This window comes from Hylobates moloch, unplaced genomic scaffold (genome assembly GCF_009828535.3).
Source record: "Hylobates moloch isolate HMO894 unplaced genomic scaffold, HMol_V3 SCAFFOLD_2, whole genome shotgun sequence".
Taxonomy (NCBI): Eukaryota; Metazoa; Chordata; class Mammalia; order Primates; family Hylobatidae; genus Hylobates; species Hylobates moloch.
Window position 1 is genome coordinate 32,573,556 of NW_026652277.1, and position 72,089 is coordinate 32,645,644.

At 38.9% G+C, this 72,089-nt stretch overlaps 1 long non-coding RNA gene and 1 pseudogene across 2 annotated transcripts; both read left to right on the plus strand.

Annotated features, from left to right (window-relative positions):
• Positions 1 to 14,102: 14,102 nt before the first annotated feature.
• Positions 14,103 to 25,305, plus strand: LOC131381515 (uncharacterized). 2 transcript variants are annotated; one of them, XR_009210314.1, is made up of 3 exons: positions 14,103 to 15,786; positions 20,282 to 20,675; positions 25,192 to 25,305. It is a non-coding gene; the product is annotated as an uncharacterized LOC131381515 (long non-coding RNA). The 2 variants fall into 2 exon arrangements; XR_009210315.1 differs by having other exon boundaries at positions 20,285 to 20,675.
• A 42,422-nt stretch (positions 25,306 to 67,727) lies between these two features.
• Positions 67,728 to 67,991, plus strand: LOC116474851 (dynein light chain 1, cytoplasmic-like; annotated as a pseudogene).
• Positions 67,992 to 72,089: the final 4,098 nt, after the last annotated feature.

Below are 72,089 nucleotides of genomic sequence, written 5' to 3' on the forward strand. Positions count from 1 at the left end.
GACTCTCTTTTCGGACTCAGCCCGCCTGCACCCAGGTGAAATAAACAGCCATGTTGCTCACACAAAGCCTGTTTGGTGGTCTCTTCACACAGACGCACATGAAAGATATAGTCTAATGATTATAGATTGGGGGTGGGGGGATACCCAGCAAAGCCTGTCCAGAGACTTCTTGGCCTCTCTGTGTAGCATTTCTTCCTACCAGGTATGGGGTCTTATGACCAACTGGAATGAGGATCTTATGTCCCTCTGGAATGAGGGTCTATGACCAACTATTAGACAAAGTAGGTCAGAAAATTTCTTTGTAGCCAGCTCCTAGACAGAAAGTCAGGGGAAGGTTAGAGTAATATTTCTAAGTGTTATGGTTTGCTTTTGGGGGAGAGAGATTCTTGTTTCTATAACCCACAGTAGGGAAGAGGAATTCTGGTGTCTGTGATTCACTTTGTGGGAGAAGAATGGGCAGGAGACAGGAGGGCAGGAGGTCAGAAAGAACTTGCTTCTGAGTCTGCTTCTGAGGCCTTCCAATCTTCTTGAGTTCAAAGTACTCAGCATGCCAAAGCAGCATAATTTAGGGTGTCATTTTCTGAGTCCCAACATAAGTAATCCATCACAATTATCTTACTACTGTAAGGCTCCTATTCAGATAGAAGCATTCTTATCTTAACAAAAGACCTGAATTTGAATATCTGTAGGTAAAATATTTAGGGCAAACGTTTAGAGGAAATTATGTTTAATATTTTAAATCAATTAGCATTCTTTTCTAACCACCAGTAATGGAGATTTCACCTGCTGCTAATGTTCCTTTTGGGTTTGGAAGCAGCTTTGTGTGAATGCAAAGGGTTTGAGGGAAAATTGTCTGTTAAGAGCAATTCACAGAGAAAAAGAACAACCAGGAGGGTTCATGAATATGAATAAGACAAGTCATGGGTGTCTGAAAAATACAAATGAGACACCTCCCGTTAAACTTTGGAAAACAGAAGGCAGCAAAAAAGGATTCTTCTGCAGCCTAAGTAGCCAATCCTTAATTTAAAAAGCAGAGCAAAATAGAAAGCAATTGACAAATGGAAAAATACAGAGCACAGTGAATTAGTATGCCCACTTGTGGGAGCTACTGAAGTTCCACATGATTGAGAAATGAGACAGATTTATGACATTTGGTTTAATTTGTTAATGCTTTACCACCAGGGTATCTTTCGTATGGGCATATTTTCTAAATAAAATATGGGTAGGAATCAAGAGACAGTAAACCGTTGAAATGTTCCTTTTTCTTCCAATTCAGTTAAAGGATAATGCTATCTCTAAAAATATTATATTCTCAGTTCAAAATCTTTATTTTATAAAATAAATATTGTGTTCTGAATGCTTGAGTATGGGCGGTTTTTATGCACTCATTTATTCAACAAACGTTTGTTGAGTGTCCCCTATAAAGTAGATATCAGGTGTATAATAGCTCCTGTCTTAGTCCATTGAGGTTGCTAGAACAAAATACTGTAAACTCAGTAGATTTTAAACAACAGAAATGTATTCTTTACAGTTGTGGAGACTGGGCAGTCCAAGAGGAAAGTGCCAGCAGATTTGGTGTTTGGTGAGGGCCTACTCATAGATGGCACCTTCTTGCTGTTTTCTCACCTGGTAGAGAGTTAGGGGTTCTCTCTAGAGTCTCTTTTATTGTAGCAGGACCAGCCGCAAACAAAACTCCTCAGACACCGAGTTAAAGAAGGAAGGGGTTTATTCGGCCGGGGGCATTGGCAAGACTCCTGTCTCAAGAGCCGAGCTCCCCCAGCGAGCAATTCCTGGCCCTTTTAAGGGCTCATAACTCTAAGGGGGTGTGCATGAGAGAGTGGTGATAGATTGAGCAAGCAGTGGGTATGTGACTGGGGGCTGCATGCACCGGTAATTAGGTCGGAACAAAACAAGACAGGGATTTTCACAGTGCTTTTCTATACAATGGCTATAATCTATAGATAACATAACTGATTAAGTCAGGGGTCGATCTTTAACTACCAGGCCCAGGGTGTGGCGCCAGGCTGTCTATTTGTGGATTTCATTTCTGCCTTTTAGTTTTTACTTTTTCTTCTTTGGAGGCAGAAATTGGGCATAGGACAATATGAGGGGTGGTCTCCTCCCTTATTATAAGGGCACTAATGTCATTCATGAGGGCTCCATCCTCATAACCTAATCACCTCCCAGTGCCCTACCTCCTAATACTATTACCTTGGAAGTCAGGATTTCAGCAATTGAATTTTGGGAGGACATAAACATTCAATCCATTGCAGCTCCCATCAAAACACATACTGCAGAGGCTGAGGCGGGAGAATCACTTGAACCCAGGAGGCAGAGGTTGCAGTGAGCCGAGATGGCGCGCCATTGCACTCCTGCTCGGGCCACAAGAGTGAAACTCCCATCTCAGAAAACAAAAACAAAAACAAACACATACTATGTACTGATTACATACACCAGATGATTTAATTCTCACATTGTTACAAGTGAAGCATAATACTTTTTATATTTGAGAAAAGTGAGGCTCAAAGAGACTTATTAACTTTCTCAAGTTCTCATGCTTTGATTTAATGGAGCCAAATTTAAAACTCAAATTTGAGTCCAAAGTCCATAACTTTTTCATAATGCCAAAGTGCTTCACAAATGACTGCAAAGATAGATCTTGGATTGTGCTAGGACTCAGACCTTGTGAAAGGAGCTTATAGTCTTAGGGTAGGCAGCTGGAATATAATTTTAATAGAACTTAGCTTGATGGCTTTGAAACCACAGGCATTGATGTCTTTAGGCTTCAGTTTTCTCATCTATAAAACCGGGATGCTAATTAGCCTACTGCCATGTGATAGATATAGATTAAATGAGATATTAGAGTAAAATTCTTATTTCAGAACTCAATAGTAGCAAGCACTCAGTAAATGTCAGCTATTATTCTGATCTATGATAGGTGGGGACTCCCACAGTATTTTATGCAAGAATGCCCATCCCAACCTGTTATGTGTACATGTTTGGAGGAGGAAATATTTTTAATACTTTTTTTCTTTTTTTTTTGAGATGAAGTCTAGCTCTGTCACCCAGGCTGGAGTGCAGTGGTGTAATCTTGGCTCACTGCAACGTCCGCTTCCCAGGTTCAAGCAATTCTCCTGCCTCAGCCTCAGCATCCTGAGTAGCTGAGATTATAGGTGTGTGCCACCATGCCCAGCTAATTTTTGTATTTTTAGTACAGATGGAGTTTCACCATATTGGCCAGGCTGGTCTCAAACGTCTGACCTCCAGTGATCTGCTTGCCTTGGCCCCCCAAAGTGCTGGGATTACAGGTGTGAGTCACCGTGCCTGGCCTTAATTCTTTGTATAACTTCCCTCCTGAAATTTCTGTGTTTCCTTATGGCTTGATATTCTGGGTATGATTTTAACAGGCTATAAACTCAGAAAAATTGATATCTTTTTTACTTCAAATTTAAAATTTTCAATAAATAGATTTATTTTCCTCATAAGCCTCAATTTTCCCCTGATGGCGGAAAACTTGATTCATTCATTTCTAGGTAATACTCAGACATATTCATTGATGTCTTGGTTTAATCAGGATCTTGGCAAATCTTAGTCTTTCAGGGTTTCTTCCTTCTTCCAGTCCTCCTCGGTGGTCCAAGGATGCCAAGGTCTTGGTCCTTGATCCTTGAAAAGTCTTTCCTGTCAAAGTGATTGTCTTTGCCATGCATTTGTGAACGTCTACTTGATAAATTCAAGTGTTAAGCCTTGAATCTTTTTCTTACTTTCTATTTCTGAGATTAAAACCCCTACCCATGGATATGAACATACAAGGCCTTCCCTGCTACCTAAATAGGGGGAAAGAAGAACAGGAAGTCTGGAGCAAAAATAAAATCTCAGTTACTATGTCAAAATATTATCCTACTATATAAGAACGGAAACCTTCTCAAATTAATTCGAGTTTAGAAAAAAAAAAGGAGAATACAGGGATTTCATGGATTTCAATCTCAAGAAGCAAGGCAAGCTGGGCTTCTTGGAATACGAACACCAGGAAACTCAAGGTCCTAGCTCTCTCTTCCCATCCCAGGACTTTATCATTTCTCTCATCTGCTTTTTTCTGTGAGTCGGCTTCATTCTTCAGTCTCTTGATCTGCTTTCTTTGTTTAATTATCTTTTATATGGCTCCAAAACAATGGCTCCAACAACAGTTCATGTGACTTTTCTGCTCAAGTCCTGTAGCTGGCTTCAGGTGTCTCTGGGTTTCTTAATACAAAACTATCACCAAAGAGAATCTGACTGGTTGGGCTCATCTGTTACAGCCAGCCCTGACAGGCTGCTGAGCAGTCCATGGCCTACTGGCCTTGGGGTCAGTTATCTTATTTCTAGGCCAATCAGCTATTGCTGTAGCAGATGTCCTAAAACACATTGTTAATATTTTTTTACATTATAGATGCAAGGGTGATAAATACATTGCATGCTAAAAGTAAAAAGGAAAGTGAATTATTTGATCAAAAAACTGCTCTCATCCAAGACTTCAGAGGAAACTATCTTTGACTGCCCCAGTAGCCATTCTAGAAGTTTCCAAGAAATTTAATGGCAGCACGAAACTATCCATATCATTTCCATCTGCCAGTGTTTTCTAGTGTTGGAATTTCTACTGAGGGGAGGATGGTATGTATGTAAACCTGTTTAATATTTTATTACATAGCCCCTCTTAGAGATAAGGAGATGAATTTCTTTTTCTTTTAGGTAACATTTTCTGTGCAAATATATTAGCTGGGTGTCCTGGAGGAGCTGTGAGACCTGTGAGTTGTCCTGATATATCACTGGAGGATAAGAGGGGAGACATCAAAGGTAGATATGCAGAGGCCAAGAGACTCTCAGTCTACTATAAAGTTTTATTTCATGTTGACTCAGCCTGAAAGAAAGGGCTCTCAAAGACTTTTCATGGTTGTATTTTGGACCTTTAGAAAAGTATATTTAACAGAGGTTTCTGTTATTCAGGAAGTAACTTAAAAGAAAGAATAACTGATTTATGTGAAGTGAAAAGAAAACAAGGTTTCTAGAAAAAGGTATCTCTAAATTTTTATGACTCCTTATTGAGTAGCATTTGTGATAAAAATTCTTTTTGTTGTTTTAAATGTAAACTTTGTGAGATTTGCACTTAATGAAGAAGATTCTCTAAACGAAGAAATTTCTCTAAAATTCCAACCAACTGCAAATAAAGCAATAATAAGACTCAGGAAAGAGAAAAAGGAAATGAAATGAAATTAGATTCTGGTGAATTTTATCTCTGCTACTTTTTAAGGTAATTGAATTAACAGAGCTAACCAAGTGTGCAAATGGATTAAATCTCAAAACAGGGTTCTTCAAATGCTGGGTACACATTTTCTTACACTGGGACATCTGGGAATCTTCCAGAGTGGTTACACTTAAAATCTTGATGGCCAATTGTATCAGGACAGAAGGAGAAAAAGAAAAAGCTGTAGGGACAGACATATATTGGCTATAAGCAGTCAAATCATCTTCAACTTAATTCTCATAATTTCACTAAAGTTACTTCCTATTTGTATGATTTGTTGACTATTAATTTAAATACCTAATGAGGACTGCCAAAATCAGAAAAGAAATGTTGTGGGCATGAAAAAAGCCATGGAAAACCTGAAAATCAAACACTGCCTTAAACATAAGAGCACATGCCAAGATCATACGCAAAGTTGGTCAAGTTTGTTTTGGGGAAGGAATCTGTTTGAACATATTTTCTGTGCTTTAGAATCAATTCTTTCCTTTTTTATCATTGCATTTCCCATCTGTAAAAATGATTATAGAAATATATTTGCAAAATGGCCACAATCTGCCATCTGCGTATAATCTCTACATGTCGATAACATACACCAAAACTATGCAAGCCTTAAACAGAGTGACGACTCTATCATCTGTTAGAAAGCATAATACTGCACAAGGATGTACCACTTGGAGTTGGAATGATGGTTCAAGTAAGTAAAGAAATTGAGCAAAATGAGACACCTGACTTTGTGATATAAAATATGCAGACATAGAAGTTGTACAATCTGGAATATTTTAAAACCTAATTGAGATTTGAGTCTATGGTATCCTTGTTTGACAGGAAAATCTTTAATATGTGTGCCTACGCTTCTATAAAGGAAGCATTTACTGAAAAAGTAACTTTTTCCTTCCAAAAGAGGAAAAATTATTTTTACTGTTTTAAATGTAAATATGGTTGGCAGAGAAAATTAAATGAACAACAGCAAAAATTACAATTAGCCACTCCATGGGAAGTGGTAGTTGCAGACACAGCCAGGTGATTCTTTTGCTACAAGGTAGCTTCTAGAAGGTAACCTGAGGTATAAGTAGAAGGATCTTTGTATTATTTTGCTTTATTTTGTTTTATTAATGAAAAAGTCTTCAATAAGTATTGTTTGCTAACACCATAAAACCTACTTAGCCCAAAAGAAAAATTCAGCTAAAAAATATTACATCTTTCTTTTTGGGTAGGAAAAGCAATCAAAACCCAAAAGATTCTAAGACGTCATAGGAGTATTAGCAAAGGAAATGCTAAGGTTGGTCATAAGTGGCACAAGCAGAAATAGTCTTTAAAACTAATGACACCTGAAATGTCACTGGTGACAAGCAGAATTCCATGGTCTGGGGAGGAGCAAGTTAGACTGGGGTCTAGGTGAATGGGATTCACAGTGTGGTCCCCAAGCCAGAAACTAAAAATATGTATTATTAAACTATACGTATTATTGCTTAAATTTTATATGTAATTATCATGTTGTATTTAATTGTTTATGTAACTATTATGCTGAACAAATAGAATTCAAAAGCGTGGAAACTCCAAGTCTATTCTTTATCACAAATACCTGCTGCAAACCCTCTTACCTTTCTTCTTGTCCCTGGATAAGAACTTGAGTGGGTCACATAGTTTTTTCAGTTACTTTTAGACATAATAGCAGTCCCATTTAATGTAATACTCTTACTTCTGTTTGTTAGTTCAGACTTATTTCAGGCAGAAATCTGCAGCAGGGAAGGGATTGGGATGTCCGGCCAACCTTCTCTGTTTCCATGGTACCAGTTCTTCCCTCAAGTCCCTTGCCACATTTCTAATTCTTTCACCCCATCTAACCTTTACCACAGTAACCCCACCCACTGGGGCAGGCTGGCAAGGAAGTGAAGACAAAAAAGAAACAAAGGTCTTGCTAGAGTACTTCTGTTGTGGTCTAACATTGGTGCTTTCTGACCACAGTGGATCATTAGAGCTGAACACTAAACTGCACCATTTCCTCGAGGGTGATACATCCTCCAGCTAACCTTTCTGTATCCTCTACTTCCTACCTCCTTGCCCTAGTGTAGACCCATAGCTTCCTACTGCTTTGGTCTCCCATCCTGGCAGGCTTCCCTCTTGGGAAGAGTTTTTCATATAGCTTTCACCTGGCTGCCTTCTGTGGCAGCCACCTGGCCAGCAGGAGCTCATACATTCTTCCCACATCAATCCACGCTCCAGCGTTGCCCACTGTCCTCACTCTGCCATCATAAGCAATTCCTGATATATCTGCCTTTGTTTTTCTTCAGTGCAAGTCAACCACCAGTCTCCTGTGTATCCTCAAATTCTAGGAGACATGTAGCAAACTTGAATTCAGCCCCTTCAAAAGTATTCTCATTAGACTTGAGGTGAAAAGAAAGCACTTCACTACCTACATCCCTGAAGGGAAGGGGAAGGAAAATGCCACAGGCCTCCAACAACTTTCCACAAAGATACTTTCTCATTCTCTTTCTTCAACCTCAACTCTTTTACATCCTTTAGGAAGGTGTTGGATTAAGGGCGCAGAACCCAGTTTTTCTATTTTCTTTGCAAATCCTGCATGAATAATTTTTAATTACTCTTTTGATGAGATGGTTGGATGGTTGGATGGTTGGAGGCCCTCATCCCAGTGTTTGCCCCTCACTCATTGTAAACTCTGGAAAGCATTTAGCTTCTTGAGCTTTACTTGTAAAATGGGCAATCCCATATGTCCAGCTCAAATTCAATACAGTAAATAAATAGATTGTTAAAACATGAAGTGCAAAATTGTATCATTTGCCTTATATATAAAATAAGGTGAATTCATAAGCAAAAAAAAAAAAAATTGCCCAGGCATGGTGGCTCATGCCTGTAATCTCAGCACTTTGGGAGGCCGAGGTAGGAGGATCACTTGAGCCCAGGAGTTCAAGACCATAATAATGCATCAACAATAAATCTAGACATCTCAGTGAGTACAGCTTTTCTGCATACATACAGATAGGAGATGTTTTCTAGACAAATCTGCTGTTTAGAGGAAATTCAAGCATAAAATTGGCACAAACAGAATAGCTCTCTGTCAGGTTAACTTGACATACACAGCATTGGGGGTATATGATTTTGTGCACTGAACTTTCAAACAAACTGAAGGTTGAAACAACAGCACCATTTTTCATATGCCTAATTAGGAATTTTGTATATCATCCAATGAGCAATTGTTAGCTTCCACTTGGGAAAACTGCCTGCCTCCAATGGCTGTATTTGATAGTGCCATATCTTTGTATATGCAACAGTGTTCATTTGGGCAAATATTTATATATTTATTAAACGTTTCTCTCATAGTTATATATAAATTAGTGGGAAAAATTATCAAAACATGTTTGATTTTATAGAACTCCCATTCAAACTTGCTTAGAAGAAGGAGTTCAATACAAGGGCACAGAATTATCCCACAGTACACAAGTACCAAGGCCTCTCCTCAGCAGCATCTGGAACTAAGAAATTTATCAGGATCCCATTCATTCAACAATTTATTCAACAAATATTTATTGAATGCTTCTGACAAGCACTAAGAAATTGCAGTGAATGGGCCAGGCATGGTGGCTCTCATCTGTAATCCTAGCACTCTGGAAGCCCGAGCCGGGTGGGTCACCTGAGGTCAGGAGTTCAAGACCAGTCTGGTCAACATGGTGAAACCTCATCTCTATTAAAAATACAAAAATTAGCCAGGTGTGGTGGTGGGTGCCTGTAATCCCAGCTACTCAGGAGGCTGAGGCAGGAGATCACTTGAACCCGGGAGGTAGAGGTTGCAATGAGCCAAGATCGCACCATTGCACTCCAACCTGGGTGACAAGAGCGAAACTCCGTCAAAAAAAAAAAAAAAATCCAGAAAGAAATAAAGAAGGCTTTGTATAATGCAATGAATGACATCCTTAACAACATCTTGATTAGAGAAGAAATTGCAGCCAGACAAGCACCCTGTCTTTGTAGAGCTTACATTCTAGTGAGACAGACCATGGGAAAGAACAAATTAGAGCCATTGTGATTCAGGCTATGAGGGAAATAAACAGCATGAGGAGACTGAATATAACTGGGGAATAAACATGTACAGTGAGTGGTCAGGCAAGGCCTCTCTGAGGAGGGGAGGTTAGAGCTGAGATGCAGGGAGAAGAATGAATCCCATGTACAAAGAGCTGGGAGAAAGGTATTCCAGGTATTGAGAATAAAAATGCAAATGACTGGAAGAAAGCAAGAGCTCAACTTGTTCCAACCAGAGAAAAAGGACAGAGAGCAAAGGGGAGAAAAGCATGAGGTGGGGTTAGGGAAGTCAGTGAGATTGAAGAGCTCTCATTAGATTTCTTTTGGTTGAGAAGAACAAAAACTTATCTGAACAAGCAAGAGGGAATTTTATACAGAGTGGAATCTTGGAGCAACCTCAGAACAAGGGCAAAGAACAGACTAGCCTCCAAGATCCAGAAGTGGGAAGCCATAAGGAACAAAGGTTACTCTCTGTCAGCTTCTTGGGGTCACTGTGACCTCCCTGCATACCTGCTTCAAGTTCTCCTAGCAGCCAGGCATCTTCTGCCTGGAGTTTGCATGTGGCCAACATGGCCACACCACGCTCAGATTAATTTGCTGTGCTGAACACCAGTTGCAACTTCCTTCTATTTGCACATCCAACTGACTAGCTCATCACCTTGAGCCAGTCCACACCTGTAGTAGGTCCCTGGTCAGCCTACACAAACAGCTTTCTGGAACATGGTGCCCATTTCTCCTCCAATTGTACTTAACCTGTGGAACAGTGTCACTCAACATAGAGCATGACAGTAAACTGTAGAGATTTTACAGAAAAAATTTCCCCTGAAAATTGTGTGGATTAGTGGGTGTCCTGAAATACATATGATACATTAACTAGTATTTGCTTCTTTGATAGTCATGTTGTATGATTTACAGAATATGCTTAGTTTTGTGATTGATTTTCTTCCTTTAGATGGTCATTTTTTTCCCATGAATTTTCTTGGGAAGTATCTGCTCAACTACAGGATTCCACTTACAGCTGAAATATGTCCACTGCCAATTCCTTCCTTCAGACAATTTTGTCATCATCCAAAACTTCTAAGCACTAGCCTCAAAACATGTAGTTTACTAAAAAAAAATCCATTAAACCTGAGATCTTCCATGGAGACCCATAGAGCAGCTTTGCAAATGTGTGGCAGACAGGAGGGCTCCCTTAAGCTCTGGCTATTTGTCACTTTAATGGAAAAGCCCTTTGAAGTGGATCAAAATGTGATTTGTCAGTGGAAGGATGATAAAACCCTTATGCTGGCAAAATATCAGAAACCAGGGCCTGAAATTGACTTCTTCATGTGAAATTTCTCTTTTATTTTCACGGTAGGGCAAGAAATACTTGGAGATTACTCATCAGGCCTGTGTGCTCTCATCAGCTCCTTCTCTTCCCAACCTGACCAGGAGTGCCTTTTATGGTCCTCCAGAAGAGCTGGCTAAGAAGACAGCCGCTTCCTCAAGGAAGGATGCCATCGCCTCTGTGAGTCAGTCAATCAGTCTAGATATGGTCCTGGCCCAAATTTTCTGCTGGACCACACAGAAAGCAAGTAGTAGGGGCTGCAACTTAACCTCCTGCATTTCTCTGAACCCTTTGCATATCAAACACCTCCTGCTGGTATTCCTAGAAACCACCTATTTAATAGGCAAGCAAAGCACAATTGTCAGCTTGATTAAAGTACATAATGGAAATAATCATAGTGTTTGTAGTGCTTGATATCTGCATGGAGATTTATGGAGCATTTTTACAGGCATTATTATTGTTATAATGGACACCATTTAATTCAGCAGTTGCTCTATGCCAGTCATCATGTTAAGTGGTTTATACAAATAATTTCATTTAAGGATTTCGTATCCACAATGAGTTGTGAGATATGGGAATGAGTCTTATTATCTCATCTATTTAATGTGGAAATTCAGGTTCAGAGAGGTTTTATGAATTGCTCAAAGTAACAGAATCAGTCCAAAATGAATAATTCCTTGCCATTTATTCATCCATTTAAAACTCCTTTTATCAAACACTTATTGAATTCCTACGATGTACTAAGCATGTGCTCAGAGCCAAGGCTACTGAGATAGGCCAGATTTTGTTCAGGAACTACATCCTGGTTCATTAGTTTTTCTAAAGAAATATTTAATGAGCACATAAAATATCAGAACCCCTGGAAATAACAATGAATAAGACAGTCTCTCTTCCTTGAAAAGCTAAGGAAAATGGTTCTGAAATCATTGTACATAAAAATACCTGGGGAGCTTATTTAAAATGCAGATTACTGAATCCAACCCCCAGAGCATATTTTAAACCAGTATACCAGATGATTTCCATATGGTTCTCTACAGACCACACCTAGAGAAGCCTGCGTGGATGAAACTAAGGAAGTGGCAATCTGAGTAGGGTGGGGAAGATGCTGCAAGCGGGTCAGTACCCAGGTGCTGGGTGCTGACCGAGCAGGGGTCCTCCCAGCTCTCGGTGAACTGGTAAGGTAAGGTGAACTGAAGACTGAGGGATAGGTAGGAACTTTCCACACCTAGGTGCAAGGTGGGGGTGGTACTGCAGTTAAAACCTGGCCAATTCAAGCTGTATTCCCATTTCATGGCAGAATGAGTCCTGAGGAGCATTAGTTTTCTCTTTAGGAGACTGACTCACATAGAAAAAGGTTTTTGGAATTAGGCACAACTACGTCCAACTAGCAATTCTACCATAAACTTCCTATGTGACTTGAGACAATCTACTTAAATTATAAGATCCTTAGTTTTATTATCTGTTAAATCTTTTAGGAGATTTCTAAAAGAATTAGAAATACAATGGGCATTCAATAAATGACAGCTATTATTAATATTATTCCCTTAGAAATTGAACTATTTTGCCCTGATACAAAAATTTTAAACAGTTTTAATATTCCCCCATTTTGCCTTAAAATAGATAATGTAATAATGATAAGTCTGGACTTGTAATTCATCAATAAGACCTCACAAAAGACTAGAGTAATTTTCTTGCATTTGGTAGCCAAATGTTTTTATTAATTGTCATATGGTGTTAAGTTAAACAAATTTGGCGTGAGAATGCCTAGTACCTTAAGTTCCTACAGAACAAACTGCTACCTAACTTAGCACCTAAACAAACTGAAAGTCTAACTCAGGAATTATTACAAGTAACAAGAGACTGAATCTCAGCCAATCACAGTAGCTGAGCTTCAGCCAGTCATAGGCTACCAGAGCATCAGACCATGTCCAAATAAGGCAAGCACCCAGCTGCAGCTAAGCAAGCTGTTTGGGTACCTTCTTTTTCTTTCTATAAATGTTCCCTGACCTCCTTGCTGAGCAGAGTTCTCTGAACTTCTGGTTCTCAGTGCTGCCCAGTTTGAGAATTGTTCTTTGCTCAATAAACTCTGCTAAATTTAATTGCTCTAAAGTTTTAACAATAGTGCAAGTTAGGAATTTCACTTCCAAGAATTTTCAGCATACAGTGTAGATATGCACCACTGTCTGTGAATGAGAATAATTAAAGCTTTGTTTGTAATATAAAAACTAGAAACTACCTAAATGTCAATCAATACAGTTAAATATATTATGTTACATCCATACAGAATGGAAGCAAATACTAAATAGTTGTTAAAAATGATAGGTTGAGTTATAGTTCCAACATAGAAAACTATTTGGAATATATTAAACACTGTTTCAGAAGAGTAGTTAAAATTTGATCCTACTTGTGCAAAGGAATAAGTTTAGATCTATTGAGCAGAAACAACTACCTTTTCCTTAAATGATCTTCCCTTCTTTTTCCCAGCACACAAATAGAAGACTACATTCCCCAGCCAATGTTCATTGTTTTTACATTGTGGGAGGAGCTGTTCAAAAGGCTTTATATGTATTATATCATTTAATCCATATAACAGCCCTACAAAGAACAAATTCTTATTATCTGCACTTTACAGATGAGTAATCTAAGGCACAGAAATATTCAATAGTTTGCCCAAGGTCAAACATAAATGGTGTATTGAGATCATGGAGTTCTAGCCAATTAAATGTGGAGTGAATGTGTGGTGTTCTAACCCCCAAATCTAGCTCATAAAAATTATCCCCCATGTTCTCCTCCACAACCCCTCTCATCTGACCAAAATAGAGATCACTATTCCAAAAGCTTGGAATCCATCTCTTAAAGATGATATAGTGCCTCTATCTTCCTGAGTTCCTGCTTGACTGTTCATGGCCCAATCATGTTACATTCACAAGAAATAAATTTCTATAATTTGGAGCTATTAAATAGTTGGGGTCTATTTGTTATAGGTGTTGAGTTATATTGGCTAACAAACATGTATGTGTTGCCAGGGACTAAATGAAAACGAATATGTACATGTTGCCAGGAACCAAATAAACTTTTGTCTGTTTTGTTCTCTCTGCTATAACTCCAATACCACGAGTACTGCCCGGTAGTTAGTAGGCACTCTGTAAATGCTTGTTGAATGAATAAATAGGCTTTAAAATGTCTGGAAATGTGTGTGTGTATATATATATACATTTTTGAGAATGACTAACTCTGGGAAGTAGAAATAGGGGAGGGGACACAGGAGATACTTTTTTCTCCACAACCTTATACAGGGTTTAATTTTACAAACCAGCATATATTAACTTTATAATAAAATGTCTTTAAAACCACATTAAGGATGATAGACACATACTCTGACCCTCAGGGAATGACATCACAGAGGGGAACAACCCTGCCTTTGGTTGCTTAGGAGACAGAATCTAGAGCCAACTGGATAACTCTTCTGACCCACTCACAGTTTTTAGGCTCTGGAGGAAATGCTGTCATGACTGTCATTTTTTTGTCAAAATCCATCTAGGTGGCATAATTGGCAGAAGTGTCTGTCACTCCAGCTGTGTCCCTATGTACATAGATTGAAAATGATCACCTCCAGTGAAATATTGGCACAAATTTCAGCATCTCTCCTGCCACTCTGTGGAAGAACGCAGTCTAAAAGTGAAACCTGTAGATGCCTATTATATGAAGCTTAGCATCAAAGGAAAGGAACCGGAGACAACTGACATTTTATTTTTTTCATATTTCTAGGGTCACATCTTCTGACGTCAGGATAATTGTTTGAAAACTGAGAAATCCAATGTGGTTTCCTACATGGTGCCGAGTATCTCATATTGGCTTTTTTTTTTCTGGATTGGTAAATATTTTGGTGAAATGTAGACACAACTGATCTGATAGTAACATTTGCTCCATGGAAGTATGAAATTTGATTTATTTTCATAACTTTCACATTAAGACAAGCACTGGAATATGAATCAGAAGACTACATTTCTGCCACTTAAAATTGTGCAACCTTGGGATAGGAGTGTTCTTAAATCTCTGCTTAGTCTTCTCCACAGCTGTAAAGATGTGACAGTGAGTAAATAACAAGAAAGCTCTTTGAAGAGTAAAAAAGGGCTATAAAAATGAAAGCATTATTAAATACCCTCAGCTTGACTGAAAATTAAAAAAACATGTGTTATTTCTTTTGTATTGTAATAATAATATCCTAAGTTAGACTTTAAGCTCTATAAAAAAGGTCAATACTGAACTGGCTCACCATTGCTATCTCCAAACCCAGCACAGTGTCTGACATATATAGGCTGTATCAGTCAGGGGTCAACCAGAGAAGTAGTACTACTATGAGTAATGTAAAATAAAGTAGCTAGATCTTTCCTCTGCGTCTGAGGTGGGGCCTGAGATTGCAATATGCAAGCTGGAACACTAGTTGGGAAGAACAGCTGGATGCAAAGTGGGAGAGAGCAAGGATAGACTGGAACCAATATCTGTCTCTCACTACCTCCAACCTCGACAACACAGGTAACCTGCAAGAGAAGCTAATCCCCATTGACATAGAGCTAGGAAACAGAGTGGCCAGAGCAGACAATCCAGCAAGAACTGGAGAAGCTGCAGACCCAGGTGCTGTCCACCTGGCCACCCAGGTAGGCCAAGCAGATCAGTGACAGCATGCACAGGCTGCCGTCATGACTGGCACCATGCACCAAATTTCAGAGCATACAAAAATGGCTGTGCTTCTTCTCTGTTTCCCAAATCTTATGAGAATTTTTCTTGTGGACAACCCTTACCCTGAAACATACAGGAAAGTGAATTCTGGAAAACATACTTCCAGTTTAGTGAAGCTGGCATAATACAAAGCCACACATAGGCACTTAATATGTTCTTCTTAAGTAAACATATTTCAACATACAAATATAAATATTTTAAAGTAAAAATGAATATGTATGAGATTTATATGGATATGTGGAAGATGACACAATGTATACTCATCACCAAGACTGGAGGCTGTCCACCTGAGGCAGGGCACCTGCTGCTTTGTTGTCCTGTTGGCATCTTCTGAAGTATGACCAGAGTGAAGAATCATTATCAAAGGTGGTCATCCGTTGACAAAATAGAGACATAAGAACATTTGGTAAGTTTCAAAATACCCTCAAAACTAAAAGTAGAGGGGAAAATACAATGAGGTTTCTACTTACCATCTCATCAGGGGAGTCAGGCTTCGCAGGCCTGGGTATAAAGCACTCTATCATTTCCTATGTCTTACAATTTCCCTCATGTTGTGAATTTTTTTCCTATTTCCCTGAGAACTTAAAATAAAAACAATGAAATTTAGCTTTATTTGAGGTTCAGGAAAAAAAGGAAGCTTGGAAGCAATCAAGTAATCAACTTTTCATTCAATCTAGTATCTTTTACTCTTCACTATCATTACATTATTTTTTAGACTCATATATGGTTCATGGAGATTTCCTTATTCCTTTAGGTCTTGACATAACTTTTCAATCCATGATGGGTAATCAATCAAGAAACCTAATTAAATACAAAATATAAAATAAATACATTCCATTAGCCCATAGAATAGGTCACCATCATAAATAAATTCTGGGCTGGATGTGACAGCTTACACTTGTAATTCCAACAGTTTGGGAGATTGAAGTGGGAGGATCACTTGAGTCCAGGAATTCAAGGGCAACCTGGGAACCTTAGTGAGACCTTATCTCTATAAAAAGAATTTTAAAATTAGCCAGACTTGGTGGTGAACTCTTGTAGTTCCAGCTACTCTGGAGGCTGCGGTGGGAGGATTGCTTGAGACCAGGAACTGGAGGCTGCAGTGAGCTATGATTGTGCCACTTCACCCCAGCCTGGGCAACAGAGTGAGACCCTGACTCCATTTTTTAAAAAATTAAATAAAATTCTATACTTTAAACATTCCTAATACTTTGATCACAATTAATTGATTTTGTTAACAAGAAGATGCTTTTAACTTACTGTATATATGAAAATGGAATTTGACTGGAAATGTCTTAAATATTATTGGGTCTTTGTTATGTGCAGGTATATGCTAAATGTTGTTATATTATTTAATCCCACAATGGCCCTGTGAGATTGCTATTACTATTTCTATTTTGTAGATGAAAACTTCTGATAGACTGCAAATGATTTGCCCCAAAACACTGAACTCCCTAGTAGGCAAATCAGAATTTGTACGTATCTCTGACTCATTCTAACATGCGTGTTTCTTTCACTAAACCACATTGCTTTAGAGAAGAAATATTTTATAAATATTCAAGCATAATGTTACATTTATCCACATAACACATTATTTTATCAAAATGCAATATACATGACTCTATTTTATATGAGAAACATTAGTTTCCCAGATCAAGGCTTCCAAATTGCTTCTTTCCAAATTCTATATAAAACTGTATGTAGGAATCACATAACCTTCACTGGTGAGCAAGTATTTTTCCAAGGCTGTTAGAGAGAATTGGCTTCTCTCCCTGTGGATGTGAGGTGCTCACAGAAAAGATAAGAAAGACACCAAGGAGCCCTCTGTACACCTGTGGTTAAGTGTGTGAAAATGACATTTCCCTCCTCTGTAAGTTGCATTTCATGTCAGCAGCAGGACATTCTGGGCAAGAGGGCTTTGGGATCACTCTGCCTTTTGCTTTGTTCCTGACAGCAACCAGGTTTGTGGTAATCCCTCAGAAATGTGGAGGCCATGGAGTTCCATTCTCTAGGGAAGCTATTCCCAGGAGGAGCTCAGACAGAGCCCCAGCAGGGCTCTCCACATGCCCATTACCTTCCTGCAGCCTTCAGCCTTCCACCTCCCCTACAGCCTAAGAAATATCACAAAGCCTATCTTAAACAAAAAGAAATGATTAGACATTTGATTCTGGAACCCTTTTTACAAATGATAGTTGCATTCAGAACCACAAATATACTTTTTACGACAAGCTGGTCTTTCTGGTGAATTTAATGCCATATCATATTCAGAGTGGCCATGTGCCAATGACTGAGGCATCTGCAGGTGTTACTGAGATGTGTCTAAGCTTCTTTTGTTTAGAAAGACGTTATCATGTCCCAAGGAGGCTGTGAATGAACAGATTCACCTTAACTTCTGCAAGCTTTGGCACAGTATCAGAAGCAGTCGCCTGTTTGAAAATGGGTTAAAGTCTCCCAAATTTGTAAGTCAAATTGATAGATTTTTCACTAAAAACCCTTGCTAATATTGGCCTTTTTCTCAGACCAGTTCACAGTTCTAATCTAAAGTGTAAGTAAGAACACTCCATTACGTTCTGTAACAAAATTCATTTGGCATTCCAACCTGGGCTTCAGAGCAAACCTCCACCTACAAATACAGCCCTGGCAGGGAGAGCTGGTCCTCCCACTCCCCAGAAGTGCTGCAGGGCAAGTGGATTTACCCCATTTTCAGGTTGTGCTTCCTAGTGTGTGTTAAGGCTATCAGAGGGTTAGGAGACAGGGAAATCAGGTGGGCTAGGACAGAAAGATGGGATTATGTATACACAAAGCAAGAGAGCAGAAGCCGGGAAAAGATTGAGGGTAATGGTCTTCATTCAGCAACAGTATGGAATTAACCCTCCCTTCCTCTCATTGCTGGTTCTCCCCTCCCCCATGGTTTTGATATGACAAGCTTTAGAGTAATAATACAGGAACACTGGGGTGAGAAAGAAATGGTAGCCACAGGGCAAAGTCTAAGGACCCAGCAAGTGCTAGATCAGTCATCTTAAGTGTTGGTGTATTTAAGAATTACCTAGGATGCTTATAGAAACTGCAGATGAGGCCTGGAGTAGCAGCTCATGCCTATAATCCCAGCACTTTGAGAGGCCTAGGCAGGAGGATTGCTTAAACCCAGGAGTTTAAGGCTGCAGTGAGCCAAGATCATGCCACTACATACCAGCCTAGGTTACAGAGCATGACTCTTTAGCTACAAAAAAAAAAAACAAAAATAAACCAAAACAGGTGGAGTCCAAAGTCCGAGTCATTAGCTCTGAAGCTCAGGCAGCCCAGGAGATTCTGAAGCAGACTACAGTTTGAGAAACAACTATTATAAAAGTCGAAAAGGGAAGAAATAAACTAGCCTTTATCAAATGCCTGTGCTTGATATTTAAAACACACACAACACGAGGGATGTAAATGAAATGCAACTTTACTTTCATTGCCCACTTTCTCTCTAAGATTTGTTTAATGAGAAAGGCTTTCATCTATTTCAAGTGGGAGAGGGCAGTTGATTTTCCTTATTCCCAGGAAGCTTTCCCCACCGCACCTCTATCAATTTGTGAACACCAACTTGGGTTTTCCATACTTCTCAGACCCTAATGCATATTCAGATCACTTGGAGATCTTGTTAAAATGCAGATGATTCAATAGATCTGGGTGGGACCTGTGTTTCAGCATTTTTAACAAGCCCTAAAGTGATGCTCTTACTACTGGTCCTGGTACCACACTTTGAGCAGAAATAGGGTCTGCTCAAAGAGAGAGGAGATGAAAGAGTATAAGAAATGTGTGACTTGGACTAGTATGATCGTGAGTTGTCTTTGGGCCTTCTGGACGTGGCGGGTGTTTAAAGAAAACTATCTTGTGGGGGCTCTCCTGGGCTTTTCAGAGATTTGTATCATTGGGGCCCTCTGTCCTGCAGTTACTCTAACTAAGCTTGTGAGTCTCTCTTCTGGGTTATTATTTGATTTTCCTTCACCAACCCTTGAGAACCTCAGAACTTGGTTTCTTGCTGTTGGGGTCTCTTTGGCTCTCTGGATGCTCATACTGGTCACAACTAAAAACTTCTCTCTCTCTCTCTCTCAATGACCCTGGTCCATGAAAAACTCTAGCACTAACTTTTCTTTGATAAACCTTGGGAATGCAGGCTAATCCCTCAGCAACAGAAACTTTCCTGGCTATGCCACCAAAGAAAGCAGTTAGCCACCAATAAAGCAGTTAGCCAGTCCATCTCCATCCACTCAACTCCCAGAGGCAGGGGGCACACACAGAGCTCTCTGAGTCATCCACTTGAAATCTCTTTTTCAAGCCTTGAAGTTGAGCTATAATCCCCATATATCCTCCCTTTCAGAGATTAGCAAAGAGATAGGGCTCAGAACACAGCTTTCTCCAAAGATTCCTGCTTCAATTAATTACTATGTTATCTGGTGACAGATAAATGACGATGCTTTTTTTTTTAAGCAAGGGGATAGCCAAATTGAAGATGGTGATTATCTCTGATTGGGCCACAGGTTTAGCTTCAATAGTTTTGTAAATATTCTAGTTCTCACTTGAGGAGTTCACATAAGTGCTTGTTTTATTATCATGCATTGTTACCTACATTTATTTTTTTCTTTTAATCATTACATGATAAAAAGGAATTTTAAGTAGATAAGTAGGTAAGTTAACCAATACGTACAAAACAGTCTAACACTTAATGATGCAAACAGTGATTTATTATTGCTTGGATCGTGTCTGCTCTGTGTGGTGCACTCAGCAGGTGGAGGGGCTGAGCGTGTCTCCAGTTGTGGTGTTGGCTCTTAGCTGGGGCATTGTGGTTCTCCCTCACATGCCTTCTCTTTCTCCATGATTTCTCATCTTCAAGAGCTTTACCTCATGACCTTCCTCTTCAGCAGGATGGCCTAGAGTTCCTTACGGCATCGAGGCCAAGATCCAAGACAGCAAAAGCAGACACTGCCAAGCCTCTTAATGGCAAGGCCCTGAAGCAGCAGAGCTTCACTTCTGCCACCTCCTATTGGTTAAAGCCTGTCACAAAGCCTGTCAAGATTCAGAAAAAGAGATAGAACCCACCTCCTGTTAGAAAAAAGCTGCACACGCATAAAGAAAGGAGAGGATTTGACAGCTATCTCTGAAGAGTATCTGCCCCATTAAGCCATGGGATATTTTCCCCATGAAAGAAAGGACTATGATCTGGATTGTAGAAACTGATCTATAGACATGAATCTGAACTTAAGAGAATTTGACAAATTCCATCTGTTCAAACTGTCATCACTCACACATATTTCTGTAAGTATTCACTCTCACATGTTAGCATCAATAAAGATTTCATGAAAAATAAAGAGTCTTAATTCAGAGAGGATGAAATGTGCAAAAACAGTTGTGCCATCAAATTATTTGTACCTAGCAAACTAAACATCCTCCAACAAAATAAATATTTGTAAGGAGGAATGCTTGACTACAAAACTATTTACAAATATGAAAGTTAAACAAGAGTTAATTCTAACTGATGTCAACTTAAGAAAGTGAAAACGTTTTCTGCTCTGGCTTTTCCATTTTACTACCCTGTAACTGTTAATGGAATCACTCTTTCCCCATCAGGGAAGCTCAGATTCTCTAAAGGTAGTAATGATTCTTCCTTTCTTCCTCTTATCAACTATTCCTTCATTGTATGTCTCACATTCACCTCTCCTCTTCAGCTCCTTATCCACAATATAGCTCAGATTTTCACAGTGTTAAAATAAAGGGACTACAGTTTCCTCCTATCTCTGAGTTCATGCCTACTCCCAGCCCAGTACACCTGAACAATGGCATCGAAAATATGTTCCCACTCAAAAACTTCAGTGGCTCTTCACTCTCCACTGCCCTGGTTGGGGCTGGAAGGATGGTTTTCACATGCCATGAAGGGATTTTTTTTCTTTTTTTTTTTTTTTTTTTTTTTCAAAAACTAGATACCTCTCTTTGGAAGTTCTTACTAGATGGCTGCCTGCGTCTGTCCTTCTCCCCTCCCCCGAAAACACACTCACATGCACTCAAGAAAAGAGGATTATAATCACTGGCCAGAGTGTATCACATCCCCAGGCACTGGCCTAGGGAAAAAAAAAGGTTAAGAACTACTGGACTATAAAATAATGTCCAAATTCCTTGTCAGGTACTTGAACTCGTATCCAATCTATTTATCTTCTTTATATTTGTTTCCACCAAGCCTGACTGAAAACCAGTTACTACTAGAAACAGGATAAAAACAGTTAGGGAACTTGGTCCCCACTATCGCAAAGTTTACAGCATAATGGGAGAGAAAAACAACATATTCAGAACATGAAGGTAGAAAGCCAAGGTGCCAAAGGCAGCGAGGGAATGCAGGCTCATGGTTCCAGAGCAGAAAGGAGAGCTCTGGCCTCCTCAGTCACCCTGGATTAAGAAGAAGAGTTTCTCTGCTTGGGTGTCATATAATAACTTCCTCTCTATGAAAATGTTATACAAGCAACTGTTTATTCTCTTATTCCTAGTCTCACCTCATGCCAAACAAGGGTGTGGGCTAAACAGCAGGCTCAGGATCCAAGACAACATAACAATTTTCTGACAGATCTTGAAAACAAGTAAGATATATTCTGGTAGATTTTGCTAACCACCCTAAGTGTCTAAAATGGGAAAGAAAACAAAATAAAACAAAAAAAGGAGAGACTGTGGGTATGTGTCATTCATTCATATTTTGTAAGTTGCCCTACTGTTTGTTTTGTCAGCTATTTTTAATAATAATAAGCAAAACAGAAAAACAGAGTCACAAATAGAATATGCATATTTAAGGTCTCTAGCTAAGGAACAGGAGATGACAAAGTAAGAAACAAGGTCAGATTCTCCTGAAACCCAGAAAGGGTTGACTCATACAAGGGCCTCATTGTGTACCTCTCTGACTTCCACCAGAGGGAGCGTGTTCTGTGCGAGCGAGCACGTCTGCGTTTGCTAATTATCCTCACAGGACAGCGGGGCCTGGAAGGTGGAAAGAACACAGGCAAAGCCAGCTTTGATCCTGGTTTCATCACTTTCTTGCAACATAAACCTCGATTTCCTCAGTCAAGTGAATCTTTCCTCTGTGAAAATGAAAAGATAAAACTTACCTTGCAGATAATTTGGTGAAAATTAAGAGATGATAAGTGTGAAGAGACTGGCTCACAGTGGACACTCAATAACTTGCAACTATTATTAATATTACTTTTGTTAACCCTAAGCCAAGGCCACCACTTTTTAACCCATAACCACATGCCAAAATGAAAAAGCACAGTAGGACCACCAGCATTAGCAAATCTTCCCAACAACTCAAGAAACCATCAAAACTCATGAGCTGTAGGAGGGTAGGCAGATACTAACTTCTTTAAGTTTTTTCCTCATACACATCGGGATAATAACATCAAACTTCTAATGATCAAGAGAAATTATTTTAGAGTTCAGTTCAGGTTAGAACCTGGCACATAAGAAGGGCTCAATAAATGGTAAATGTTGTTATTACCATTCCTCTTTTCCAAATTTTAAAAGTGAGAATAGATTGACATTGTTCTTTTCAAGAGTCTGAATTTTCAGACATCTTCTCTACCAAATGATGACACCCCCTGTCTCCCATGAGCACAGATGAAATTAAGACCCCACTTTTGAATGTTCCTTTTCAGATCTTCTTTTTCCTCTCCTTACTCTGTTTTCCTTTGAAAGTGGCCATTGACGTTTTTACAAAGGATCCTACTAGTTTATCCGTTGTATCTATTTTAAGGCACTGTTGGGTGGAAAGATGGTAACGTGAGCACAAATAAATTACATCATTATCATTTTCTCCTACGTTGACCATGGTTAAGGTTTTAGTCATGTGCAAGTGACTTAAAATTACATACTATGTATTTTGACCATCCATCCTTCTTCCTGTAGTTCAGCTCCCTGAATTTCAGAAGAAATGGGCCACTTAATAAGCCTCATCCAAGGGACTTCAGAGTCATTTCACCTTCATAAATCCTTGGAATTTCTACATGATAAAACTAGATTATGAAGAAGGTGTAATACTTGAGGATGAGGCATATTTCCTGCAAATACATAAGCACTGGGAGACTAATAATAGCCAAACACCTTACTCTACTCACACTTAGGAGGTATAGGAGAAGAGGGTGCTTTGGTGTTTGAAGCGGCTAAGCCTTGGTTTCTTATTTTACACTTTCATTTGGAGGGCAGATTGTTTTGAGTTAACATAAAATGACTTCAGCTGAAGGGAGACTGGGATGTTCACAGTGGGCCTATAAACATTTTTAAAAACATCATTCAACTTGGTTCTGCCTTTACGGAGAGCCTACACTACACCAGGCACTGGGTTGGGCACTGTGACAGGGCTGATTAAAATAAACCCTTATGATATTTCCCTATTGCTAAACTTCCAGGGTATTGACTGGCAATTTTTGGCCAACCTTCAAGCCTGATACATTCTTCTTTATTTGTCAATCTACCCTTTTGGTAATGTGGTAAAGAATCACGTGTTTCTCTTCAGCAGCAATTCATCAGATAATTGCTCACTTTAATTGATGTGGACACAGCCAATCTATGTCATTCTGGTCAAAATAATACGTTTGCCCTAACAATAGTGTTTTTTGTTTGTTTGTTTGTTCTTACTCTGAATTAAGCACGAGGCCCTCAACAGAACCTGCATTAGACATAGCACCTGGTGGACAAAATATCCCTAATAAGCATTTGCTTGATTACATTCAGGCTTTAATTTTGTTATCTAGAAAAGTGCTATTTCACCTTTATAGATTTGGATTTGGTTATGTACTTTAAAAGCTTCAGGTAAAACAATGAGTAGATTCCTTTGCTAGAGCCCTCACAGTAAAACCATAAGGCTGAAGGATACCGAGAGCATAGCCTGGATTGCGGATCCAAATTGACCATTGCTGTGGTCTTACCTGGGTCATTTATCAGCTGTAAACAGTAGGCAAATTGTTTAATCTGAATGTCTCCTTTCTAATATGAGCATTTAGAACAATAACTCCAACTTGATGAGGTTATTTTTAAGATTAAATAATATAATAAATGTAAAGCCCATGGCATATATCAGACTTCTAATAAATGTTTCCTTTTTTTTCCTCTCCCCTATCAAAAATTTAACTTTGCCTTGAAGTTTGCCAAATAAGAAAGCCCCCAAAGTTGCTTGCTCTTGCAAGGATTACAGACTCTCATATTCACCCGAGTACTTGAGAGGTGTCAGGCACATTCCAAACTCCAAAGGAAATTAACTGCTGTTCCCCTGCCACCCACTCTGTCCCCCAGGGACCCCAAGCACATTAAAATAACATTAAGGCAATGATTTAAGCTGAAAATTGGGCTGGCAGGGAAAGCACCAGGCCCCAGTTCTCAGAAGCTTAGCTATACCTATGGGCACAACAGGGTGGCTCCCCTGGCTGGCTGACGTCAGAGCTTAAAGTTGTTTTTACCCCTGGCATCTGTGGGAAGGAAAGGGAGGGGTGAGGAGCACGGGTGCCTCTGGTTCATTAAAAAAGCCTGCTGGGGACCCCTAGTGGCCACCAGCTATCATAGGTTTCTCTGCAAAAAGAAATCATGAGGCCTCAGGAAAATTACCTGGGCTTCAATTATATTTGTCTTCGTTCTCTCAGTGATCCAAGTTTTTTCTCGGAAGTTAGTGGTTAGAAGGTAACCACTTTGTAACAGGCCTGTACAGCTCTCAAGTTTAGAAATTGGAATTACGGGTGGCATAGACATCAAAATGATGGCATCAAATTGGAAGAGAGCTCTGAAATCCTCTTTTAATCCTCACCAGGAAAGCAGAAGGCAAAGCAAGCAGGCTGAAGACTGACAGAGAAGCATTTGCATGTCTTCCATGAGCCCTGATTTTCATGGGAACAGCTGTCTCAGTGACTGTATACAAGGGCCCACTTCTTAGATCTGTTCCCAGAGACGCAAGAGAAGAAGTAGAATAATAAGTCAAGGCTGTCCTGCTCATAAACAAATGTCAGACTCTTGTAGCTGGTGTGTTTCTGCTTCCTGAGTCTTTATTTCCCAAACCCCAGTGAACATAAGCAATAAAGCTATATCATGCTGGGGAATAAATAATAAATGATTCAGCCTCGACTCCAGGCATGTGTGGAGAATAGATATGGACCCAGCAGGGATTTATATACACAAAGCACCACGACACTCCTGGTGAGAAACTTTTCCTTTTGGGGAGAAACTGAGAAAACACAAGTTTGTTACAAAGCGGAACGGGGTGATTTTGGAAACAACATAGTTTTAGTCATTCAGATTAATCTTCAATTCAGCCCTCCAAGCCTCAGTTCTTTCCTTGCAATGATGAGGCCAAAGCTAACTCCTCTTTTGGCAATTAGAGAAGACAGTGCAACACCACGCTTGACATCCACTAACAGATGAGGCACCAGCAGCTTCAGCATAACCTAGAGACAGCACCCTAGGCATACTTTCAGAGATTTGCAATCTTGGTGTTGTTAAATTAAATAAGCAGGAGACAATTGGCCTGGGGCTGTCTCATACTTTGAGGTCCTACATAACAAACCGCAACCTAATCTAGTACATAAACAAGCCAAAACCTAACTTAGGAGTATATTTTCTTCTTTGCAAGTAGCTAAGTTTTAACCAATCACAAACAGCTGACACTCAAGCCAATCACAGGGAGCCAACTGATCAGATCATGCTCAAATAAGGCAGATGCCTCAATACGCCATGGCCCCGAAAGGCAAATGCCTAGCCGAAGCCAATCAGATGATTTTTTCTTTTTTTCTTCTGTGTTCACCCTATAAAAGCTTACTGCTCACACTGCTGGGTGGAGCTCCCTAAAACCTCTTCTGGTTCTGAGTGTTGCTCAATTCATGAGTTGTTCTTTGATCAAATAAAGTCTGTTAAATGAATTTGTCTAAAATTCTTCTATAACAGTATCTCTGGCTTCCCTGCTGACTGCCCTGCCTTAGTGGTCACTGGAGGTAGAGCTATCACTTTTGGCATTAGCTGTGACAGGAAACATCACCCCAGGCAGCCAGGACAGAAAAGGAAAATGGCAGACAGCACAGGTTTCCAAGGGCTAGCTTGTCATTCATGAATCTTTTAAGCATGCTTTCTGTAGTGGGTTCAATGGTTACACCTCAGAAAGATATGTCTATGTCCAATCTCTTGGAACCCACGAACATGATCTTATTTGGAAAAAGGGATTTTGGTGATGTCATTAAATTAAAGGTCTTGAGATGAGATCATTCTGGATTATCCAGGTGACCCCTAAACTCAATGACAAGTATCCTTATAAAAGACACAGGGATCAGCCTGACCAACATGGAGAAACCCCTTCTCTATTAAAAATACAAAATTAGCCTGCCGTTGTGGTGCATGCCTGTAATCCCAGCTACTCAGGAAGCTGAGGCAAGAGAACCATTTGAATCTGGGAGGTGGAGGTTGCGGTGAGCCAACATCACGCCATTGCCCTCCAGCCTGGGCCACAAGAGAGAAAAAAGAGAAAGGTACAGGGGTGAGATATAGAGAGACAGATACGAAAGACATATAGAGACTAAGGCAAGTATTGGAATTACACAGCCACAAACCAAGGAATGCCTGGAGCCACCAGAAGCTGGAAGAGGCAGGAAAGGATTTTTCTTTAATAGTCTGTGGAGGGGACATTGGCCTGCCAACACCTCAGCTTGACTTCTGGCCTCCAGAACTACAGGAGAATAAATTTCTGTTGTTTTCCATCACCCAGTTTATGATAATTTTTAAGGCAGCCCTAAGAAATGAATACACTTTCAAAAAAATGGACTGAACACCTTCTCCATGCCAGACACCAGTGATACATCAGTAAACCAAACAAAGGCCCTACTCTCATGGAGCTTATTTTACAAAGAGAAAAGAGATTATACACTGCCAAACAGACAAACAAAAAAAAATTTTTTTGAGAGTGAAAAGTCCTGCAAATAAATATGTCAAACATGGCCCTGTGGTAAAGATCATATGCCTAGAAAACTGTAAAGACTCCTACAAAAGACACCTAAATTTGATAAATGAATTCAGCAAAGTCTCAGGTTACAAAATCAATGTACGGAAATCAGTAGCACTGCCATACCCCAACAAAGACCAAGGTGAAAATAAAATTAAGAACTCAATCTCTTTTACAATAGCTGCAAAAAAAAAAAAAAAAACTAGGAATATACTTAACCAAGGAGGTGAAAGACCTCCTAATACAAGGAGAACTACAAAACACTGCTGAAAGGAATCATGGATGACACAAATAAATGGGAACACATGTTCACAGAATGGAAGAACCAATATCATGAAAATGACCATACTGCCCAAAGCAATATACAGATTCAATGCAGTTTCTATCAAAATATCAGCATCATTTCTCACAGAATTTTAAAAAACCTAAAATTCATATACAACCAAAAAAGAGCCCTAATATCCAAAGCAATTCTAAACAAAAAGAACAAATTTGAAGGCATCACATTACCTGACTTCAAGCTATACTACAAAGTTATAGTTACCAAATAGCATGTATTGGTATAAAAGTAGATACATAGAACAATGGAACAGAATAGTGAACCCAGAAAGAAAGAAAGACAAATACTTGCAACCAACTGATCTTTGACAAAGCATACAAAAACATAAATTGAAGAAAGGACATCCTATGTAATAAATGGTGCTGGGAAAACTGAATAGCCACATTTAGAAGAATGAATGAAACTGGATCCCTCTCTCTCACTGTATAAAAAATCAACTCAAGATAGATCAAAGACTTAAATCTAAGACTTGAAACCATAAAAATTCTAGAAGAAAACCTAGGAAAAACTTTATTCCGGATATTGACCTAGGCAAAGATCTTATGACCACAAAAGCAAAAGCAACAACAACAAAATAAAAGGGACCTAATTAAACTAAAAATCTTCTGCACAGCAAAACACATAATCATCAGAGTAAACAGACAGCTCACAGAATGGGAGAAAATATTTGCAAACTTTGCATCAGACAAAGGATTAATATCCGGAATCTACAAGAAATTCAAACAAATCAGCAAGAGTGAAACTAATAATCCCATCAAAAAGTAGGCAAATGACATGAACAGATATTTCTTAAAAGAAGACATATAGATGGCCAACAAACATGAAAAACTTTACACTGCTGGTGGGAATGTAAATTAGTTCAATCTCTATAGAAAACAGAATTGAGATTTCTTAAAGAACTAAAAGTAGATCTACCACTCAATCAAGAAATCCCACTACTGGGTATCTACTCAAAGGAAAAGAAGTCATTATATCCAAAAAACACTTGGCCAGGCGCTGTGGCTCACGCCTGTAATCCCAGCACTTTGGGAGGCCGAGGCGGGCGGATCACGAGGTCAGGAGATCGAGACCATCCTGGCTAATACAGTGAAACCCTGTCTCTACTAAAAATACAAAAATAAATTAGCCGGACGTAGTGGTGGGCGCCTGTAGTCCCAGCTACTCGGGAGGTTGAGGCAGGAGAATGATGTGAACCTGGGAGGCGGAGCTTGCAGTGAGCCGAGATCGCACCACTGCACTCCAGCCTGGGTGACAGAGTGAGACTCCATCTCAAAAAAACAAAACAAAACAAACAAAAAACACTTGCAAGCATGTTTATTGCAGCACAATTCATGATTGCAAAGATAGAAAACCAACCTAAGTGCCCATCAACTTATGAGAGAATAAAGAATATGTGGTATAAATACACCATGGAATACTACTCAGCCATTAAAAAAGAACAAAACAATGTCTTTTGCAGCAACTTGGATGGAACTGGAAGCCACTATTCTAAGTGAAGTAACTCGGGAATAGAAAACCAAAAACTGTATGTTCTCACTTATAAGTGAGAGCTAAACTATGGGCACACGAAGGTATACAGAGTGGAATAAGGAACTCTGGAGACTCAGAACGGGAAGGGTGGGAGGAGGGTGAGGAATAAAAAAACCCTACATATTGGGTACAATATACATTACTCAGGTGACAGGTGCACTAAAATCTCAGACTTCAGCACTACGCAATTCATCCACATAACCAAAAACCGCCTATACCCCAAAGGCTATTGAAATTTAAAAATTTTAAATAGAAACATTTACCAATATTTAAAACATAATTGAGGGATGCAACTCCAGACAGGCTTATTAGGCAAGAGTAGGTGACATTTTAGCTGATTCCATCCAGAAATACCCAGAAAAACTTGAGAAGAATCTTAGGGGCGTTGGACTTTTTAAGACGTCAGGGTAAAGCCAGAAAAAAAATGCCATCTTGCAACCATTACTTTGTGCCTTTAAAATCCCCAAAATTGTTTTTCAAACTATACTCTTTGGAACCCTAAGATGTGTCACTAAAACCTGTGCGGGAGTCACATACAGCTGGAGGGGGGCTGGAGGAGACTCAGGCAGGGTTCTTTGTCCCTGACATCTCTGTTAATCAGAGCAGCTATATGCCCTCCAACTTTCTATATTATAGCTTCCATGTAAGCTTTTGCCTAGGAAACTGTTTTGCAACTGAGAAAATTTGAAAACCACTGCACTAAGATGATGTAGCCTAGGAAATGTGAAATTACACTAACGTAGAGAATGTTTTATCCAGGGCCTTCTACATTTCAAAGTACAGCCATTAGTTCATCAGGATGTACATAGACTAAACAAGGACATAGAATGTTTTCTCCTTCCTCCTGGATTCCTGTCTCCCTTTAATTGAGAGCCATTCCTCAAGGAAGGCGGCTTTACTTAACTGAAAAATACATATTGATTATCTGAGTTTTTTTTAACTCATTATACAATCGTTCATGTTTTCACACTTTGCCTAAATATTTTTTAAGAATCCCTACCCTGTGTAACATGCTACAGTTGCTTCACAGCTGTGCTAAAATAAAGTCAAGGAGGCAGCCAAATAGAACTTCCTGTTAGCTGGTGATAGGGCTTGGATGTTTGTCCCCTCCAAATCTCATGTTGAAATAATGCCCAATGTTGGAGGCGGGGCCTGGTGGGAAGAGATTGGATCATGGGAGCAGATGCTTCATGAGTGGTTTAGCACCATCCCCTTGGTGATGAGTGAGTTCTTGCTCAGTTGGTTCATGTGAGATGTGATTGTTTAAAAGACTCTGGGACCTCCCCCTTCTCTCTCTCTTGCTCCCACTCTCACCATGTGACATCATCTGCTCTCCCTTTGCCTTCTGCCATGATTATAAGCTTCCTAAGACCCTCACTAGAAGTAGATTCTGGAGCCATGCTTGTACAGCCTGCAGAACTGTGAGCCAATTAAACCTCTTTTCTTTACAAGTTACCTAGTTTCAGATACTCCTTTATAGCAATGCAGAAACTGACTAACACAGAAAATTAGTACTGAGCAGAGGGATGTTGCTATAAAGATACCTGAAAATGAAATGTGGCACATATACACCATGGAATACTATGCAGCCATAAAAAATGATGAGTTCATGTCCTTTGTAGGGACATGGATGAAACTGGAAACCATCATTCTCAATAAACTATCTCAAGGACAAAAAACCAAACACCGCATGTTCTCACTCCTAGGTGGGAATTGAACAATGAGAACACATGGACACAGGAAGGGGAACATCACACACCAGGGACTGTTGTGGGGGGGGGAGGGGGGAGGGATAGCATTAGGAGATATACCTAATGCTAAATGACGAGTTGGTGGGTGCAGCACACCAACATGGCACATGTGTAAGTATGTAACAAACCTGCACATTGTACACATGTACCCTAAAACTTAAAGTATAATAATAATATAAAAAAAAGATACCTGAAAATGTGAAAGTGGCTTTTAGTAATGGGCAGAGGTTGGAAGAGTTTGAAGGACTCAGAAGACAGGAAGATGAAGGAAAGTTTGGAACGTCTTAGAAAGTTAAGTGGTTGTGACCAAAATGGTGATCGAAATACGGAGTGAAAATGAGCCTGATGAAGTAAGGAAGATGGGAGTGAGGAACGTATTGGGAACTGGAGTTAAGGTCACCCATGTTAGACCCTAGCAAAGAATGTGGTTGGGTTGGATTCATGACCTAGAGATCTGTGGAAGTTCGAATTTAAGAGTGATGACCTAAGATATTTGGCAGAAGAAATTTATAAGCAGCAAAGTGGTCCAAGATGTGACCTGGATGCTTCCAACAACCTACGATTAGATACAGGAGTGAAGAAATGACTTAAAGTTGGAATTTATAATGAAAAGGGGAGCAGAGCAAAAAAATGGAAAAGTTTGCCTCCTGGCCATGTGGTAAAGAAAGCAAAAGCATTTTCAGGAAAGGAATCCAAGCAGGCTATGTTGTAGAGATTCGCATGACTAAAAGGGAGGCCAAGTGCTAATAATATCCAAGACAATGGATGAAGGGCTTTGAAGGCAATTCAGAATTTTTCAGGGCAGCCTCCCCTCAGAGGCCCAGAGGCCTAGGAGGAAAGCATGATGTTGGTGGCCAGGCCCAGGGCCCTCCTGGGTGCAGTGTCCCCTGAGCAGCCTTGGGACACTGCACCCCACATTCTGACTAGTCCAGTTTCAGCTTCAGCTCAAAGAGGCCCGGGTCCAGCTTGGACCACCATTCTAGAGGGTGCAAGCCATAAGCCTTGGTGGCTGCCATATGATGTTAAGCCTGAAGATGCTCAGAATGCAAGAATGAAGGAGGCTTGGTGGCTTCCACCTAGATTTCAGAAGATGTAAGGAAAAGCCTGGGTGCCCGGCAGAAGACTGCCATAGGAGTTGAGCCCTCATAGAGAAGCACTATTAGGGCAATACTAAGAGGAAATGCGGGTTTGGAGCCCCCACACAGCATCTCCACCAGGGCACTGCCTAGTGGAGTTGCAGGAAGGAAGCCTAGTGGAGTTGCAGAATGGTAGATTCACTGGCAGCTTGCACCCTTTACCTAGAAAAGCTATACTCTCTCAACTCCAACCTGTGAGAGCAGCCACATGGCCTGCACCCTGCAAAACCACAGCAGTTGGGCTTCCCAGAACCTTGAGATCCCAAGCCTCACAAGAAGATGTGGGACATGAAGTCAAGAATTATGTTAAAGCTCTAAAATGTAATGCCTGCACTGCTGAGTTTCTGACTTGGTTAGGGCCCGTTGTCCCTTCTTTTGGCCAATTTCTTCCTTTTGGAATGTATACCCAATGCCTCTACCACCATTGTATCTTGGAAGTACATAACTTATTTTTTATCTGATAGGCACATAGTTGAAAGAGATATTTCAACTTTTTAGTTAGGCTGGGACTTTTTAGTTAGGCTGGGACTTTTTAGTTAGGCTGGACTGAGTTAAGAATTGGGGGAACTATCATGAATGTATGACTGTATTTCAAAATGTGAAAAGGTCATGAGATTTGGGGGGCCCTCACCAGAAGCAGAATACCCTCAAGTACTTCTTTATAGTGATACAAAAACTGACTAACAAAGCTAGTAATCTTCTCCACTCTACAATCATTGACAAATTTAAAAAAAAGTGGCAGTAGAGTAAATTCAGTGGATTTAGCTGGGCTAATTTTAGTCTGCATTTTCTGTAACAGAAAAAAAAATCAGGATTAATAGTGGCATAAACAAGAGAGAAGGACATTTTAATTCCCCTCCCTAAAAAGTCGTGTAGTCAGGCCACAACCACCATGGCACTCTAAGTGTTAGGACCCAGGTTCCTGTCTCACCTTGTGGTTCTGCCATGCAGAGTTTCTATCCCAAGATCACCTCGTGTTTCAAAACAGCTACTTGAGCCCCAACCATGTAATCCAAATTTCTGTCAATAGGAAGGATGAAGTAGGGGGAAAGGACATGCCTTCTCACTTTAAAGACACTTGCTGGAAATTGCAACCTGTACTTCATTTTACACCTCATTGGCCAAAACTTAACCATGTGGCCAAACCCAGCTGCAGGAAGTTGAGAAATGTAGTCTTTTTTCCAAGTAGTCATGTGCCAGCTTAAAATTAGGTGTTGTATTGCTGACCCCTGTGTACCTCAGTAGCCTCATCTCACTGTGCTCACCCCCACTCTTTGAGCTCTGCCACACTGGCCTGCTCCCAGTGCCTTGATTAGATCAGGCTCCCTTACAACAGAGAGTCTTTGTATGTTCTCTTTTGTTGTCTGAGCCACTCTTCTCCCATGGCCTACCCTCCTTATCTATCTATTAATAAACCCCATCTATCCTTCAGATCTGACTCAAAACAACACCTTCAGAGGAAAACCTTCCTTTACCTCAAATTAGGTCGAATGCCCCACTATACAGTCTCAGGGAGCATACCCTTCTTGTTTGTAGTACTTATCACTGTTATAGTTTGACATTTACTTGTATGGTTAGTTGATTAATGATTATTTCCTCCTTCAGGCAGTGAATCAGTCTTATTCACTACTGTATCTCTAGCACTTTGCTTAATACCTGGTGCTTAGAAGGTGTCCAGTAAATATGAGTTAAACAAGTTAATACCATTTAAATGTCTGCTTTACAAACATGGTGCAAAGTTCCCCCAAAAAAAGTATTTTTGGGGCAAAGGACATGAACAGAAACTTCTCAAAAGAAGACATAAATGTGGCTAGCAAGCATATGAAAAAATGCTCAACATCACTAATCATTAGAGAAATGCAAATCAAAACTGCATGAGACACCATTTACACTAGTCAGAATAGCTATTATTAAAAAAATTCAAAAAATAACAGAGACTGGTGAGGTTGCAGAGAAAAGGAATGTTTATACACGCTGATGGGAATGTAAATTAGTTCTGTCACTGTGGAAAACAGTTTGGAGACATCTCAAAGAACTTAAAAATATCACTGGACCCAGCAATCCCATTACTTGATATATACCCAAAGGACTATAAATCATTCTGCCATAAAGACACCTGTATACATGCATTCACTGCAGCACTATTCACAATAGCAAAGACATGGAATCAACCTAGATGCTTACTAACAGTAGATTGGATAGAGAAAATGTGGTACATATACATCATGGAATACTATGCAGCCATAAAAAAGAATGAAATTATGTACTTTGCAGCAACATGGATGGAGCTGGAGGCCATTATCCTAAGCAAATTAATTTAGGAACCGAAAACCAAATACTGCATGTTCTCAATTATAAGTAGGAGCCAAACATTGGGTGCTCATGGACATAAAGATGGCAACAACAGACACTGGGGCCTACTTGAGAGTGGAAGGTGGGAGGAAGGTGAAAAAATCATTTGTACACCAAACTCTAGTGACATGCCATTTACTCATAACCATGTAACAAACCTGTGCACATATCCCCTTCAACCTAAAATAAAAGTTAGAAGGTAAACAAAAACATATTTGTGATAAATATAAGATGTATAAGATGTATGACTAATTACAAAGGTTTTTTTTTCCATTTAGCTTGCCTAAATTATGATTGTATACAAAATAAAAATATGAATATTTTCTTGTCCATAATCTGGAAACTCTGAAGCTTTTTTGGGGAAGAGAGCTATGGAGTGGTTGCTTATATTAGTGAATTTGGGCATGAGGCAGTGGGGGAGTTTTATTTCTATTTTTAATCTTCCCAGGTGTTTTCTCCTTTATTCCCAAGCTCCTTTGCAGGTGTCTTTAAATTTTTGCATTGAGTCATCCTTGAATACATTTCCTAAATATACTCTAATCAAAGTAGCAGCCTTCCTTTAGTATTTCAGCCAGTCTGATATAATTCTAACAATATAGACAACAATTTCATCCCTCTAACTTGAACAGTCTTCTATCTGCAGCTTTATTGAAAAATCCCCTGATGTGTAATTTACCAGCGCTTTCTGTTTAGAGGTGATGGTAATAGGCCTTGTTCAGGGACTCAAAACTGAACAACTCCCAACACTAATCTTTTACTGGAGTTGAGTCACATCTTTCTGTATTTCTTTTGTGTAAAAAACCATGAAAAATAAAATGACTATGGGAGAGAGAAAAAATAATCAAGAGCTGACTATATTTGTGGTGTTTTCCAACTGTGGCTTCTACATGACTTCTTTGTTAAATTATCTTGAATCACATTGTCCTTAATAATGATGAAATGATAATAGAGTCATAGCAAATATTTATTGAGTGGTTACTATATGCCAAGCAGAGCCATCAAAATAAAACACTAAGGAACACTATGCTAACCTAATACTGTAAAACCAAACACACTAGAATGCCCTATGTTTGAAACTCACTGTGTCTGGCAATATACACTATGTATATATAAATTACATACAAAATCTTCTACCAGCAAATTGGTAAGCATGAATCATAAGATTTCTTGAGCTCTTCTCCTTCCACATCCAAATTTTGATATGTGTTATGGATACTCTTCCTCCTCACTTGAGTTTCAGATTATTAACTCAAGCTACCTCCTTGGGTTTTCACTGACTTTTTTTCTTAAGTGTCTTTCATCTAATGCATTGATAAGCAACTCACGGCCAACAGACTTCATGCAGCCCACCTGGCTTTGTGACGCTGTCCACAATACAACTTCAGAAACAATAAGTGAAAATATTCATACTGATAAATGATATTCCCACTCATATATACATATTTGTAAAACCCTGTCCATGTTTTCTCTTGCCTTCAGGTCTCTACACATTCTGTCCCTCTGTCTGAAACCTGCAGCCTGCTTCTGCCTAGCAAATTCTGAACCATCTATCACATCTCAGCTTTCATATCTCTCTAAATCCAGGTATCTAGTCAGTAATCCTATTGCATAGCATTTACCATACTATGTTATGAAAGTGATATACATTTGTCTGTAATGCCCCATGGATTATAAGCTTTAGAACAGTGAGGACTGTGTCTTCTCTTGGTTTATTTTCTGCATCAAAAGCAACCAAAATAAATATTCATGTTCATATATATTTAAAAATGTATTGACTATTTATTATAGACCTGGACAATAACTATGGAGGTATGCTTTCAACACTGATTAATGGCCTGCTCTGTGTTGCCCAGTTCTAAAACATAAACCACAAATTCTGCTTTTGTTGCAAAAGCAACAGCTATACAATCCTGTGGATATAAACAAACCCAACCTACCTATCCCAATTCCAAAATAAATTAACACTTCTGGATTTCTTGCCATCAGTTGTATCTTCAGTAAGTAATTTGTTGGAGAGAATGGTAGAATTATGGTAGTTTATTCATGTGATAATTTATTTAAATATATAAATAGACTGATCATGTTTCTTATCTGCTCAAAACTTCCAGTGATCCCTTAATATCTGTAGAATAATAGTCCATATTTCTGAGGCTGATATTTAAGGCTAGTCATAATTTTCACCTTCCTACCCTTACAGCCCTTTCTTCCCAACCCATCACACAGTCAGTATTCTAGGCAAATCAATTTGTTATTTATTCCCTAATATGTGCAATCTTTGATCATAATGATAATAACCAACCCGCAAAGAGTCTTCATTATATGTCAGCCCCTCTTCTAAGTGCTTTACATGTGTTAACTCATTTAATCTTTACAAAAACATTGTCAGGTGGCTATCACTATTATCCCTGTTTTAGAAATGAAGAACTTGAGGCACCTTGCTTAAGATCGCACAGTATGTAGGAAAGCCTGGCTGTGATCCCAGACAAGTTTAGCTCCAGGGCAATGTTCTGAATCATTACGCTCCCTGCTTCCCTATTCTCTTCCTTCTGCCTGTCCCCACCTCTGCATTTCTGAATCCCATATACAGCCTTCAAGTCTCAACTTAAATGGTACCTTCTCTATGAAGACTTTCTTGATCTCCCACTATCCTTGTTTCTCCTGAAATCCCCTAGCCTCTTGCCAATATTTAGCTTCTAATAGAGCCGACTTTCTAACTTGTCTATATTTCAGTGTATTTGCCTTTGCCTCACCTGAGGTAAGCTCCTTAAAGTCGGAAGCTTATTTCATTATTGATCTTTGTTTCAACTCCAGTACACATAGTTTGTAGTTTCATTCATAACAGGTATGTCATAATTTTTTTTTTTGGAAATTGAAGAAAAAAGTATAGAGGCAAACAATGAAAAAAGAATGTGATAAATGGATTATCTTCTGATATTTTATTATATTTTAATACCATATTCAAAGCCACTGAACACATTTGTCCGAATAAAATAAATTCTAATAAACTGAGAAAACTATCTAAGACTTTTCTTCTCCATGCCTCTGTATCATTTTTCCCAATCACCCTTTTGTTTTCTGACAAATATCTACCTTAATGACTATCCTTAAGGACTGAGCTTAAGTGTCACTTCCACCCAAGGCTGTTCTTGAGGCTGTCCATCTAATAACCCCAGGGATGATGACAGATTTCTTCTGTACCTCCTATGGCACTTCTGCCTAACATTACATAGTCCATTGGATTGTGTTGAGGTGTTTACTTGACTTCTCATTAGGCTGGGAGTAGAGGGCCATGGACTTCATCTTTATGTGGCTGGAGGAATTAGCAGAGGAACCCTGTCCCCACACTCACAGCCTTTAATCAGACAAAACCCCATTGCTAAGTACAGACTATAACCTAGGCTGCACCCATCCCAGAGTAACAAAAAACTGCCATTCTGTACTACTCTGGTGGTTATGAATGCCTAGAGCTGCTCTGGGCAGGTTTCTCACTAATAAAGAAAATGTTCTTACTTCAATATCAGTTTAGACTTTACCATCTCTGAGAATAACATTAATACTTTCTCTTAGAAGCTGTTGCTTACATTATAGTTTAGCCAGTACTATGGTTTGAATTTTTATCCCCTCCAAAACTCATTTTGAAATTATTTGCCAATATGACCAAATTAAGAAGTGAGACTTTTAAGAAGCCATGAGAGTTCCACCCTTGTGGGTGGGGTCGGTGCCCTTGTGAACGAAAACTTCGGCCCCCTCTTGCTCTCTCTTGCCCTTACACCTTCTGACATTGGATGGCACAGCAAGAAGGTCCTCACAAGTTGCTGGCCCCTCTATCTTGAACTTCCCAGACTCCAGGACCATAAAAAATTTCTGAAATTTCTGTTCATTATAAATTACCCAGCCTGTGTATTCTGTCATGGCAGCACAAAATGAACTAAAACATCTAGTAAAGGAGCCAGCAGGTCTGCAATTTTGCTGGTGGGAGTTTTAAGAAGGAAACTCATGTTGAGGCCTCTCCTGACTAAAGGACTACAGCCAAACGCTTCCTTCACCCATACATCCCATTTTCCCTTAAAGCGTAGACTTTCCTGGGATTTTTGTACTTGGCAGTGGAGAGGAGAGCTAGATTTTTTTACACTAAGAAGCTTGCTTGAAAAAGGGTTGTTTTGGCTGGGCATGGTGGCTCATGCCTATAATCCCAGCACTTTGGGAGGCTGAGATAAGAGTATCACTTGAGCATAGGATTTCAACAGCAGCCTTGGTAACACACTGGAACACTTGTCTTTACAAAAAAAAAACGTTTTACATAAAAAATGGTCAGGCATGCTGGTGTGCTCGTAGTCCCAGCTATGTGGGAGGCTAAGGTGGGAAAATTACTTGAGTCTGGGGAGTTGAAGCTGCAGTGAGTCATGATTGTACCACTGCATTTCAGTCTGGGCAACAGAGACCCTTTCAAAAGAAAGAAAGGAAGAGAGAAAGAAAGACAGGGAAGAAGGAAAGAAGGAAGGAAGGAAGGACGGAAGGAAGGAAGGAAGGAAGGAGACAGAGAAAGATAGAAAGAAAGAAAGAAAGAAAGAAAGAAAGAAAGAAAGAAAGAAAGAAGAAAGAAAGAAAGAAAGAAAAGAAAAAAGAAAAAAGAGGTGTTTTTTGTGGGACAATGGGACAATGACCAAAAAAAGCCCAAAATACCCTGAGGGTAGGCATGCTATCCCCTGGCAGCTAGGGTGGCTGGGGAGCTGTGGTCTAATTTCTCTGAGATTCAAGGTAAAGTACAGTTGAGCTAACTGTCTCTTCTAGTTGTAATTTCCTCTGCTTTCATTCTCTGATGTGGAAATTCCCAGTCTCAGATAGTGCTTTAGGGCTGCTGAAGACAGTGGGTGGTGACAGGAAAATGCAACTTGTCCCATCCCTCCATCTTTGGCCTCAGGGGAGAAAAGATGTCAATGGTGCTAAGTGGTGCTGAGCTTCAAGTGGTATTGCAAGATGACTGGGAGCAAAGCTGGGGTAGCAGAAGACCCATGTTGCTAGAGGAATAGCTGAAAGCAGACATGCACACAATAGAGTAATACAAAAACTTTGGATTTCTCCAAAGGAAAGGAAAGCACCACTCCTTGAGGACAAAAGAGAGTTATAGAAAAAAAATCCTATAATAGACATTCAGTAAATGTTTAATACCAATCCAAAACCCAAAAAGAAATATTTATACTGCTCTTCTGAAAGTCAAAGACAGAAAAGTTGGACACTTGACTAAAATAATTCTTCCATAGTGAGAAGGAGGAAGTATAGTTGAATCCATAAGAGCTGTTCTCTAGGCAATGCTGTTCAATAGAACTTTCTGCAATATTGAGAGATTATGGATTACACTCTGTCTGTGCAGTCCAATATGGCAGCCCCAGCCACATGTTGCTATTATGCACTTAATATGTGGCTAGTACAATTAAAAACTAAATTTTAAATTTTAATTAATTTAAATTTAAATTAAATACATGTGATGATAGCTACTATATTGAACAGTGCAACTTTAGACTCATGCTGACTTAGATTTGATTCCCAGCTCTACCTTTTACAACTCATGTGCTCTGAAGTAAGACAATAATCCTTTCTAAGCTTTAGTGTCCTAATGTGTAAAATGCAAATATTAATAACACTTTTTGGAGAGTGTTGAGGATTAAAAGAGATAATGCATATAAATGCTTAACAGTACCTAGCACAAAGTACATGCTCAATATATGTTAGTAAATTATTTAACATCAAGATAGATGACAGTAATATGAACTACAAGCTTTTTTATCAATTGGAATAACAGAAGAATAGTTATTTTAATAAAGAAAGAGTTGCTCTCTGTTCCATTGCCATATTTTATTTTCTTCATAGCACTACCATTCTCTAGAAGTTATATTATTAATTTATTTGTTTACATGGTTTTTATCTGTTTACAATGCAAGAACAGTGTATAAGTTCACAAAAAATTTTTTTTGTTATTGTTCTTCCTCTTCTTTTTCATAAGCCCAGTATCTTATTAAGCACCTACCCATGATAGGTTCTTCCTAAGCAGTTATTGAGTAGATTAATAACTTAACAAATTAACCTAATCTCATTCTGACCTTCAGAAGACCTTAGGGATACTACTGCTTACCAAAAGAGAAAAGAAAAGATGCTTTTTCTCCCACAATGGAGAGTGCATAATGAAAGACTAATGTTGGATAAATATAGGATGATTTTATAAATCAGTATGAATCAATTAAGACCAAAGCAAATGCTACCTTTTTTGAGATTTTGAACTTCAACTCTTTGGATTCTTTTATTACATAATTGCTCAAAAATTAGTGAGTAATTTAGATTGCTATACATATAATTTGCCAATAAAAATGATATTCTAACAAAATTAATTGTCTTTTATTTTTGTCAGATCTATTTTTAAAGAATTCAATCAAAATATTAAAGCGTTTTCCAGAAAATAAAGCTCAATTAACATAAATGAAATGAAGATAATTACGCTTTTATATGATGATGTGCCTCAAATGCATTTTTCTGCTTTAGTACTCAGCAAAAGTACAACATAATAAAGTTTTAAGAAACATTGAAATTGTCTCTAATTTGCAGATCCACCATAGTCAAAATATATTGTTAATAAAATTAACATTCACATAATGGCACTGCTACCAAAGTATAATTAATATAAACTGAACTAGATTGTAAAATACTGGGAAGACTACTCCACTAATTGCCAAAGAAGTGCCTGAATAGTGATGGACACCTGTAGCACACAGAAATATAGTCAGGATTTACAATCTCAGAGGATCTTTAATCTAATGCTTCAAGGTAGGAAGAGAAGAGATTAGAAAACATACTTTACTTCAGACAGAAAAACTGGTATTTTTTATTTGATTGCTTTCTTCCTCTTTAAATTATTGGGTATGAGCATCAGGTATATGGGCAGGGAAGTGAATAGGTTTGTATCATATATTTAGATGCAAAATAACAATCATTATAATAGATAACATGTAATTCTTACTGTCTGTTCATCACTGTTCTAAGACTTTATTTGCAAATTGTCCAATCCACTTTTTTCCTGGCCAGATAATTCAAAGCCAACATTTCCAAACTAAATTCATTACCTTTCCTATGTTTAAAGAAAAACTTTAGACACAATAAATTTAACAAAATTTATTTGCACAGAGTGACTCATGACTCAGGAACACTCAAAACCAGAGCAGGTTCAGAGAGCTCCATCCAGCAGTGTGAGCAGTGAGGTTTCACAGGTCAAACACAGAAGCAAAATAGAGAAATCACCTGACTGGTTACAGCTAGATATCTTCCTTATTTGGGCATGGTGTGATGAGGCATTTGCCTTATTTGGGCATGGTATTATCAATTGACTGCCAGTGATTGGCTAAAGCTGTACTATTTGTGATTGGCTGAAACCTGGCTATTTGTCAGAAAAAAATATACTCCTAATTTGGGTTTCAGCTTGTTTATGCACTAAGTTAGGTAGTAATTTGTTATGTAAGAACTGAAAGTACTCAGAGAGCCTCAGGCTAATGGCCTCCTGCCTATTTAATTACACACCCATGAACTTGTAAATCATTTGAGTTATTTTCTTAACTATTTATTGGTGGAAATGTACCCTCTTAAAGAAAACCTGGGTCCAGGCACAGTGGCTCACCAGTAATCCTAGAGCTTTGGGAGGCTTAGGTGGGAGGATCACTTGAGGCCAGGAGTGTAAGACCAGCCTGAACAACACAGTGAGAGCCTGTCTAGAAAAAATTTTTACAACTAGCCAAATGTAGTGGTGCATACCTGTAGGCCTAGCTACTGGGGAGGTTGAAGCAGGAGATCACTGGAGTCTAGGAGTTTGAGGCTGCAGTGAGCTATGATTGTACCACTGCACTCCAGCCTAGGCTACCAAGTGAGACCTCATCTCTAAAAAGAAAAGAAAGCCTGAAAAATTAAAATATATATACAAAACAAATGAGTTTAATATTGGATATGTTGAAAATGCATGCATGATACATGACATAATCAAAATACAACTTTGCTTTTGGCTCTCCATTATCTCTCTAAAATTTATTCAGCTGGGTAGTCTCCTACACCAGAATAAAAACTCTATCAGGGCTAAGAATTTTTAAATTCCACTCTTCAGTGACAGTTATACAATGAGTTTAGTCACACCAAAAAATCCCCTCAGTTCCAGAGAGCAGAATGGTGGTTGCCAGGGGCCTGGGGCAATGAAGAGTTATTGTTTATGCAGAATGATAGAGTTGTGAAGATGGATGATGGTGATGCTTATACAGCATTATGAATGTATTTGATAACACCAGACTGTACACTTAAGAATGGTTAAGCTGGTAAATTTTATGTCATATGTATTTTACCACCATAAAAATAATTGGGGAAAAAGTCTAATTCAAATATTATATGTGCAGCCACATACAATAATTAAAACTCTGAACTTGACTAAATGCTCCTTCTCTCCTTGGCTCCATCATAAGGCTGGAAGTCTGCAATGAGAAAGGTACTTGTGGTAGCTGCTTCTCTGTTTGTTCACAATGCTTTCCCCAGCTGGGTCATGAGCCCTGACCCTCTTGTGTGGGTTCAGAGGAGGGAGAAATGGAAAGGGGCAAGAAAGGACTAACTTATCATGAACTGGTCTCATATTGCACACTCCTGGCTAGTGAGTTCAGCTGACCTCCTCTCTGGTGGGGTTTTACTGGGTTTCTCTCTCTGTATTTTACCACTGTGCCACTCTCTCCTGCAGTATCCTTGACCCAGAAGGATGACTTTCCCTTTTAGGTGGCCACTTATAACTCCTTTCTCAGGCATACTTCCATACTCTTTATGCTGAGGACTCCATTCCAGGAGGCCTATGGGACAGATGCAGAATTCTACTGGATCACTACTCCTGTGCAGCCCACATCTAGTCCATTTGAAAAATGCATCCCTTGCCTTGACAATGTATTTGAGGCAGGCTTATCCCAGAGTGGCAGCAACCACTGCCAAAGCAATTAGTCATCCCTTGTCTCTCCTTCTAGACTTTCTGGACAAGAATCAGACCCCAAACCACAGTTCACCTTAGTTCTCTCAGAAAGAGTCAGGCACCAGTTCTCATAACTGCAGGGGACACATTCCAAAGTCCACCAAATATCCCTTTCTTTCACTAAGCTTGGGCAAGAATGTAAAATCCCCTGCCACCTCCCTCCCAAAGGCAGGTGATGAGATTTTAGAGCATGAAGAAAACTATTCCTAAATACATTTATTTAGCAGTCTTCTCTCCCTTCCCATGCTCTGAACACTTTTTATTTCTTTGCTGTGCTAAGTCAGGGAATTGATTCTCAGAGAATTCCTTTACTAAGTCTTTATTTACAGATACGTCCCACTCTCCATTTGGCTATCATAGCTACTGTCTTAGTGCCTCAATTGAAACTGAGGCATGAAGAGTCTCACTCTAACGTGAATATAAAAGCCAGTTGAAGTCTAAGCTTCTGTAACAGAGAGACCCAATCAAAATAGATTAAATAAGACTGAGGCTTGAATTTCTGGACCAGAAAGGCTGTTCTCTTTATTAATTTAGCACTCAATTTCCTTCCATGTTGATGCTCAGCCATCCTGTAAGGATGTAGCTCTTAAATCTGTTGGCCCCTGAACCCTTTAATACTCTTAAAGATTATTGAGAACCCATGAAATCTAAAACACTGCCACCTCCAAATGTTGGCAAGGATGCAGGGCAAGAGAAGAGCTCATTCATTGATGGTAGAAATACAAAACTATACGGCAACTTTGGAAGACAATTTGGCAGTTTCTTACAAAGCTAAACATACGCTTACCATATGATCCAGCAATCGTGCTCCTTGGTATTTACTCAAATAAATTGAAAACATGTCCACAAAAAAAAACCTGCACATGGATGTTTATAGCAGCTTAATTCAAATTGCCAAAACTTGGAAGCAAGATGTCCTTCAGTAGGTGAATACATAAATAAACTGTGGTACATCCAGACAATTGAATGTTATTCGGTGCTAAAAAGACATGAACTATCAAGCTATAAAAAACATGAAAAAGCCTTAAACGCATATTATGCAGTGAAAAAAGCAATCTGAAAAGGATACATACTGTATGGTGCCAATTACATGGCACCCTGGAAAAGGCAAAACTATGGAGACAGTAAAATGATCAATGGTTGTCAGGGGTCGAGGGAGGGAAGGATGAGTAGGCAGAGCACAGAAGATTTTTAGGGCAGTAAAACTACTCTGTATGATACTATAATAGTGGATACATGTCATTATACATTTGTCAAAATCCATAGAATGCACAATGCCATGAATAAACTCTAATGTGTGGACTTTGGGTGATAATGATGTGTCAATGTAGATTCATCGATTGTAACAAATGTATCACTCTGGTTTGGGACGTTAATATGAAACTCTCTATATTTTCCACTTGATTTTACTGTGTACCTAAAAAGTCTGTAAAAAAAATCATGTCAAAATAAAATTTCAGAGGACCCCAAAGAGCTTTGGATTTTATGAATTATATCTATCAATGACTATTGCATTCAAAATTAAAACTAAAATTTTTACAATATTTATTCATTCATTCAAAAATAGTACTCAACCCATTATATATGAAAATAAGTAATATACTTCTGGGAAAAACAGATCTATTTACTAAAACACAAATGTAATGAGAAGAGTGAAATTGTTCTGTTTTTGAAAATCTCTTTAATATTAAATACCTGGGTTAGTAGAAGTCAGTTAGATTCTCATATATTCTTCTGCATTTAGTCAATTTCACTGTATTGTTTTCATTAAAATGGATGAATAAAAGCCAGCCACACAGTTTTGTATTTGGAAAATGAAGGGCTACTCTAATAGTCTTTTGAGATAATTATGGCTATTGTTGTTGGCTATTATACTAAAATTTCACAAGTTATAGAATAGTTAGGATAGAATATCCTATAGGATTATAGGGGAGTTATACCAAAACTTAATAAGTAATAGGATAGTTGCAGGGTAGAATCTTAAATCTGATATTAATGAACTGTTCATGTTCTATTATATTAAAATCCACTGGTTTATCATGCAATTTGCATGGGGTTTTTTTTTTTTACTATGTGTGAGGTTGTAATACCCATTGGTCATTTAGAAAATACTGGTTAACTGAGTTAATGTAGGTTCAAATTGCATGATAAACCAATAGATTTTAATATAATAGGACGTGAACAGTTCATTAATATTAGGTTTAAGATTCTACACTGCAACTGTCCTATAACTTACCACGTTTTGGTATAACTCTCCTATAATTTTACAGGATTGACACACTTCATTATGCAATATTTTAAAAACATATTAATATACTACCAACATCATCAACAGAAGTATTTACATATTGGAAGCTGTCGAGGTCATGGCAGCAAATATAAGTTTTTTTAAACATATTTTTGCTTACCTGCTCAAATTTTAACATTGGCTGACTTCAATCATTTTCAGAAAATGTCTGCTGAAATCCCCAAGTCTAAATAACCATAGTTTTTCTGTCTACCTGTTTAAATACAAATGGTGGTATACCACAAAACAACAAAAAGAAAGTTCAGCTATTCAAACACACACAGACTTTGAGACACCCACCATACTTAGGCATGCAGCAGAAGAATTCGATGCACACTTGCCATTTTGTCACACTGAATATTAAAAAGATATATTCTCAAAGTCCAAGATTTAATAAAATTAATGATTTTTACTACTTCATCAAGGAAAACCTTAGGTGAAACTGGCACTTTTCACTACTGTGTAGTGATGAATCAAATGACTACTTTTGCAATACAGTGAACTGCCTAGATTTGTGCTAAAGTGACAGTTTTACCCACCATTAATTTTGCACCCACAGAGTCAATGTCAACATAATGTATAAAGCAAATAACAAATTAATATTGCAGTGAAAATAGTTTTGACCTCTCAGACCCTCAAAGTGTCTTGCAAACTTGCAAGAATCTGCAGACCACACTTTGAGATCAACTATCTTAGAGCTCTGTCTGCATCTGCATGGTCCAAGTTAGCTGACCTCCATATCGGCCTGTTTGTGTGGGGAAACCTATTGAAGCAAAATGAATATGTGTCACTTCTGCTTACATTATACTGGTAAGAACTTGATCACATGGTATTAATTAGCTAGTTCTGAGTAACAGCCCACCCTGAAAACTTAGTGGCTTAAAGTAACGACCATTTTATTCAGCTCATTATCCCGTGGGTTGGCAATGTAGACTACATTCAGCTGGGTAGTTTCTGTCTCTATTAGAATCCGTCATGCATCTTTCATCATCTGCAGGTCAGCTAGGTGGTTTTGCTTCTGGGGGTTCACTGACTGTCAGCTGAGGAGATGAGGTGACTAGCCATGTGTCTCTCACCATCCATCACGCCAGCCCAAGCTTAGTCACAGACAAACGTGAAATTCTAAGAGAGGGCAATGGTACAAAAGGCCTATTGAGGTCTAGGTTCAGAGTTGACACATTATCACTCCCACTGCATTCTGTTAGGCAAAGCAAGTCATGAGGCCAGCTCATACTCAGAAGGTGTGAAATAGACTCTGCATAATGAAAGGAGAAGCAGCAAAGTCACATTGCAAAAGAGTATGAATACAGGGAAGGGAATAATTGCAACTAGTTTACAAGTACTGTACCTCACATAGCCAAAATTAGCTGCCAAAAAGGGTGATAGAGTCTTCAAACGGCAGCCATAAACTTATGAGTAGGAAGAACATATCTCTTGGGACAAATCAGCAGTTTGTAAAGATTTCCATTGTTCCCCAATTCCAATCAAAATTACCACCAATTTTTTTAGGGAACTCGACATTTTGATTTTAAAATTTATGTTGAAAAGCATATGGTTTTTCTACATGAGAAGTACCAAGACAATGCTAAAGAGGAACAAGATGGAGACATTTTCCTTTGCAGATATCAAAACCAATGTAACAGATTAAAGGCCAGAAACAAACCCATGCATATATTAAAACTCTATTATAAATATGTATTACGTATCTATGGGAAACTAAGGACTATGTTAGTCCATTTTGGCTGCTATAGAATACCACCGACTGGGTAATTTATAAGAAACAAATGTATTGGCTCACAGTTTTGGAGACTGGAAAATTCAGGTGTTGGCATCTTGCCAGGGCTTCCTTGCTGCATCATCCATGGCAGAAGGTGGGAGAGTAAGAGAGAAAGAGGGAGCCAAATTTGCCATTTTATAAGTGAACCAATCCCACCCATGAGGGTGGAGCTCTTCTTGTCTAATACCTCTTCAAAGTCTTACTTCTCAATACTCTTACAATAGCAATTAAATTTCAACATGAGTTTTGGAGGGGGTAAACACTCAAACCATAACAAGGACTAAAGACTTCAATGTAAAAGGCAAAACCAGAACAATTTTAGAAGGCAATACCAGGCATATCGTTATGACCTGGAGGAAAACAAGGATGCTTTATGTAAGACCCAAAGTTACCATAAGGGGAGGAAATAGCCACATTTAATTATACTAAAATTTGGGCTTTCTGTTCATCAAAAGACACAATTAAGAACGTGATAACACAAACTAGTGTGAAAATGAACAGGGATAGGTAGGTAGATGAATGGAATAGAACAGCAAGACAGAAAAGTCTTATACTGGTCATGAACCATAAACTGCAAGAGAATATTTGCAATACAAATAACCAACAAAAAGTCATTATCTAAAATGTATGAAGAACTACTAAAAAGGGTGAAAGATGATATTTCAGGGAAGCGAAAATACTTATGGTGAATACACACAAAAAAAGATGTCTAGTCTCATTAGTAATTACGGAAACAAATTGAAACCAAAATCAAATGGTATTTATACTGCCTTGATTTTGCAAATATTAAAATATATGATGTCAAGTATCTTCATATGAAGATGTTTAGCAACAGAAACACTTATAGTCTGCTAGTGGGAGTGTATCAGTACAACCCCCTTTGAAAACAGTTTAAAATATATAATAAAGTATACATAGCATACCCTACTCCTCAGCAATTTCTCTCCTACATGTATGTATTAAAGACAGCCTTGCACAAGTCCATGAAAAGACGTGCAATATTCATAGAAACATTACTCATAAGAGCAATATTTGGGGGAAAAAACAAATATCTAATTCTATACAGATAAATTATATATTTATATTTTGGAATATCATATACAGTAATTAAAAGTGAATGAAACAACAAGAAGGATTCCCCAAATTTCATGTTAACAATAATTTAAAAAGATACAAGCAAGTGATAGAAAAAAATATGCTGCATATTTCCTATTATGATAAAATGAAGCCAAAACTAAACAATATAGTGCCTAAGGATTTATTTATAGATGGCAGTGCTGGTTTATTCTATTGACAACCTGACTAAGCTAGGAACTACATATCCCAGAGTTCTCTACCCTGTGCAGATTAAAGTAAAACTTGGTCAAAAGAGGAACTTGAACAAGATATTGGAAGCAGAGTGAAGCAGTATCCAATTTTCTCAAAAGATCTGTGCCATCAAATGTGGTGACAGACAGATGCAGAAGTGCCAGGAGGTTGCAGCTTATCCTTCGTCTCCTCAACTCAGCTCCCAGCCCTTCTTCCTCACTGGGGGCCTGCTGACCAATAACAGACCCACAGAAGGGGCAGCTACAGGGGCAATCACTTCCCATAGGATTCTCCTCCATCTCCCTCTTTGTGGCCCCACTCCTGTTGCTAGATGCACTTGGATTCTTAGCTCCTCCTTGAAATTCCGACTTACCCATCGACATGGTGCTTCAGGAGGGCTGGTTAGTGGTTGTTCCTCCATTTTTTGCACTTCCCCCTTCAGATCTTCACTGAAACGTATAGGAGGTATGAGGGGTAAGTCCTATAATAACCCCTATCTTAAATCATTTATAGTGACTCTTCTTTCCTGGTACTGTGAGTTCTGCATTAAACCTCTTTCCTTTATAAATTGCCCAGTCTCGGATATGTGTTTATCAGCAGCATGAAAATAGACTAATACAATCCCTCATTAGGCTGGTGGCCAGGGGAGAATCTGATACAGAAAAATGATTCCATTGACATATAAGTGATCAAAACCAGATGTGGAATGAGATATAAGGGATTAAGATTATGTTTCTTCTTTTGTTTTGTTTTAAAAATAGCTTTAATTTAGGATACAGAATTTCAAAAGCAATCAATATTTATTACATGTACATTTGTTCTCCTGCTTGCAAACTATGTGACTTTGGGTGAATTGATTCATTTCTCCATGTTTGCCTCACTCCTCTCCTCTATGGAGGAAGTATGAAGTATTTGTTATGATTGGAGACAATAATAGTACAAATCTCATAGGGTTGTGAATATTAAATGAGAAAGACACAGCACTTAGAACAGTGCTTGGCCTATAGTAAACATGCAATAAATATTTATCATTACAGATATAAAATATAAGGCTATTTTGTTTATTATTACATATGGACAGACCTCTTTGAGCACCATGAAATAAGTTGAATCATGAATAAGAAAAAAAAAGTTTGATGAAGATCAATTTATGGGAGAGTACTTAAAGCAGCATAATAAAAATGCGGAATAAGATATGTAGCTAAAATTTCAATAGGGAACCATTATTCTGAAAGAATGTCAAAGGTCCTTTGGAAAATCAGGACCAGTAAACAAGGTCATGTTGTGTCCAGCATGTATTAGACAGAGAGACTGAACATAATCCTAGAATGATGAAATATCCTTTGGACATATTAAACCCCATCCAATCCTGCACAAGAGTGTCTGTTACCAGTATGAGTGTCATGTTAACAGCCAAGTGGCAGGAAATTAAACACTTGAATTTTCCACAAAACCAAAAGTAGAAAATAAATGTACATTAAAATAAATTCTGTGGTTAGTTTACTTTAGCATGATGTTTTTACCAAAAATTGTCTAGAGGGATCCCCTATTATGGTTATCAGAGAATGATTTAGGTATGGGACTCCTGGCACTTTGGGAGGCCGAGGCGGAAGAATCATTTGAGCCCAGGAGCTCAAGACCAGCCTGGGCAACATAGTGAAACCTGTCTCTACAAAATATAAAAAACTTAGCCAGACATGATGATGCGTACCTGTAGTCCTAGCTACTTGGAAAGCTGACATGGGAAGATTGCTTGGGCCCCGGAGGTCTAGGCTGCAGTGAGCCGTGATCGCACCACTGCACTCCAGCCTGGCTGACAGAGTGCGACCTTGTCAAAAAAATAAAAAAGAGAAATAAAGAAAGAGAGAAAAAGAAAGAGAGGGAGGGGGAGAGAGAGAGAAAGAGAGAGAGAGAGAAGGGAGGGAGGGAGGGAGGGAAGGAAGGAAGGAAGGAAGGAAGGAAGGAAGGAAGGAAGGAAGGAAAGAAAGAGAGAGAAAGAAAGAAAGAAAGAAAGAAAGAAAGAAAGAAAGAAGAAAGAAAGAAGAAAGAAAGAAAGAAAGAAAGAAAGAAAGAAAGAAGAAAGAAAGAAAGAAAGAAAAAATGGGACTCTCTCTTTGGTCTAGGGAAGCATTTTTTGCTTCCAAGCTGATTATCAGTGCAAGTGCTGTCAAAGACTGGAGATGTACTTTTTGCAGTAGAAAAACAGTACAACTTTACTACTAGTACCTGGCCCAGGATAAATGAAGGACATCTCATGATCCCTAAGTTTTCTTTCCAAACAAACAAGAGGAAGTTATATTGAATGAGTTATAAGAAAAAGTAAAGAAAATGCAACTTCTGGAAGATTCCTTGAGCTGTAAGGAAATGATTTAGAAGGAAGAAAAAGCTGAAGTACATACACTGGGCATCCAACCTAACACTTTATTGACTCACTCATTGGGTCCACCAGCCCTCCAGTCCACAGCTGAGCAACCTTAAACAAGGCATCTTGTCACTCTAAGACTTAGGGCTTTTTTTTTTTTAACTTGTAAAATAAGAATAATAATGGCCTCTACTCATAGGATAGTTTGAAATATGAAATAATGCATGTAAAGTGTTTAGAACATGGCATGGCATATAAATTAGGGCTCCAAAGGATTAGCCATTAGCATTGTTGTTATTATTTTTCAGACTTATTATTTTCCACTATAAAAGAATCTAGGTCCTAATGGTTTAGGGTAGACAGCATGAACAAAACTTACCCTTGTGAAACCTACCTGCTGTCAGCCTCCTAGTCATAGAGGCTACGTCAAACTTCAAACAAGGACAGTATTGCCCACTATCTCCCCGAGCCCCGTGTGGACCCTACTTATCCAGAGATGCTGACCTGAGATGGTCACAACCAGGAGACACATGAGCACATTCTGTCATAAGCACCCTGCCTGATCTTGCTTGTGCCTTTTATCTCGCCAGTAAGAATGCTGGAACTTGGTAGAAGACTAGAAGATCAAAAGAGAGGACAGCCAAGAAAGGAAATCCAAATCTGGGTTCCAGCAGAAAGTATCTGTAAGTATTCCAAATACAGAGAGACAACCAAGGAAGTCTCATTGAAGCTATGATAAACTGTTACTGCCCAAGCATCCACCGAAAACCCACTGAGGAAAGAAATAAGGAGATAATTGAGGAGAGTCCTTTAGGAAAATGTTTCGTGAAATCTCACAATTATTAATTGTATGCTACTGCATTGTGGAACATTCCAATAAAGCAAAATGCTACTAAATATGTGTATATTATAGTGTGCCTGTGTTAACTGAGGACTGATAAAATCTGAAACCATGACCCATGATAAAAATAGAAAACGTGGTTTTGCAAATGGATTTTTATCTAGAAAATAAATTTGCCACAGGATGGCAGTAAAAGGTAAGAGATAAGGATAGGGCATGTATTTTTATTAACCCTTAAAAGTGCTTTAAGGTATATAGAAACTTCAAGTATTTGAACATAACCTGTATACCATTCTTCAAACTAGATACAGACAAAAAACAAACATCCTGGAGTTTTAAATACTGGAGTTATTGACCAAAATTGGTCAATGATGCCCAACTGATGATTATAACATCTTAAGAAGTCATCCTATAATTCTATCTTCAAGTTTGAACCAATATTATTACAAATAAATTCTAGAGTAACTAGGTTATATTTTAAAGAGAATTAAAAAGCATAAGCAAGCTTTTCATCTCAGTTTCCCTGCGTTCTCAAGTCCTGATGCTCTTCCTCTGCTTTTATCTCTTCCAGTTGAAGTCATTAATCATCTCAAAAACATTTCAAATTTTCTGTGCTCACTTTGAGAATGATACTTGGGCCTCAAATTCTTGGTTGAAGTCGTCTGCTGGTGAATTCATCACAATCATAAGTGTAAATAAAACTCACTAATGTACATAAAATTGTAACTCTTCTAAAGTTATCACTTCAGAGTTGATGGGCTTCATAGCCAGTGACAGAGCTTTAACACAAGCGAAAACTTGTCAAAGGAGCCTCAAGGATAGCATTGATCAAGGGAGCCATGTATTATAGGACAAGTGTTGGAGGCAACATATTTGTTCATTCATTCATTCTACATAAACTTGTTAGTGTATACAAGGTTAAAGGGTGCCAGTCAGTATAATATACGCTGGAAATAGTTGGGCAAAGGAGTATTTGCCCTCTAGGAGTTTACAGACTAGTTGGGATGACACGAAGGTAAATAGTCAAATACTATACATTGAGACAACTGCTAAGGTAAGAGATGAGTTTGCAGCAAGCACGAAAATGTGAACTCTATGAGGGTACGAATTTGGGTCTATTTTGTACCTTGCACCCCCAACGCAGGAACGGCTACATGATTTGTGAGGCTCGGTATGAAATGAAAATGTGAGACCCCTTGATTAAAAAATATTAAGATGTTCAAGGCAGCAATAGCAGAGCATTAAACCAACTGTGGGGGTCCTCTGAGCACAGAGCCCCATGAAGGCAGCCCTACTCCCATGCCTAGAAAGTGTCTGGCATATAGTAGGCTTTCAATAAATAGTTGTGAAAAAGGAAAAAAAAGAAAGCGGGGTAGTTGTGGAGAACAGGCAGAGAGAAGGCAATGTAAAGTCTTAGGAATAGTGCCTAAGCTGGACTTGAGAAGTTAACAAAGATTCCCTGAGACTTTCTGGTTGAGACGGAAAGTAGAGCAGGAATTCCCTGGGAAGCAGCAGAGCAGGAAGAAAGTGCTTTACTCAGAAGTAAGCACATGTGCAAAGTCTCCGACAAAAAGGGAGAACTGGCTCATGAAAGAACTACTGAGCAGAGTGGGTCATGAAGTCTGTTTGGTAAGTGTAAAACCACATTTATAAGAAAGAAAAGGGAAAATACTAGCATTCCTCCTCCATTGCTCCATAAAGCTTTTATCTGATATATGTGTATGTGTGTAAATGCATACTGAGTCACACTGTAAAATGCTGAGAATTATTTACTTGGTCGAGGTCAAAAAAAAAGCATGAAAGGTCCTGGGCTGGAGCAGGGGAGGAGTGTGGTGTGAGCAGCAGTAGGAAGAAAAGGGCAGGGGAGGGGTGGCAGGGGGGCCATGGTAATCAAAGATGAGCCTAGGAAAGTAGCAGATATTAGTTCAAGAGGGGCCCTGTAAACCTTATTAAAAAGTTTAGAAGCCATTCTAACAGCGGGAAGAAGTCACTAAACATTAAATGACATAATCAGATTAGGGCCGTGTGTGGTGGCTCACGCCTGTAATCCCAGCACTTTGGGAGGCCGAGGCAGGCGTATTGCCTGAGCTCAGGAGTTCAAGACCAGCCTGGGCAACACCATGAAACCCCATCTCTACTAAAATACAAAAAATCAGCTGGGTGTGGTGGCATGTGCCTATAGTCCCAGCTACTCGGGAGGCTGTGGTAGGAGAATTGCTTGAACCTGGGAGGCGGAGGTTCAAAAAACAAAACAAAACAAAACAACCCAAAAAGATTAGCTGCCACTTGGAATGAATTCCCCACCCAGAGCCAGTCTTATTACTCCTAAGTTAAATTCTTTAATTGCCTTCAACTGTTTTTAGAATAAAGACCCAAATCTTTACCCAGCTTACAGGGCCCTCCAAGATCTAAGACTGAGGGCAGAACTCACTTGAGCTGTTCCCACCCAGTCCAACCCATACCCCAAATGCTAGTTCTTTGGGGCACCACTCAGCCTCTGTCTTATACTAGAAACATTCTCGTCCCACTGCTTTTCTGCTTGCCCTTTGCTTAGTGACTTCTCTCTCAACCGTCAAGCCTCAGCTTAAAGACCCTTGGGCTCTTCTGGGAGCCTTTCTCTGAGCCCCCAAACTTTCCTTTCCCTCGTAATGAGATCCTCAAGCCCTATCACACTTGTCATTCACATGATTACTCATTTCATGTCTCTGTTCTCATTTGGCTATAACCTCTGCAAAGGCAGAGATGGTGTCTGTGGGGCTCATTACAGCATCTAACTTAGTGAGCAGCCCATAGCAGCATTCAATAAATACATTCAGTGAGTGGATTTAAACAAAAGGAGAACATACCTCCTGGCAGCACAGGTTCCGGTTAAAAACCATTTTAACAATACAAAGGAGATGAGCGGGAATAGGGATTGAGATGAATGGGCTCCTGAAAGAGCTATCTGACACATACAATGGACAGGATGCTAATTATATTTTCTGTGCTGAGCTAATTGCATTTTACCTGGAGGCTAGGTGTCTTCTGGGGCATAGGTTTCTTCCTACAGGACAGCACTACCACAGAATTCCATTTAGCTAATACAATGGAACAATTGGAAGAATTTATGAATCTTAAGTTTACTGAAGACCACACTATCTCTCTTACTATTCCGATAAGTCTCCCAGACATAGCAAGAGAGAAATCAAATGCTAATTTTCCTGTTCTAGAAAATAATGGTAGCTTAGACTTTGGATTGAAATTGGTGCTTCTTACTTGAGAGAATATTTTAAATATTTTATTTTTCAAAACGAGAATGGATGGTAGCTTCCCAATTTAACGTCTGTCCTCGAGAGATTTGCATGTGCTCAATTTAACTGGCCCATAATTAGAGAAACCATCATATCAGCAGCTCATATTGATGAAAATATCAAAAGACCCAACCCCAAGGAAAACTATCTTTTTTTTTTTTTTTTTTTTTTTGAGGAGGAGTCTCGCTCTGTCGCCCATGCTGGAGTGCGGTGGCGCGATCTCGGCTCACTGCAAGCTGCGCCACCCCGGTTCACGCCATTCTCCTGCCTCAGCCTCCCGAGTAGCTGGGACTATAGGCGCCCGCCACCACGCCCGGCTAATTTTTTTTGTATTTTTAGTAGAGACGGGGTTTCACTGTGTTAGCCAGGATGGTCTTGATCTCCTGACCTCATGATCCGCCCGCCTCGGCCTCCCAAAGTGCTGGGATTACAGGTGTCAGGCACCGCGCCCGGCCTTTTTTTTTTTTTTTTTTTTTTTTTTGTAACACAAAGTCTCACTCTGTTTCCAGGAGTGCAGTGGCACCATCACGGCTCACTGCTGTCTCAACGTCCCTAGGCACACATCTGCAAGCCTAATTTTTGTATTGTTTGTACAGACAGGGTTTTGCCATGTTGCCCAAAATGGTCTCTAACTCCTGAATTCAAGTGATCTGCTCGCCTCAGCCTTCCAAAGTGCTGAGATTACAGGTGCGAGCCACCGCGCTCGGCCTCCTATCTTTGAGCACATAAGAGCATATCACAAGAATGGTTCTTTTACATATGTAGTCTACTTCTGTTTTTTTCTCATCAGCCTGTTATGACTGAAGCAGTACTGTTTTATGCCAACATAATTATTAACACAAATACAAAAAGAGGCCAAGAAATCGAGAGGTGGTTCTCAGAAGATGATGCCGGGATCCTAAATACGTTAATAACAATTTTTTAAGATTAACATCAAAATGAAAACAATGTTTTTAAATTTTATAAATAAGTTACGATTCCTCAGAGGTCTTGAGACTCCACTCAAGAAACACATCTTCAAAATATTGCATGGTGACTACCTTCCCTAACATTCAAATGATTCCTCTATTTCAACCTCCTCTGTTTTCACTTCTTTAGCAGTAAAAGTAACCAGATCTTAACCAGTTGTGATATCCGGCTTTTTGGAAAAATGTCTATCCTGAAAATATTTCCAAAACCTTCTAAACTTCCATGTGGTCTCTCATTCTCTGAACTCAAAGCATTTATTGACCATAACATTCATTTGGCAATTTATCACGGAAACCTTTTATACATATTGCATCTCCAACTGTTATTATTTAATGCTTGTATTTCCATTCAGCCCCTCATAAATTTATGCTTGGTCTCCACCAGATTTTGTTCCAATACTACTCCCAAAGACCAGCCACCAGTATCTTGTTCTATTTTTCATTTTTGTCCTTACACTATCTAGAGACAAAATATCCATGCTGATGGGAAAGTTGATCTTTGATCATTTGGTGTTCTTTTACCTCACCCTCATAGTCCTCCTCAGGTCTTCAGCATGGATTGTTTTATAATTCCTCTTGATACCTGCTGATAATACTTAGCCATTTACCATGTGTCAATTTGGATTTCTGAGCAGCAGATGCCAAAACAAGACTAGAGGTGCAAGAGATTTATTGATGGAAATGCCGGTGAAGGAAAAGATGCAGGAGAAGTCAGGGAGAGCCTTTGGACCCTTAACAGTGCCTCTTCTCTGGAGAATAAGGTCTGGAGACAGATTATTCAACCTTTTTCCACACTGATTGTACTTACAGAATAAACTCCATGCCTCGAGTTGATTTTGCTGCGTTCTTCAGGCCCAACCACAATGTGTTCCCAGCTGAGGTAGTACTCAACACTCAGGAAAACTCAAACTTTCCATTCAAGCTAGCCTCAAGTACAAGTGGAATTTCTTTGGCACATTTATACATATATATGTGCGTGTGCATGTGTGTGTGTGTGCCTGTGTGTGTATGTGTGTTTGTGCTAGAAATATAGATATAGGTGTTTGGGTTTTTTTTTTCTTTTTAGAGACAGGGTCTTTTCTGTTACTTAGGCTGGAGTGCAGTGGTGCCATCACAGCTCACTGCAGCCTTGAACCTCTGGGCTCAAGCAATCCTTCTGCCTTGGCCTCCCAAGTAGCTGGGACTACAGGCATGCACTGCCACACCTGGCTAATTTATTTACATTTTTTAAAGATGGGGTCTCACTATGTTGCCCAGGTTAGTCACAAACTCTTGGCCTCAAGTAATCCTCCCGCCTCAGCCTCCCAAAGAGCTGGGATTACAGGTGTGAGCCACTGTTCCCCGCCAATAGTAAGTTTTTTAGTGAATGCTTGAAGGAAAATATATCGGAAATGCATATTTTATTTCCTCTGGTGTGTTTATTTTCTGATAATATCCCAGAGGAGAATGTGGGTAGAAACAACAGAAGAGAAGAGGCATGGGAAAGTCTTAATGTTCTGAGAGCGCTCCTAGAGATGAAAGTAAACCCAGGCGGAACACGAAGCAGGTGCCTTATCATCAGCCTCTGAATTGCACAGTTATTGAGGCTACTCTGTTTTTTTTACTTACGAGCCTTGGGAGTGTAAGTAAATGAGTGAGGAAGGCCTAAAGGACTCTGTCTGAAGTCAGGGTGGGAGGGGTGGAGGCTGTGACAAATTAGACAGAATGTGGCCCACTTAAATAGGACAGCAGCTATTCAGCTCCAGTCCTGTGAGGATTTCATTCTGCCACATCCCCTATTGTTTAAAGGTAATAGAGTAATGTAGGTATTTATGTGAAGTCTCCTTATGATTAAATGTTGGTTCAAAAACATATATAAGATAGTCTTCAGGCCAAACACAGCTACCAACCAGTTTGATTTCACAGGCCACTAAATTTCGGCCTCTCCCCTACTGTGAAGCCTTTCCAGAGATGCTTACATTGTAATAGCTTACAAACCTTTAAAGGGAAAAACTCTGGCAAGTTGGATTTTCACACTAAAGAAAAGGGAAGATATTGGACACCCTCCTAGTGCCTCCCAAATCTCACAATGTACACTTCTGCTCGTTCTAACTAGGTCTAAGACTAATCTTGGAAAACATAGTCTAAATGAATACTTTGATTTTTCTGCAAGATTCACATTCATCTTCCATTACAGTTGTATTTTGTCACCCTCAAAAAGAGTACACGGTCATTATTTTTGATAAGTACTTCAATTTTATTTAAAAAGTAAAACTGTTGACTTAAAGGAGCTCTTTCTCAGTCTGTGTATAAGAATGACAAGCCTCACTGGTTTGCCCTGAACCTCACATTTCGCTCATCATGAACTCTATGTGCTGTCTGTCACCACCCCTAATTTAAAAGGTACTGCTATAAAGTAAAACGTAATTATCTGTTCAAGGCCTGATTCTATTGCTTAAATGCTTGAATGCCTCCCCAAAATTCCCCGGGGAAACACAGGCACAGAAGTGCTAGAGCATCTCATCTTTTCTGTAGAAAAGTTAAAATAGGACATCTTATCACCATGGTTACAGCATTCTGTGGGTAGTCTTGATCCCTTACTACCCAAAAAGATCAGTTAAGTGACCAATAGGGAATCTGAACTGCAGTTTCACTGACAAGCTGAAAACAACAGAGGAGCTCACAGGCAACCTGAGGCATCTTGGAGCTGACATTTCCTTTCAAATAACAGGTCTACACAAGGAGAAAACATTGAAAATATGTTTTCCAAAACTCATAATTGTAAAAATCAATGTGATTTCAGCTTATTTTAAAATTAATTCAAATATACCGTTGCTCATTATAAATACGTATAGAAAGCTAATATGCATTAATATTTATTAAACATATTTAAGAGTAACAAAATTAAATTGAAGATGAGAGAAGCAAAATGTATGGTCTTCCTTTAAAATATATAAATTTAGATGAATGCAGCCATTCAGTTAATCTCTACTGAGTACCTTCTACATGATAGACATTGTACTACAAGTTACCTGTGATACAAACAAGATAGAAGCAATGTACCTATCTTCAAATCACTTATAAGCTAATAAGAAATTTATAAAAGCATTCAGGCACAGTAGCTCACACCTGAAGTTCCAGCACTTTGGGAGGCCGGAGCAGGAGGATTTCTTGAGCCCCAGAGTTTGAGACTGCAGTGAGCTATGATTGTGCCACTGCACTCCAGCCTGGACAACAAACTGAGACTGTATCTCTAAAAACCAAATAAACAAAGCCATTTATAAATGGAAATATAACTAGCCAGAATAGTAAGTGCCTTACAAAGTTATATATATATTGTCATGGGACCCCAAAGAAAAAAATAATTGCTTAAGCTTGGGGGAGTCCAGTGAGGCTTTAGAGAGGAAGGCCATTTGGGCTGGTTCTTGATGGTGAGCAGGCAGAGGGAAAGACCTCTGGAAAGAACCCGCGGTGAAAGGGCATCACCTGTGGGCAGTGCAACTGGAGCTCCTGGAACCCATGCTGCAGGGGCAGAAGCTGAGGCGGGAGATTATTTGGGGCCATATCAAGCAAGGCCTTTTATCCCAGATTTAATGTTGTGGGCAATAAGGAGTCAGTGGGATTTCAGGCAGAAAGCAAGATGATCAGATTTAATCTCAAAGGTTTCCCCAACTAACATATGGAGAAAGAACTAGAATAAGTAGAGACCCACCCATATCAGATGTAAAATAAGCATACTTCTCTGATGGACCAGCCTCCTTGTTGTTCAAAACACTCTTCTTTTATTGAGTATATACTCATAAGAAAATTTTTCTGAAAATACAGATTAACTTTCCAGTTATCTTGTTATTTCCAGTTATTTAGTGAATAGGAAAAGTATCTCATGTGATAACTTTGTATCATCTTTCATGAGAGAATTGGCTTCATTAATCACTTTTTCAGAATTCTGACACTCAAAGATGTTTCTGTTTGACTCTCAGGCATTTTGCAATTCAAGACCTTGAAAATATGCCCCTGTATACAGCAACAAAGAGGTTGGAGGTTATTTTTTAAATGTCTGAAAGTGAAAAAAAATCAACAGAACTCCCTTAAAAATAAATTAATTCTGGTCTCTAAAATGTATTCTTTGGAAGAGAAATGTAAGAAAGAGAAATAATGCTATAAAATAAAAAGAGGGGAAATAAAAACAACGAAAGGGAATCCAAGAAGAGTTTGAAACTGTGTTGTGCAATGTTCCCTGGGTAACAGTAAATATTTCTTACCTTCCTCCTCTGCCATCATGACAAGTCATGAAATCTAGACAATATTTAATCACAGCTACATTCACCACAAATCATCAATAGACACAACCCCTGCAGCTCCGTCAGTCAGGGGAGTCCAGAGGCAAAAACAGTCCTTGAGAATGATAGGAACAGGACTTCATTCATAACCCTGTCATAATTCCCTGCTGATTCTACAGGAGACGGTTACTGAATCTGATTTGGAAAAAAAGGCACAGTTATCAACTATAATATGCTAAACATCCACATATGTTATCTATGCTAGCAATACAACACTCAGTTTCCCCATTTTACAGAAGAGGCAACAGCCCTAGAGAAGGTAAGAAAGTTTCTGTAGTCACACAGCCGGTAAGTAATCCAAATAGTATTGGACCAATAACTTCTTGATTCCAAATCTTGTGCTTTTTAATCAAGGATAGCTACCAACATAAAGAGAAATGTCAAGTGCCACCTGAGTAAGACACGTAGTGAATTCCGTAGTTCTTGGAGAAGGGAGCCCCCTGTCTGGAACAAGGGTCAAGAAAGTCTTCAAGTGGAGGGTGTCACTTGATCTGGGTCTCTTTACTGGACAAATCAAAAGGATAAAGAAAGCTCATTTCAGGTTTGAATTTAACAGCGAGCATGAAGAGATGTAAATGGATATGATATAAATTTTTACATACCCATTCAAGAAATGTATTATGCATCTATTATGTGTAGCATATTATGCTTAGGATATAATGATAAAAAAAAAAGAAGGCAATGTGAGGAAAACAGCATTTCTTTAAAAATTGTCTTAAGTGCCCCTACCTTACAAGGGTTATGAGATTGACCAATATGACTCTACCAAGGGGTTGGTAGAAAGAAAAATAGGAAAAGGCTGTCAACGTAATTTGGACCAAAAGTTATGGAGTAACAAACTTGTAATTGTGATTACTAATTTATTGTTACATCATACTCAATATAAAATGATTTTGAAGTAGCTTACAAAGATACAATGGTAAACATAAAATATAAAAATATAAGAAAATTGAGGTGAAGAAATATAAATATAAATAAGATATCCCAGCACTTTAGGAGGCCAAGGTGGTGGTGCCTGCCTGTAGCCCCAGCTACTCCGAAGGCTGAGGTAGGAGGATCACTTGAGCCTATGAGTTTGAGGTTAGAGTGAGGTATGGACACACCACTGCCCTCCAGAGTGGGAGAATGAGTGAGACTCTGTCCCTAAAAAAGATAATAACAAGATGGGCCAGGCACAGTAGCTCATGCCTATAATCCCAGCACTTTAGGAGGCCAAGGCAGGCAGATCACCTGAGGTCAGGAGTTCAAGACGAGCCTGGCCAACATGGTGAAATCCCATCTCTACTAAAAATATAAAAATTAGCCATGTGTGGTGGCATGTGCCTGTAATCCAAGCTACTCAAGAGGCTGAGGCAGGAGAATCATTTGAACCCAGGAGGCAGAGGTTGCAGTGAGCCAAGATGGCGCCACTCCAGCCTGGGCAGCAGAGTGAGACTCTGTCTCAGTTAAATAAATAAATAAATAAATAAATAAATAAATAAATAAATAAATAAAATAAGATGAAGCTGGAGTAAGGTCAGTTAAAATGTCAAATACTGTCTGGAAAGGGGTATAAATTTGTCTCTATGCTTCCTAGCAGTCATTACCCTGCTCCCCCCAAAAATAATCAGTTATATTATTTGATAAGACAAAACCATTCAATGAAGAAAATAATAATTTATTATAGTAGTAATAACAATAATAATAGCTATTATTGGTTCTTATATGCAAATACTGGGGCTTGATTAATTTACATGTATTTTCTCATTTGATGACCACAATAACCCTATGAGGTAGATCATATTATGGTCTTCATTGTACAGAGAAGAAAATTGGGAGTTAGAGAAGTTAAATAGATTTCCCAAAGACACATAATATGGTTTGGCTGTGGCCCCACCCAAATCTCATCTTCAATTTTACTCCCATAATTCCCACATGTTGTGGGAGGAATCCAGTGGGAGATAATTTGAATCATGGAGGCACTTTCCCCCATACTGTTCTCATGGTCATGAATAAGTCTCAAGAGATCTGATGGTTTTATCAGGGGTTTTCACCTTTGCATCTTCCTCATTTTCTCTTACTACCACCATGTAAGAAGTGCTTTCACCTCCCTCCATAATTCTGAAGCCTCCCCAGCCATGTGGAACTGTAAGTCCAATTAAACCTCTTTTTTTCCCAGTCTCGGGTATGTCTTCATCCGCAGCATGAGAACAGACTAATACAATTAATTGGTACCAGTAGTGTGGGGCATTGCTGAAAAATACCCAAAAATGTGGAATCAACTTTGGAACTGGGTAACAGGCAGAGGCTGGAACAGTTTGGAGGGCTCAGAAAAAGACAGGAAAATGTGGGAAAGTTTGGAACTTCCTAGAGATTTATTGAATGGCTTTGACCAAAACCCTGATAGCAATAAGAACAATAAGGTCCAGGCTGAGATGGTCTCAGATGGAGATGAGGAACTTGTTGGACACTGGAGTAAAGGTGACTTATTATGTTTTAGCAAAGAGACTGGTGGTATTTTGCCCCTGCCCTAGAGATTTGTGGAACTTTGACCTTGAGAGAAATGATTTAGGGTTTCTGGCAGAAGAAATTTTAAGCAGCAAAGCATTCAAGACGTGACTTGGGCACTGTTAAAGGCATTCAGTTTTATAAAGGAAGCAGAGCAAAAAAGTTTGGAAAATTTGCAGCCTGACAATGTGATAGAAAAGAAAAACCCATTTTCTGAGAAGAAATTTAAGCAGGCTGCAGAAATTTGCGTAAGTAACAAGGAGCCAAATGTTAATACCCAAGACAACTGGGAAAATGTCTCCAGGGCATGTCAGAGGACTTGATGGCAGCCCATCTCCTCACAGGCCTGGAGGCCCAGGAGAAAATGATTTCATGGGCCAGTCCCAGGGTCCTCATGCTGTGTGCAGCCTAGAGACTTGGTGCCCTGCATCCCAGCTGCTCCAATGATGGCTGAAAGGGGCCAATGTAGAGCTAGGGCCATGGCTTCAGAGGGTGCAAGCCCCAAGCCTTGGCAGCTTCCACGAGGTGTTGAGCCTGCCAGTGCAGAGAAGTCAAGAATTAGGGTTTCGGAACCTCCAATTAGATTTCAGAAGATGTATGGAAATGCCTGGATGCCCAGGCAGAAGTTTGCTGCAGGGGTGGGGCACTTATGGAGAACCTTTGCTAGGGCAGTGAGGAAGGGAAATGTTGGGTTAGAGCCCCCACACAGAGACCCTACTGGGGCACTGCCTAGTGGAGCAGTGAGAAGAGGACCACCGTCCTGCAGAACCCAGAATGGTAGATCCACCAACAGCTTGCACCATGCCCCTGGAAAAGATGCAAGCACTCAATGCCAGCCTGCGAAAGCAGCTGGGAAGGAGGCTGTACCCTGTAAAACCACAGGATGGAGCTGCCCAAGAACATGGGAACTCATATCTTGCATCAGCGTGACCTGGATGTGAGACCTGGAGTCAAAGGAGACCATTTTGGAGCTTTAAAATTTGACTGCCCCATTGGATTTTGGACTTGCATGGACCCTGTAACTCCTTTGGCCAATTTCTCCCATTTGGAATGGCTGTATTTACCCAATACTTGTACCCCCATTGTAACTAGGAATTAACTAGCTTGCTTTTGATTTTACAGGCTCATAGGAAGGGATTTTCCTTGTCTTAGATGAAACTTTGGACTGTGGACTTTTGGGTTAATGCTGAAATGAGTTAAGACTTTGAGGAACTGTTGGGAAGGCATGATTGGTTTTGAAATAATGAGGACATGAGATTTGGAGGGGCCAAGGATGAGATGATACAGTTTGGCTATGTCCCCACCCAAATCTCATCTGAATTGTACTCCCACAATTCCCACATGTTGTGGGAGGGACCTGTCGGGAGATAACTTGAATCATGGGGAAGTTTCCCCTACACTGTTCTCAGGGAAGTGAATAAGTCTCATGAGATCTGATGGTTTTATCGGGGTTTTCACTTGTACATCTTCCTTGCTTTCTCTTACCACTGCCATGTAAGAAGTGCCTTTCACTGCCCACCATGATCCTGAGACCTCCCCAGCCATGTGGAACTGTAAGTCCAATTTAACCTCTTTTTTCTTTCTAGTCTCGGGTATGTCTTTATCAGTAGCATGAAAACGGATGGATACAACACAAAATCAGTAATTGGGGCAAGCACCCTCCAAATCAAGCAAACTTTCTGCCTACCTCAAGCCGAGGAACTTAACCATTAGGTTATTTCTGAAGTAAATTATCCTGCAAGTCCTCAAGAAAATAGACCAAGCAATGTAGAACAGTGCATCTCAAACTCCATTGCACATATAAACCACCTGGGATCTTACAATGAAGATTCTGATTCACTAGCTCTGAGGTGGGATTTGAGATTCTGCATTTCTAACCAGCTACCAGGTGACCCCAAAATTTCTGGCCTGAACCACACTGTGATTAGCAATGCTAGAACAAACAATATCCCTACAGTTTAAAGGGGTTCTATTTTATAGCATCCCTCAAAGGAAATAGATGACACAAAACCACAGCATTTCCATAAAAGCATCTCTTTTTAAAAGAAAAGCTATACAAGGAATGTAGCACTGGAATGATTTGGACTAACCAAGGAATTTAAAGTATCAAGACAAAAAAATGGATATTCTATTAATAATTTACCTTATGTTCATACTAGGCTGCATTTAATTGCAACTAAATTATGTCTAATCCCTTCAATTATAGACAGGTACTGTTGATTAGATCTCAGTGAGGTGGGTGTTAAGTGCTGATTATACACGTGACTCTGATTTACTACAAGAAAGTAAAAAAGGCCAAAGCAGAGGGAGATTCAGAGGAAAAGGGGAATGGCCTCCTGTTTTCCTGCCTAGAAAATAGATTTTTCTAAAATAACTGCTACATGGCAGTATCCAAGAATAAAACTTTTCTTTTCAATTAACAAAGAATGAAGAATTTCTGAGGCTGCTTCTTCAGAGCCCACAATTTTTTAACAAAACTGCATATGTTCAATCACTATTTTGCTTTTAATTTAGAATCTGTTGCCAAGGAAACATCAATATCCAAGTACATTCAAGGTAAATCTTTCTTCTTTCATGTTTTTGAAGTGAATCATTGAAGTGAATCACTTAGCAAGGCAGCAGCAAGTTGTAGAACTGAGTTAATCCAGAGTTGGACTTAATTCCAATCACTGTGTCCTTGATAAATCAGCTAGATCTCAGTTTCTTTATCTATAAAGTAACAATGATTACACAGTTGTTGTTTCTAGCAATTTACTTCTGGGGAATAGTCCCTCTACCTGATGTACAGTTTGTCATCTCATTACACATGGTCAGGAATCTATAGAGTCAGCTTCTTTTATGTAATTACCCTGGAACAAAAGAGGACAAAGAACCCCCATTTTCTCCTTCAGTAATGCAAAGGCAATACATATTTGGCTTGCCTAAAAGAAGTGAAGCAATGTGGAATCAGAATGAAATTTAAAAAAAAATTCCTGTCCCTGCAAATATTATGTAATTCAGGTTTCTCGATTTCATGGTACATCAGAAATTACAGCCAAAGATAACCACAAACTGAAAGATGTGTCTACAAGGTCCTTCTGGGTCACTGGCAACAGGGTATATGATCACAAACAAGGGTGGATTCAGGTAGTGTGTGGCCAGAAGCTTTCACAATCTGAAAATTTCCTTAAGAAAAAAAAAATGCAAACTTGTGAATCTAAACTGACAAAAGTATTAGGGATGAGGAAAAAAAAAACACAACGAATACATTAAAAACTGATAAATACTACAAAAACCAAAAGGCCAGAAAAATAATATAATTTTATTGATTAATGTCCTGACATACTTCTAGTAGTCTCTTTTTCCTATGTTTTGGACTTCATGCTCTTTGAGCACCTTTATGGATGATAATTATTTCATAATATCTATTACAGAATAGGACTTCAGTGCATCTTTGAAATTTATTTTATCAATAGTTTAAAACAGATTCATTTTATCAATGTGTTAAAATTTATTTTATCAATAGTTTAGAATAAAGTGTCTTTTGGTTTCACAACAGATTATTGGTAACTTTACATAAAGTTTTAGGATTGTGGTCAAATATTAGAAACACTTCCATCCAAGTTTCTTTCACATGTGAGCTCTAAGGTTGAGAAGAATTTTCCACTAAGTGCATCTAAGGAACATATCAAACCATTTCCTCCTCTACCACTCACATTCTTCTGAAGCTGGATACTGTGCACACATCCAACCATTTGGCCACACCTCTGGCCTTTGCATCTGCACATAGCACAGTGGGCAGTCAGAGGTTTTCTAGAAGCCATTCCAACACCAAGACAGCTAGAAGTAACCCAACTATGTATAGAAATGTGAGTCAAATATATCTCATAAGCCCAAACTAAACATATTCCCAACTCAACTTTCCCACAACTGAAAGCCAAGAATGCCTACAGCCCTCCAATACCAGTTGAAACAAAGGCAAATATGATGGAGATGAAATCAAAATGAGAAGAGTCATCCTAGCCAATTGTAGTTACAATATCTTATTTTGAGTATACTTACTTGCAAGGGGCCCTTAAACTTCATTAAAATTTAAACTGCATTTGGTTCACTGTAAGTCCGCCTCTGACAGAAAGTGATTATTTTCTCGTTTTCTCGTGCCTGACAACTTTAACATAACTACCTTCAGTTTCATTACCTCATGTGAAGGATTGTGCTATGCGTTTTTTAAACATTAGCTATTCCATCCTCAAACCAACACTATGAGGTAGTAGTTATTGCACAACTGGGGAAACTGGAGCTCTGAAAGGTTAAGCCACTCGTTCAAGATAAGTAAACTGGTATAATGGTTCCAATGCTGGTATATGCAAATGTGCTCTCCTGCTTCCTTGAGAAAATTGAGGTGGGGAAAGAGCACGAGAAGGACTTTCTATGCTTTCTTAGGCACAGAAAGAACATGACTAGATACAGAGTCTCATTAAGAATATAAAATGTGTTAGATGTACCATGGCTCCAGTAGTGACCATAGCTCCCACAGAGCCTGAGCCATGTTAGCACCTCCCCAAGGAGACTACTCCAGTTGGCCAGCCTCTGCTCCACAGTAACCATGTGAAATTGAAAGGCTGTGATAAAAAATGCAGTTACATTGGAAGAGATGCAGCAGGGCTTAGTGGTATGAGCTATGCAGGCATTGGAGAACATAAAAAAGACTATTTCAGCCCACATCAAGAAGCAGTTTGACAAGAAGTACAATCTCACCCGACACTGCTTCATGGGGTGGAACTTTGGTAGTTGCCTGACACATGAAACCAAACCCTACATCTACTTCTACCTGGGCTAAATGGGCATTCTTCTGTTCAAATCTGGTTAAAGGCATAGAATATGCCACACACACAGAGTGACTCATTCAGAAATGAGGACTGCAGCCTAAATTACAAATACCAGAGACTAAAATTTTCAGCCTTGCTAAGGAACGCTTCAATCTTTGAAGCTTTATTGTGTTTTGTACAGGGCATTCTCTGTATTAGTTTATTGTGGTTATAAGATAATTAGCAACACACTTAATATTTGTATTCCATACTTCTGTCCCATGTTTCTTTCCCTCAAAATCCATTACTTTAAAAAATAAATCTGTTACAGATATGAAAGAAAAAAATGTAAAACACTGCATCAGTACTTTCTTGTAGTAAGTTTGGGCACTGGGCTAAGAATCCGAAAAGTTAATTCAGATAATATACTGTCATGGGGTAACTTGTGTAAGCCGTTCACCAACAGTTTAACTCTGTTTTATCACATGCCAAATAACAGCTTGTAGTAATAATAAAAATATTGCCATATTTGAATCACAATTCAAATGGATTTTACCAATAACATATATGTAGCATAATTTGATATTGCTTACTAGGGCAAGGTTGTATAGACTGTGGCCTAGAAGATTATTTGTAATAAAGCATGATTATAAGAAAATTATCCTATTTAAATTCAAAGAGCTATGAGTTCCTGGCTAAGTTTATGTCTCTTATACAAGAAAATCACAGGGTAACAACCTACAATTAAAACCCTAGTTCTGGTCAGATCATTAAAAGCCATCTATTTACAATTTAGGTTTGAACATTAGTCTATCTCAAGTCACTGAGAATGTGGCCACACCAGAAAGTTCACCTCCAAGAAATCAGGCAGCCTCTTTTTGGAAGTCTTAAGTGCAGTACATGCTGTACTGTGTACCCAACTCCCTTTCTCAAATGACTCCAAACAGATGTGCTTCCCATTATTACTTGCCAGAGAAATTCAAATTTCTATGATAAGATACCACTCTTCACTGACTAGAATGGCTTAAATTTAAAGACTGACAAAACCAAGTGTTGGCAAGAATGTGGAGCAACTGGAATTCTCATAAATTGGTGGTGGGAGTGTAAAATGACAAAACCCCTTTGGAAAAATGTTTGGCAGACCTAACCAAAGGTAAAGATATGAATACCCTATAATCCAGCATTTCCATTCTTGGGTCTATATTCAAAAGATATGAGTATATCTATCAAAATACATGAACAATAATGTTCATAGGTACTTTTTTTTACTAATAGCCAGAAACTAGAAGTAATATAAATGCCAATCAAAAGTAGAAAGATAAATTGTGGTGTAATCATACAACAGAATACTATACAAATGAGAATGAACTCATCCCAGCAGCAGGCAACAACAAGGATAAATCTCACAAATGACCATGAGTGAAAGAATCTAGATACAAAAGAATGTACAGTATAATATTTACAACCAAATTTACAAACAAATATGATGGTACTCACAAGTGGGACAAACTAATCTGTAGGAATAGATATCAGGATAGCAGTTACCTGGGAGTATTGACTTGGAAGGAATATTGTAAATCTGCATCTTCATCTGAGCAGTAGTTACATGGGTAATATATATGTAAAATTCATTTAGTTGTAGATTTAAGATATGCGTATTGTAAATATGTCATATTTAATGTAAAATTTTTTTATGTTAACATTAAGGCAGACCTTGAGAAAAAGGATCAAGACATCAGAACAGCTAAATAGGAAATCTGGGGCATCTACAAGAGTGCAGAAGTTCTCAACCACTGTGGCCCAGAAGGAGCACAGAGGAAGGAAGAAAGAAAGCAGAACCTGGGATATCTGAACCAGCCAAACACGTGCAAATCCATTCTCATTCTCTCATACTCTCACTCTCTTTATGATCCAATTTCTTTCTTATGTCTTGCTTTTCCCCTGAATTTTTGCCCAGATACAGCAAAGGAAGTAGAAGCAGAGCTTTGGATTAAGGGGAATCCTCATCCATCAATTCTCTGGTTTTGCATGAAGCATTATTTTTCAACCCTAATGGACTGGTAGGTTATTCCCGATCTTACACCCAAGTATTATCAAAGTTAAAAGTGAAGGGGTTTTATATGTGAGGCTTTACAAAGTCTTTCTAATTGTTGTTATGCTTTTTCAACTACTCTATTACTTTATTTCAACAACAAAGAACTGTTAGAAGACATTAGAACCCTAAAACAAGCTACATCAATGTTAGTTGGAGATGTTTATAGAAGACACCTAAAGGAATTTTTCAAAATAAAAAAACACTATTTAGTGATCATATTCCTATAGTATATTTTCATACTTGTAAGTTTGGGATGTTACTGAAAACAAGCATTTAAATTGCAAGATAGTTAAGTGGATATTACTGTGAAGGTTAAAAAAATGCACATTAACACGATGATTGAAATTATTGTCCTAGTATTATGTAAGTGTTTGTGGCACAGAATAAAATTTCCAGAGTTGTATCTTGAACAACGTAAACTGAAATGAAGACTGGTTTCTCTGGGAAAAATGTAAGTAAGTAAAGTGCTTCTAGAGAAGATAAAAATACTATTACCAAAGGCTCACGTGAAGAATTTAGTTTATGAATTTGGGATTTTCTACATTAAAGAATTTAAAATTGCACGTGACCATTTCATGTACATCCTTAAAGGTTTATGTGTTCACGTTGGACAAAGAGAAGATTGCCGAAGGCTCACAGTCAATTCCATATGTATACAGTGTAAACAAGGCAATCAAAGGGGAAACAAATATTTTAAACACAGCTTAATCATCATATTGAATTCCAGTTGGACACTTTTGTCACCCTCACTTTGTGTTTCAGCATGTGTATTCCAAGGAGACAATTGTGCTATAATCTAAATGAGATAAATACAGCTAATTATATTTAAGGTTAAAAATACCACTTTTGAAGAATAGGACTATGTGGTTTGTCCTTAAAAAAATCATAGTCAGAAAATGGGGCTGAGTTATTGGCTAAGATAAGTGTTCACCATATGCCAGTAATAAACCCAGTTATATGTTCTTAGAACATCTATGTTGTTAGGCAAGAGATGTTAATGACTTGGGAGAGTAATGTTGGTAGAATTGGTTAAGAATGTCGACTCTAGAATCAGACTGCCAGCACTAAAAACCCCACTCTATCACTCACTCTGTGACTTTGCACATATCACAACTTCTCTACACCTGTTTTCACTCTGTAAAATGGGAGTTATAAGATCCACCTTATAAGACTTTTATAACTAGTGAATGTTGAAATATTTGTTAAACAGGCCGGGCATGGTGGCTCACTCCTGTAATCCTAGCATTTTGGAAGGCCAGGGCAGGTAGATCACCTGAGGTCAGGAGTTCAAGACCAGCCTGACCCACACGGTGAAACCCCGTCTCTACTAAAAAATGAAAAAACTAGCCGGATATGGTGGTGCACACCTGTAATCCCAGCTACTCAGGAGGCTGAGGCAGGATAATATCCTGAACCTGAGAGGCTGAGGTTGCAATGAGTAGAGATCATGCCATTGTCCTCCAGCCTGAGCAACAAGAGCGAAACTCAGTCTCAAATATATATATATATATATATATATATATATGTTAAACAGCTAAGAAAATATCTTGCATGTGGCAGACGGTCAATAAATGTTAGGTCTTATACTTTGTCCTTTTCCCTTTCATTGACCACAATAATAGCCTTTTTTTAAATTTTTATTTTTATTATTATACTTTAGGTTTTAGGGTACATGTGCACAATGTGCAGGTTTGTTACATATGTATCCATGTGCCATGTTGATTTCCTGCACCGATTAACTCGTCATTTAGCATTAGGTATATCTCCTAATGCTGTCCCTCCCCCCTCCCCCCACCCCACAACAGTCCCCGGAGTGTGATGTTCCCCTTCCTGTGTCCATGAGTTCTCATTGTTCAATTCCCACCTATAAGTGAGAACATGCGGTGTTTGGTTTTTTTTCCTTGCGATAGTTTACTGAGAATGATGTTTTCCAGTTTCATCCATGTCCCTACAAACGACATGAACTCATCGTTTTTTATGACTGCATAGTATTCCATGGTGTATATGTGCCACATTTTCTTAATCCAGTCTATCATTGTTGGACATTTGGGTTGGTTCCAACTCT